This window comes from Coffea eugenioides, chromosome 11, assembly GCF_003713205.1.
Source record: "Coffea eugenioides isolate CCC68of chromosome 11, Ceug_1.0, whole genome shotgun sequence".
Lineage (NCBI taxonomy): Eukaryota > Viridiplantae > Streptophyta > Magnoliopsida > Gentianales > Rubiaceae > Coffea > Coffea eugenioides.
Genome location: NC_040045.1, coordinates 11,052,645 through 11,124,733, shown reverse-complemented (window position 1 = coordinate 11,124,733; position 72,089 = coordinate 11,052,645). Strand labels below are relative to the sequence as shown.

Sequence of the window (72,089 nt, the reverse complement as noted above, 5' to 3'; positions counted from 1 at the left end):
GAAGAGCTTGTTGTTCATTCTCAATATAAGAGACATTCGAATAATTATGAGCTTGTTTGCTGCTGCCAAATGTGAATTGGCTGGTTACAGGAATAGAACTGAATAAGAAGAGTAGTAGTGAAGATGAAGAAGTACAAAGAAGATGATGCTCCATTGGGTTTATTTGATATAGTTATCTCAGATGAGTGGCCTCATTTATACACTTACAAAAAGCATCACTTCACCATTTTGTGTTTGTGGGAAGTAGAATGGAACCATACAAAGATGATAAAGGACGACGACTTCAAGTCCTCATGGAAAAAAATTTGTTAATGTGGTGGAGGGGAAAGACAGCGTGGAAAATCCTTGCGTGCTTGTGGGGAAAATCTTTGGTGACCTACAAATGGAAATATTAATTCATTTTATTTTTGGATTTTAATTTAATTTGGATACCGACGTTACCATAAAAAATCAATCCTAATTATGTTTTGTTATTCTTATGAACTAGTGATCGGAGCACACTATATTTATGCGTAAATGATTCAAGTTATATTTAATTGTAAAAATTAGTTTTCTGGAAATTAGTTTTACATTTTGAGAATTCATGTTTTATGAAATTTTGTGTGAAAACAATATACATGAGCAGTTTTTTTGTTAGTTATCATTAACTGTAAGCATTAGCAATACAACTAAAATTTCCACATAAAATGAGAAAAAGTAATTTTTTGAGAATTTCAAACGCGCATTTAAAATTTTAAGAAGCACAGAAAACCTTAAAAAACAACGTTCAAGATCTTGACGGGCAACATATAACGTTCCAAGTTGGGTACAAAATTGGCGGATGTGTCTAAGTCCACTCGTCAATGGAAGTCGTGACCCACAGTGGAAAATTTTTATTTTCTTGTGGATAAAATCCTTAGAGAATATTTTGTACCAACTTAATGGAAATTTTGATTCTCTATCAGTTGTTTGCAATCTAAATTAATATTAAAATGTTTGACTTAAAATCTCCAAACCTATTGAAAATTTGTCACAAATCCTAAATTTAATAGTTCTATGTTAAAGAAGCACTAAGGACGGTAGTCTGCATTGCATGTTGGATAGTTACAAAAAAAAAAAAAAGGTGCACATTTATCAAAAAAGTTTTGTTTATTTTTATGTACTTGTTCATTATCAAAATTTGATCTTTCAAAAGTTTATGTACTTGAATAAGAGGTTTGAGCATTCAAAAAAGCATTTATATGTAAAGTGAATTATATATAGTGCGACAAACAGCAAGTATGGAACTCCTTTTTTAGTCTTTTTTTTGAGCTAATCTGTATTTCTTTCTCCAAGGAAGACATTCTTTGACATTAATGTGGCATCATAAAGTTTTTCATAAGTAAAACATTTTAGTGGCTTTTAAATTATAAAGAAGATGAAGCTCAAGAAAAAAAAAATGAATAGACCAACAACCTAGAATGCAAATATCAAACCAAGAAAAAGACAAACAAAAATTCCTAAATGCATAGCATCCAAGATCAAGACGTCCACAGATAGCGTTTCAAAGGGGTTAGAATAGTAGGTTTGCTGTTCATGTCTGCAATTATATGTCTGCAATACCAAATTATATGATCTGTTCATGTCTGCAATTATATGGGAAAAGTCTCCAATTGGGTGAAGGTTCTCTGCAATTCATCTAATTCATGGAAGCTAAATGGACACATGTTGTTTTGATGGATGCATAATTATAAATGAGTGAAGTCATCCTAATAATAAATGAGTGGCCAATATGATGCCACATATAGGTTTTACCCTGCTATCACACGTTTCAACGGGGACAACTGATAGGGAGTGAACATTTCCATTAATTGAATCTAGAATATGCCTCCAAGGATTTTTTTCCACAGCGTATGGGGACTTTCATTGACTACCTAACTTATTATTTAGGCGGCGTTTGGTAAAAGAGTTTCGGAATGAAAAATTTGAATAAACTCCATAATTCATGTTTGATTCTCTACTTCGATAATTTTGGAATGATGTCTAAAAATTTAGCATTTCACCATTCCTTAGTAAGTTGGTCGATTTTGTCCAAAACCCAAAGTGTGATTCCCAAATCTTATAATTACATAATATTTAGTATAATTAATATTTATATATATATATTTATATTTATATTTATATTATAAATATACATATATAAAATGTATTATAATTATAGTATATTATAATTATTTAGTTAAATATAATTATATTTATATAATATATATTATAAATTTATTAATATTATTAATATTAATATTTAACAAAAACCGTTCAAGATGGTTAATCTGACAACTGTCCCGATACCAAGTCATCGATGGACTAGTTCATAGTGATAATTCTGATGAAAAACAAAATTTATACATCGCTCCAAAGCAAGTGGTCAACTTTCCATGAAGACTTTTAGGTAGTCGTCTTTATCAGCAATTTCTACTAGCATTTAAATGAACCACCCATCCGAGCTAGCTTTATCAAATATCCGGTAACAAAAAACATCCAATGGTGCATCTTCTTGGTATTTATTCATCTTTACTACAGCTGTTTTTATTCAGTTCTATTCAAGTCTCTAGCCAATTCCCATTTGGCAGTAGTAATCAATCTTATCATTATTTAGATCTTTACTGGTATATTGTACATGAAAAAATGTTAAAATTTATTAGCAAAGTCATAAATTTTGTTTGAAAAAGTAGCAAGTTTTGTGAAAAAAAATGGGAAGTTTCGTTTGAAAAATAGAAAGGTTTTGTTAATGATATAGGAAATTTTACTAAAAAAGTGGTAAGATTTGTTAATGAAGTCATAAGTTTTTCTTGAGAAATCGTATGCTTTATATAAAAATAATAATAAGTTTTGGGAAAAAATGGTAATTTTTGCTAAAAAATCTAGTAAGATTTAATAGTTAAATAGCAAGTTACAATAACTAATAAAAGTTATTTGTTTTGTGCAAAAACTTACTATTAGTTATGCCAAATTTCTCTTTTTTGCAATTTAAAATAATACAAAATATTTGATAGAAAATCACCAAACCAATTGAAAATTTGTCAAATGGGAATAACAAATGTCATGGGGTTTGAACCATTTTCATCTTTAAAGTTTCCTTGAAGACATATTTAGACCTAACATTTTCAAATTTTTATCAATTCTGTATAATTGTTGACAAATCAAATAATTTGGATACCAAAAAAAAAAGAGCTTGGCAAATAATGAATTAAGTTTTTGTACACTGTTAGTGTAAATATTTTTTACACTAGCAGTTGTAGATGTATGCTACCTTTGAAAAAACTGAATTTCAAATTTAAAATTAAATTATGTAGCATATATCCAATATAACTTATATATACACTGGCAGTGCATAAAAAAATTTCACCTTATGTAAAGTATCTTTATTTGCCCATCTCATATTTTTTCTCATTTAGTCCTTTTCCTTTTCTCGAACACAAAGTAGTCTTTATTAATAATTTTAGTTTCTTCCACCATCAAATCCAGCAGTGCTAAAGGGTGTGAACAAAATTTCAACTGGTCTCTTGAAAAAAAAAAAGCGTGATCTTTACTTTCTTCCCATTTGTTTTCATTTTTAAATATGTCTCTCCTTCTTATTATTTTTTTTTTTTTTGTTTTCACGTTCTTCAACAATTCCTTACACTACGGTAGAGGTGGCAAAATGGGCGGGATGGGCGGGATTTGCTTGGGTTTGAGATGGAACCGAGTCATATGGGTTTGGGCCCAACCTTACCCATATGTGTTTTGGGACTAACTTGGGCGGGATCATTTTGGGATGGGTTTAGATTGATCCCGCCCAATACCCAAATCCATTTTCTACATATTTTTTTTCCTTTAATTCATTTTTTATTTTTATATAATTTTTATATTTTTGATTTATTAAATTTCTTTTAGTTTTATTAAATAAACATGCAAGTGCTTTATACTCAAGATTCCCACCAAAAATTGGATTAACAAATAAAGGAAAAGATAGATATACAGCCATATTCCAACATATATCAAGATGGCCAAGGTCCTTAGGATGTTGAATATTTATCCTTATCATTGTCCAAGGATGACAAGTCTAAACTAATTGAAATGCTGGAAATTCTTGTGGATAATGACTAGGAAGACTACTAGATTATATTAGCTAGTATGACTATAAAAATTGTTAAAGATAATTTTTGAATCTAAGATCCCGTTTGGATTGACTTTTTTTTTCAAAAAATAAGTTTTTCAAATACAATGTTACAGTAATATACAATAACTCAAGAAACATCCCATCCATATTAATATATCAAATATTTCAAAAAAATTTTATAGTAAAAATTTTTCATATACACTGCTACAATAAAATATTTCAAAAACACCTACCAAAAACAGTTAATCCAAACGGAGCCCTTGCCATTTGAGCCCAATGGGTACCCAAGTATTTCCCATCCTTTCCCATTCATTAATGGGTATAGTTGGGATGTGTCCCAACTTAAACCCAATACCAAATTATAATACCCATCCCGCCCAAAGTTCCTTTGGGCATGGGTAGCCCATTGGGACTTGGGACAAATTGCCAGCTCTACACTACGGATTGGGTTACCAAATTAAATATCATCCAAATGGTTTCGGTACCTCTGGCCTTATACCCTCCTTCTCCTTGTTCATATTAATTCTTGGGCTTGGATATTGAAGAATTACAGCGACTAATATGCATCAAGAAATTTATTTATTTATATAAATGCAAGATTTTTGTTTAGTGGATTATAATTTATAGCTTTCTTGTTTCCCCGGTCAGTCTTGCAAGCAAACTTTTTTTTTTTTGGTGCAAGTAAACGATCAAGTATATACCTAATGACAACATAGGAAAAGCAATGTACTTAAGATGCAAAAGAACAGGGGTAAATTATGATTAAATAACCTCAAGAGGCTAATTCCTAATTTAATATAATTGCCAATCGCTTGTGTTCTTGACGTGCTGGGAGGGTCTGGTCGTGAGTCGTGACTCAGCATCGGAAATTCTTACGCCAGAGGAATGTTTATTAGACAAATTTGGTTTTAAGAAAAAAGATTCCCACTTGGTGCTTTTCTGGATAATTTCTGTGATATCTCAAAACAATTGCTAAAATTGGAAAAAAAAAACAAATTTTAATAGTTGATTTGGTTATGATTTTATTGAAGGTAATTAATATAGAAGTGGATCAAATTGTTTTCTTAAACTTTAATATGGATAATAATTTGCGGGGAACAACAATTGTATGATCAAAACAGGGTGGTGATTCTTCAACCTCATCCCTCTGCCTCTCTTCTCAATGGTGTACCTAGCAAGGGCTTCTTGTCACATGCCATCAGTCTCTATCTTACTATAAGCTAATTTACTACATATATATATATATATATATATATATATATATATATGTCTCTTTTAAGTTAGTTTATTTTATTTCTAAAAAAATTTTTGAATCTATAATGTACAAATTTTGTGGCAATTTTAAGAAAATGGGGAATGAGTATTTAATGTGAGACAATAATTAAGTTCGCGTTGTGTTGCATTAAAATAGAAATGTCAGATTGTGTTCCAAATTAAAGAACTGCATAATGTCGACATACAACTTGAACAATAGAAACAAATTAATAGATAGTTCACCTTTTTTATTTTACAAACTCTCATATTTGTATCTATCACTTAAAAGCGTTGTGATTTAAAATTACCTTTTACCTCCCAATTGAACATGGACCAAAAAATACAAAAAAAAAAAAAAAATCCTCAATTGGGTGGAAGTCATTGCTCGTTAGGGAATGGCAGCAATTGACTTAACAGGATTTGCAGATAAACCACCAACAAATGATGCGGAAAATATTCTGGACTTCCAGGCCTATGAATTTTGGGCTCCATTTTACCGAAATCTGTCTCTTGGCCCAACCTGAACAAGGCTCTACATAATCCTGCTCTAGAACACTCAACATCACGGGCCCTAAGCTCTGTGTCAATACTACTCAGGTAATCATTTTGTCCTTCTTTTTTATTAATTTGTGTAGATAAAAAGATAAAATGGTAACCCATGTAAATGTTGGATAACAGGCCTCACAAGTAGAAATTTGTCTAGTTCATACTAGTTTGTGTAATTATTAAAATCACTGGGTGAGACACACACTCTGTGTGTGCGTATATTTTAGGAAAAAGTAAATAATGAAAAAGATATAAAATAACAAACTAGTTAGAGCAAAAGAATTAATTATAGAGCATTGGGATTTTTTTAATTGAAGTTAGCGGGAAGACTTGGATATATATAGTAGTAGTGGATAAGTACATAATTTAGAAGTAGCAGTTATGTCAACATGGATGGTATGGAGTATGAGATGGCAATATAATACTTCATCAAGGAGAAAATTGGAATAACAAACAATGATAGAATTTTTTTTAACACAAATTACAACTATTTGGCAAAAAACTCTTGAAAATACTTGCAAAACCTCTGATATTAAATTGTGCATAATTAGTAGCATAAGTTTAGAGTAATTACATTTATCAAACAGTGATACAATCTCTAGTTGCTAGACGGGGGGAGGGATGGTGATAGGTTGAAATTTGATATTAAATTTATGATTAATTTCTCTTTTATTTTTGCCAAATATTATTTTAATTATCGGATTCTACTTATATTTTTTGTTTTGTGTTAATTATAGGGCGTTGGAGCGAAAAGTGCTAAAAAGGGGCAATTTTCCTGAAATTGGTCATCAAGCGCAAGTTTGAAAAGTCAAGATGGAGTTTACGTAAGAAGTTAGGCAAAGACTAGGAAGTTGCCCATTTTTCTTAGATGTTTTTATTTAGGAACAATTAGGATTATTTTTGAAGTTTCCTTTTTCAATTAGAATTCTATTTTTCAGTTAGCCAAGTAGAAACCGAATTGGGGGTACTAAAAAAGGTCAAGAGGTCTTGTGACTGGCTCTCACGGAAAAAAGGCAGAAAGCTTTAGCCGCCTTCATCCTTTTTTCTTTTTCTTACGTTTTGGACATCATCAGATGGTTATGAAAAACACTTCAGTCAATTCGTATTGTTCAATCGCGATAATGTGCAACTAAATTCTCTTTTTCTAGTCGAGAAATAACAAAGGATTTGATTCATCAACATCTGTGAGATCTAATCATTTTTATCAATTTATTTTATTCATTAATATTTGTATGTTTTCTGATTTAATTTCTCATGGTTGTTAGTTGTTTGAATATTAAAGACACTTGATATTTAACTCAACCTAACGAACTATTGTCAATTAGGACAGCTAAATCTGTAATTGTTTAATTGTCTTAAATTAGTGGTAACTAATGTGATTGGGATCATGTTAGGGAGACATACGATATAAATTAAATAAACCTTGGTAGTGTGTTTGTTAATTAGAATAGGGTTTTTTTTTGTTTTTAATGCAATCAAGAAATTAAATTTTATGTGCGTACCTAGAGTTAATTTTTGGTTAGAGAAGTAGTTAACGAGCGTACCTTAACTATTGAGACTATTGAGACACTAAGGAAAAGTTGGTCGTTTATGTTTATTAGCGAATAATTGAAATAATTATTGCATCGATAATCAGTCATTTGAACCACTCCCGGAGTTATTTCCTTGGTTAGAGTTCGTTTATCCTTCAGTTAAGTTTAACTTGTTTTAGTTTAATTATTTTTAATTTGCATTGATTGTTTATTTTCATTTTCAATTGTCCAGACTCCCCCGATTAATTCTCATTTGGAAAGAAACAAATTTTCCTCCTAATCCCTATGAAGACGACGCTACTTGCCATTGTACTTGTTTACATCTTTGAGAGTATGATTTTATTATTGCACAGATCCAATATATAGACACCAAATTTTTGCCAAATTTTTGTCAAATTTTATGTTTTCTTGAATATTTTCTATTTGATAAGTCATTATTTTCCTGCATTTTTAAGTATATTTTGTCTCATTTGTGTAGATTTATCTTTAAAAAAAAAAGAAAAAGAAAAGTCAAAAAAATCAATCAAAAATCAAAAATCAAAAATCAAAAATCAAAAATCAAAAATCAAAAATCAAAAATCAAATCAAAATCAAATTATTACTAAACTTACACATTTTCATCATTTTCCCTACCAAATATACTTAACCCATTCCTACACTCAATTTTCTTGACCTTTCTTGTCATTTGGTAAAAATGGTCATTTGGACCAAACACACACACAAGCTCCTCTTTTTCTCTCCCAATATTGACTCTCTCGGCTCTCTCAGACAGAGAGAAGAAAAAAAAAACCAACTCTCCACTTTTTTTCTCCCAACACAATCTCTCAGCCTCTCCTAACAGAGAAACACAGAAGAAAAGAAAAAACCTCCCTCACCCTCTCGGCCATATCCTTCTCTTTGCTCACTCCACCCAACACACTCACACACAACTTCAAACATCAAAAGGGGGCAGCTACCGGTTGACAAAAAGCTTTGAACTTCCTCAAAATTTTAGTCAAAGGACTACAACCTTCATTGAGGTACATTTTTTTTCTTTTTTTTCCAGATTTTTTTTCCTTAATTAATTAGATTAAATGCATGTTTTGATGCTTATTTGTCCCTTGCTTTCGTTTGTTGTTGTTGCTACTGATGTTGTTGAAGTTTTGGTGATAAGTCACGAATGACATTAAGAGGAAAAGAGGATTTATGTGCATGCATGCCAAATGTTTGATAAAAATGCAAAAAATGGAAAAACGAATTACAAGCTGAATATTGTGCATGTTTGTTGTCAAAACAGATGACCGTTAGCTAGCACAAGGCCTGGAAATGTTTGGTTATCCAAAATTTTGGATTTTTGAGCTTTAAAAGCATTAGAATAATTTTCTTCATTTTTGGAGCTGTTTTGACTTAATGCATCATTTTGTTGTTGTTTACTTGTCAAACTAAGATTATAGTTGTAATGTAGAAGTTATAAGGAGGGTTTTGGCATAATTTTTATGATTTTTGGTGAAGGTTTAAGGGTTTTAAAAGAATAAAAACCGTGACTGTTTTTTGGCTATTTGACCACTTTTCTTTCTTTTTTTGTAAAAAATAACTCTGGAAATGGAATCTACGTGAAAAATCGAGTGAGAGGGTGTATTTTGGTGAAAGGGAAAAATGTACTTTTCATCCTCAAAGTTTGGGTTGTTGACCAATTTCACCTCAAAGTTTCACCCAAAACACATTTCATCCTCAAAGTTCCGTAATTTTGGCCAATTAAAGACAATTGACGGGAATTTGCAAATTTATCGTTAGAACCAACTTTAAACCCAACAAAAAATGGGTAAAACCGAATGGAGCCATTTTTTAACGGAACAATAATTTGCAACGGACAAAAACCAACATTCTTCTCCTTCTTCCCTCTACCTTCTCCCCTCTGCCTTTCTGCAACCCCAAAATTTTTTGTGCAGCTTCAGCCCAAAACTGCATCTCCTGATATGCATCACACAAATGCAGTAACCATATTATATAAAGATCTGGAACGCCTTCTGTAACCAAGTAGTGTTGTCAAAACAACTAGCGTATTATTACTTCCTTGGTGATCTTTATTGAAGTTAGGGGGCGTCATGTAGGAAGTTAAATCCTTTTCGTGTATATATGCTAGTATTATATTTATATCTGGTACTCTTCTTTTTGGAGTTACTATTGTACTAGTCCCTTTAGAACTGAATAGTTCATAAAATAGTTTAACCCTGTGGAAAGCTTGCCTGGCTTCTTTTACAGAGATCCCTTATGTGAAGTAGAATTTAGTTACGAAACAATATGCAACTTCAACTCGCCTCCATGATGCATGATGCATAGGTAACAGGGTAAGGATGTAAGGGGCCAGAAATTGGGGCCATTGGTTTGAATTCAACAGCTATCATATACAAGTTACTAGGTTTCGAATGCATTTGTTACTTAGCATTCCCTGAAGACGATAGCATACATTGTTGTTACAACAATTTTCTTCAATCTTCTGATTGGAGCAGTGTAGTATTATTCATGTTCATTGCTCTGTAGGTATCATCACAGCGAACTGCACATTTAGCTGACTTGGTAAGTTAAAATCCGAAGCAAAAGCTTCCATCTTGAATAGCAACGTACAACACAGCACTCAACCCAGCAATTTCCAACTCAAATATTACCGGTTCTTGGGGGAGGATGTCCACTTAGAAATGCTTTGAAAAGTTTGAGAGCTTGGGAGGGAGAAGTGAAAGGGACTTCATGGGCTGCTCCCTTAACGGTAGCATATGTCAAGTGTGTATTGTTTTTACTGTTCTCTAATCGACCAAATGATTGACTTCAGCCCCCAACCTGCAGGAGCAAAGGCCAATGCAGGTTTGTAAAAGCCCTTTGCTGCTGCATATCGATCCACAGTCATAATAGATGCCTAAAAGATTTTTTGATTAATACCATATATTAATAAAAATTCATCATGCATATTATATGTGGTAGGATTGATCATAACATCAAATATACCAGAAGCGCATGTTCCAAGCTAGCATCAAAAGCCAAAAGAAGGCTGTCAGCAAGATATTTGACCTCAGTCCAGGACCAATGGTTCTCTGATAAATTTTGAGGAACAGAGACAAGTGAATTATCTGGAAGACCACAATCATTTAACAAGTTAGGACTCTTAGATTCATCTGCCATTTCCCTCAACGATATTCTAAGAGCGCTTCACCACTTTCTTCAAGTGTTCCATCAGATTTCATCTGAGTCACTTGAACTTCAGATATCAATTCAGAAAGAGTAATAGTTACCATGACCCTTAGCCTAGCTGTTTGCGTGAAGTAGGAGAAAGAGCTCTACAACATGAAAAAGCTAAACTTTACTCAACATGTCAAGAAGCATATTTACTGCTGGAGCCATATAACTATCCTAAGTAAATCAGTAACTATACCCGGACAAGTATTTGTAGGCCAGTAACAGCGCTTTTCCTGATACTGTCATTCCGAAAAACTGCAAGACGAAGAAGATGAAAAGCAACTTGCTTCAAGAATCGATCATTTTCCCTTGCCATTAGTGTTGCTCCATGGAGTTCAAAGACACTGTTGAACACAGGGAACAGAGCTTTCCAGAATGCCAGGGGTTGATTACGAGAGAAGACATTCACAAATATAGAATTCAGGCAGTCAAGTTTCCCATAATCAGTTGCGATGCTGTGGGATGCAGCAGTTCTTGAAAATTTCTCAGCTATTTCCAGAACTTGAAGACTGACGGCCGCACTAAGGTTTTCTTCCCAAAGTTCCTAAAAGAATGGAGAAGAAAGAAGGAGAAGAATGGAGCTTTTCCCTTTTGCTATTTTCCAAATTTTTGTTCGTTACAAAAAGTGTCTTCATTCGGTTTGACCCGTTTTTTGTTGGGTATAAAGTTGGATCTGACGGAGCGTGCTTCTCACGTGCAAAGTTCCATCCAAATTAAATAATTATCCTTTATTTCCCGTCAATTGTCCTTAATTGGTCAAAATTACAGAACTTTGAGGATGAAATGTGTTTTGGATGAAACTTTGAGGTGAAATTGGTCAACAACCTAAACTTTGAGGATGAAAAGTGCATTTTTCCCTTTGGTGAAATTTGGTGACCGGAAAAATTGCCGGCGGCCGGCGGTGGTAGGTGCCATGGCTGCCAGCTAAAGCTTCTTCAGCTGGCCGAAGAAGAAGAAAAAGAAACGGATGGGAAGTGGAGGAAGAAGAAAAAAAGAAAAGAAGGAAAGAAAAGAAAGAGAAGAAAAAGAAATGGTTGGGCTAATGTGTTTTTTATTATTCTGTTGGGCTGGTGGTTGTTTTGGTTGGGTTTTGGGAATGGATCTTTGTTTATTTCTTTTGGGTTTTGGTTGGGCTAGGAGGTTGGAGCCCATGTATTCTTTGGTCGGGCTTAGTGATAACAAGACGGGCTGGCCTGGGTATTTTGGCTTGAATTTTCGTTTGGGCCGGATGACCTTTGGCCCGGAAAAAATAGAGAATGGCCCATTGGCCTGTTTTCTTAAGAAGGTCTGATTACGAAATTACACTTTAGCCCCTGATCTTTGGAGTAATTTTATTTCCGCCCAGAACATTTTAAATTTCTTCCACCTAGGTCCTTAATATAATTTCACTTTGGTCCTTGAATTTTATCTTTTATTTAATTTTGGCCCCTAAACTTTGGAAAAATTATATTTTTAACCCTAAAAGTTTTTTTTTCAATTTTTACACTTTAGTCCCTAGTGAATTCTGACTCTTTTCATTATAATTGTTTCTTTTCTTTAATAGCTAATTATGTTACTTTTGAATATATTTAACTTGTAATTTTCGATGTTCTTAAGTTTCTTTATATTTGATATACAAAGGTGAATTTAGTATTTTTATCATTATTTTCAATTAAATTGGTGCCATGATTCTTTTGTTCATTTTGAGTATAAATAGGGCAATTATATTTGACATGCAAAGGTGAATTTAGTACTTTTATCATTATTTTCAATTAAATTGGTGCCATGATTCTTTTGTTCATTTTGAGTATAAATAGGGCAATTTGACTCCATTTAGTCACCACTTCAAAAGGGAGGTACCCCTATTATTATTATTTCAATGTCAATTACGTACTCTTAGGTGCTCCTACGTGATCCTATGTGTTTATATATCTTTATATACTTTATTTATTTCATTTAAATATTCATTCAAATTTTCTTATATATGTTTAGTTAATTTTTATAATGATTCGAGAGGCATTTAAATACCTCAAAAATGTAATAGATAGGATAATTAGATGTGTTTTATTTTATTTCCCCATTTTAGATTGTAGTGAGGTTCCCCGTTGTAATAGGTAGGTTTCGTGTTGTTTATGTGGCTTATGTGTTATGTGTTTTATCCGCTTTTCTTAGGATTTTTGCATCTAGATATTATGTTTATGTGTTACGTGCTATGTGCTCTTATGTGTTTATTTGTTTAATTTATGCCTCCTTGGTTTTACTATGTATTAATGCATGCATGGCGTCACCACACTAGTCCAATGCTAGTTGTGGCCATAGTTATTAAACCCGGCCCGGAGGGGAACCCGGCGAAAGAGGTGGGTGAACGGGTTACTGGTTCAACCAGTGGGTGAGTGGTTCAACCGGTGGGTCACGAAATATATTTAAATATTATGTTTCATAATTTTTGATATGGTTAAAACTATAATAAATTATGTCATAGTAAATGCTCAATTAGTCTAATTTATTATAGAATCATTAATTCTTATAAGAATTAACAAAACCTAAATGCAATTAGTAATCCATCAAATTTCAAGAATAAAATTTTATCTAAGTATAATTATCTAGTTTATTTATGAATTTTAAATGCAAAGAATTATTAGGAACGATATTTGCCTTTAGAATGAATTATGTGATATGTTATTTTTTAAATTCATTTCATAATTTATAGAGTCTGGGGAGTAATAAAATTTATTAAAAGATTCCAAATAAATTATGTTTTGGAAAATTAAAATAAGAATAAGTCTAATATATAATATAAAAAAAGACTAAATGTTAAACAAGTGAGTTGTTGGTGCAGCGGTTGTTGCATTTCCTTCAATACAAGAGGTCGTTGGTTCGAAGCTTCACTTCAGCATCTTTCTTCCAAACATTTTTAACATGCAAACCCGGTTTCCTATAAAACCGGACGGTTCTCCGGGTTTGACCGGTTGAACCGCCGGTCCGTTGAAAAGTCAACGGTTTAATTGTCAAAACGATCCAATTAGCTAACCGGCCCGACTCAATGGCCGGTTCACCGGGTTGACCGGTCGAACCGCCGGGCCGGGCCGGGTTTAATAACTATGGTTGTGGCTTCTCCCTCCGTTTACTTGCTAGTCCAACGCTAGTAAGGATTTTTGGAAATGGGCTAGTCCAATGCTAGACGCTTAAATCATTCGTGCGTTAGATTCATCTTTGTGTGATATTCATTACATTTTCACGCATATTTTTTATTTTTAGGATCTTTTCTCATTTGCATGATATTGTCTATTATATTATCCTCTACCCCATATCCTCTATATGTGTTAATCATGTCATTTAGAATTGCATCTCATTTAAGTTAGTTCATTTGCTTGTCTATGTTAGGAGAATTATTTTTTGAACATGGGAAATGGGTGATTATAATTTTTTAGTTTAAATACCCCATTAATCCCTGTATAAGAAAATTATGTCACGAGTTTTCGCCTCCCGTACCCTTTATGTTGCATTCCTTTTTTTCTTTGATCACTTATATCTATGTATATAATTTAATTTATTTTCTTTTCTTTTAATTTCATAATTTGCATACTCGTGACACCTTCAAGGAATTATTTTTGCTTTCGCAATTAATGCGATTGGTTCAATTAAACCCTTGAATGAACATTTTGTCCCTTTCGATATTTTTATAAATTTAGATTTGCATCCATGTAGGAAACATCCAAATATGATAAGATTAAGGATTAGATTAGGAAAATTTTGATTAAGCCTCGCAACTAATTTAGACTAGATTGAAAGGGTGTCTTAGGTTTGAGTTAATCGAACATTTGCCTTCCCTTTCTTCAACCGTGACTCCCGAACCCATTTTCTCTTGTTTTTCCAAGACCTGAAGTTGTCAAAAAGCGTTTTATTTTATTTTATTTTTGTCAAATAATAGTTTTGGGGTAACTTGGTATACTCAAATTCAATACAAAGTGGTGACTCCTATTTTTTCTTAAAAACCCTTTTAGACTAAATTTTGGACCTAATTTGTCGCATTTTTTAAAGTCCTATTCTAGGTCCTTTTCACTTATTTTTAAATAACAATCACATCTTTTATAAACACCATTTTATTTTTCCATCGCGAAAAATGGGGCGCGACACAATACCTGTCAGATGGATTGGGTGATAAGGAGAAGGGAGTACAAGTAAGAGATTCTGGATTCAAGACCTTCTACTTACACTAAAATAAAAAAAAAATACTAAAAATAAAACAAAGTAAGAAAATCTCTAGTTACTATTTTTGATCAAACAATGTTACAATGGCACAACAGCGTAATTTGTTTACGGTGGGAAGTTATGAAGTAGTCAACAGTTGATTTTTTTTATCTCTGCATTTGTAGATAGAAAAGCATATTTTGGGAAAATCAAAGCAACATTTTGCTAATCTTATTTGGGTTTGTTTATGTAAGCATTAAAATATGAGAGCTAAGTGTGATTCTCGATGCCTATTGCTAGCTTTTGCAATTATGTTATACGTCAAAGGGGTTACGTGAAATTAATTTCACAGAACATTACTTTTGTATAAAATTCTATGGATCTTTGCACCTATTCAGTACAATTGATTTGCAGAAAAATGTGAGAAAGTCACTTCAAAAAGTAGTTCTTGAGCATTTTTTTTTTTTTTGTTGAAACGAAGTATTGATAATTCATAACTTTACACTTGTAGAGCAACGGCTCCAAGAGACTATTCAAAAGTGTTAGACACCTTGAGGATTGTTCCATTCCTCATCACCACAAATGCCAACTGCATAAGTACTAACAAATTTACTTATATTGTCATTTGCTATATCTAAACAAAATAAGCATTTTTGAAATAAAGAGTTTAAATTGTTGATGTCATCTATCAGAGTTGCTAGTCTAATATCTTTGGTTTTCCTGGACATCAACGATGATAGAAGCTGCTTCTGGGGGGATACGGACCTTAAGTTCTGTCTACTTCTTTCCTCTAACCTTGATCAAACCTACTTTACTCAAGGTCACAAACAACCGCGCTGTTTGTGAGGTTTCAAAAATTTTCCCCTTTTTTTTTTTCACTTTATCCTTTTGAGGTAGAAAACTAATCTAGGAAAGGAAAAATATATATCAGCATTATATGAATTTAAAAATCTATTCATCTAGAATAATCAATGGTTCAAAAGTACCTGAAAAACATTAATTAGTAGTTTGTAAGAGTTTTTGAGAGAAAAGCTAGATTGAAAACCAATTAGAAATTAAATAACTACATCAACTATTAGCATAAACAACTATAGAATTCTTCTAAAGCATAAAACGTTGACAGAAAATTAGATCAGTGAACAAGAAAAACAAACTAAATTGTTCGACATAGAATATTTATTCCATTCAAATGCTAACAGTAAAATAATTATTTTTATAATCGGTTGTAAATAAACAAAAATCAATGAGATTGTCGTAATATGGACTTTAATGAAACATAATAGACTGCAATGTAAATATGGATAATATAAGAGAATTATTTGAATTCAAACTTTTTTAAGAGTTGAAACAATTGCTAGTAGAACGAGAGAAAGGTTTTGTTATCTAGTTTTTGGGATCAAAATTATCAAAAGGCAAGGAAAGGAAATATTTGGCTTCCAACCAAATAATAGTTTATTGGGGAAAAATTCCTTCGAAACCTATTGATTTGGTGTTAGAATCATCTTGGTTAGTTAATTGGTAACCGGCATCTGCTACTTTACGTTTCAATTTCTACGTTATTGTTTGCTTGAAAATAAAAAACTTATTAAGCTCTATCATTTTCTTATTGGATAGAATTGGGCAAGTTGGGATGCATACCACAAATATTTAGAAATATTTGGAAAAAACAAATTACAAATGACAATAAATTTTCAAATTATCTATGTTAAGTTCTATTTAGTTCTCTACAATCAACATACAAAGGCAAAAAGAATTAGTTAGATGAAGGAATGTCTACAAAAATGTGAAATTTTCAAAGAGCAAATTATCAAGGATAGTATGCTTCGCAAATTGTGGTGCCTTTTATATGTACTTACTCAACAGAAATTCCTCCTCAAGTGAGTAGTCTTCAATGCACTTTCTATAAACTTGGAAGTATGCATAGCGCCATGACTTCTTGAAGAGAAGGATTCCCAAAACTCCCAAAGCCCGACAGCAAAAGCCGGCCCTATACTAGCATAAAACCAAGACCAATCAGATTCGCTGTGGCCTTCATCCTCATCAATAGGCCCATTTTTGGCAGGCAATTTGTGTTCCGAGCAGTTCTTATTTTCTTAATCAACCACCACGGTCCCTCTGGAACCCCAAAAAAAAAAAAAGAGTTATTGGTCTTGAGAAATAAATTGATCTCTCGAATAACGTTTGACATGGAGCCCCATCTATCTGGAACAACTGTATTTGGTGGGCTCAAATTTGAGAATGGTTGACGGTGCATTTTTTTTTTTTAAAAAGAATACATATCAAACAATTTGTGCAAAATTAATGATTATGATTCTAAGAACCCATGCTTGTTTGCCATTAGGTTGGTAATCCTAAATGAAGCTTTTGATTATACAAATCATGATATATTTGAATTTTGGGACAAATAAATGCATTGGAGCATTTGATTGATCCTTTATAGGGATGGCAATGGGGCGGGGTTGGGGCGGGGGACCCCTCCCCACCCCCCGCCCCGTTGCCTATTAATTCCCCCCGATCCCCGCCCCGTCCCCCGTCTCCCACTCTCCCCGCCCCGCCCCGCTTCCCCAGCGGGGGCACCCGCGGGGTTAATAAAATTGTCGTCGCGGGGTTAATAAAATTTTATTATAGTTAAATTTTAATAAATAATCAAATACTAAAATATTAACACATCATCAAGTTATTATTCATTGTAATTTTACAATTGAAACTCATAAAAACAATCAAACAAAAGTTATTTGAATACAATCCAACATGATTAAATAAATACAACTAAAATAGTCAAGTTTTCACTTTTGGTACAAATACAATCACTAATTCATTATTGTGTTTGTGCTTTTTTTTGAGAAAAAAGTGTTATTCTATTAAGTGTAATTAGAAATTTAGTATAAATGTATTAGTAAATTTAGTATAACTAATTAATAAATTTTATTAGTAGACATGTCTAATTATTCATATAATTGATAATATCAATTATATTACCTACACTAATATACATTATATAATACATCTAACTAATAATATCATTATCATAAGTTTATAACTAATTAAATTACATATTATATATATTTATTTATATATATACTTTTTTTTTGCGGGTGCCCCGTTTCTAAACGGGGGGAAAAAATTCCCCCCCGCCCCCGCCCCAAGAGACCCCCGCGGGCACCCTTTCCCATTGCCATCCCTAATCCTTTAGCGTTCCTGTCACAAATTGATCTCTTCTTTCAGCAAAACCCGGTCCTATACCAGCATAGATGGATGGATCGGTCAAGGTCTGAAGTTGATTTTCTGAAAGTTTATTGTGTGACAAATTCAGAAAGTTCTCACTTTACGATGTTTTAACTTATATTTTGAATAAAATTACACCATAAATTTATCAATCAGTATCACTTCACACCTTACACTACTAATTTGGATGATGCATACCCTAAAGGAAGCACTAATTTATTCCAAATTATCATAATTTTGCAAAGTATTAGTGATAAAGGTATATAAACAGTACACGCTTACATCATTTTCCTTCTCATTACCTGCGTTTCTGCGACTTTTATAACACACCGATTTGAACAAATACGTTAGATTATCATACTCTATATATGCAAGTCTAGCTCTGAGTGCATCAACTTTTGAGCAAATTGATCTTCATGTTGCATATAGGCAGAGGATTACGTCAACAAGCTGTTGTTTCGCCTCTACAATCTCGACAGTTACAGTCGCCACAAATCCATAGACAAATCCTTGCATGTATTAGATATTTGTCACAGGGTTTTGCTCTTGCCTTCCGATGCCAGTCATCGACGTAGAAAAATATGGCCAAGTCGGGTTCTTGAGAAGACAATTCCATCTACAACAGAGCTTCACGAAGCAGGAATCCAAATTCAAAGGAGTAGAAGTACAAGTCTCCAGGACATAAGATTTTACAAAGGTGTTTTCTGCGTCACCCTCAAGGTTCCTGTAATTGTTGTGGATAATATTACTGAAACATTCTTTCTCAACCTATTAGCTTTCGAGCGTTTACACGTCGGCGCAGGCAGAGAAGTGACTAACTATCTTGCTTTCATGAACAATATTATCCGAGATTCCAAGGACATTAGTCTCCTTCGCTCTTGTGGGATCATCCAAAATTCTCTTGCGTTTAGTCTAACCAGAGATCACAATTGATCCTGATAGCTCAGTTTACATGGTCGAAAAGAAGGTTATCAAATACTGCAGTAGACCTCGGGTTCGTTGGAGAGCCAATCTTGTTAGGGCTTACTTTAAGAATCCATGGGCAAGTATATCTGTAATAGGTTCAATGTTTCTTTTTGCCTTCACCTTTGCCCAGACTGGATATACCATAATTGCTTACTACCGGAGGCCTTAGTTGATGTTTAGGCATTTCTTGTTACCAATTGCATGGATATTGATCATCAATTGTTGGTAAAAACGGTGAAGAGGCTTAAGTGTCTTTGGAATCAATAAGATGGAACTCAAATGTTATAAAGTACTGCAATAAAAACATATTTGTTGGTTTCATTGTAGACAAATTTATATCCTTGAACTTAACAAGAAGCATACGAATGGGATGAACTTTGCTGAAAATCTTTGCATATATTCTCAAAAAAAAAAAAATGGATGGAATGTATGTCCATTCTCTAATTCATGGTCCCGGTATAGTTTTCCAGTTGGAAGTTGGAACTAAATCATGAATGTAGACATTCATGTCGTAGTGTTTTCTACATGATTATTATGTGAACAATTTACCGGCCTTATTCAAATCAATCCCTCCATATGTTGATCGAGCTAATTGAAAAAGAAAAAAAAAAATCTTGCTTTCAATTATTGTTTTAAAAATTTGCCCCAGAACTTCTCAAGAGGAAACTATCAAAGTAAAATTAAAAAATTAAAAAAAAAAACTATGACGAACAACATCCTAACACTTTAACAAACCAGGACTTGTCACTACAAGAATTTTGGTCATCAGTAATAACTACCTTTCGTCACAAAAAATCAAAAAGTCGTCACTGATAACCATTATTGACAACATTTCAGTTGTCGCAGGGTCGTCATTGAATCTCCGTCGGTAAAAGTATACAGTGACGACTTTAAAGTCGTCAGTAAATAGAAGCTTTTTTATGACAATCTATGTCGTCAGTAAAAAATGAAAGTATACAGTGACGACCTTAGAGTCGTCAGTGAAGGAAATTTTTTATGACAACATATGTCATCAGTAAAAACTATAAATCTAGTGACGACACCTTCTCTTGTCAGTGATGCATGGAGGGACGGTAGTGAGGGCATAGGGGAATTAGTGACAACTTTGTTGTCAATAAACCCCTGATCAACTGTGGCAACAATCCCTTATCAATAGACAGTTTTGATTGAGTGACAATAACAATTGTCAATAAAGACATCTTGCCTAGAAAAATACTACTCATTTACAACACCTTACACATGACTTTCCTACTACAATAATATCTAAAAAATGAAAACATCAGCAATGTTTAATAAATAACAAACGTCGGCACCCGTTACAATAGAATATGCCAGAATAACATATTAAATATTCAAATGTCATAAATAAGTGCAACATCATAGTACAAATAGTTTCATAAGTTTGAGTAGAACAAATACTACTCATATAAGTCAAGACTGCACTAAAAAACATATTCCAAGTCCCAAAACATTTCCTGCGCTTCCGAAACATTTTCTAAACTTAAGACAGCACTATAACCACAGTTTTTGAGCCGACATGTAAGCCGTACTGCTAATCTTCTTCGAAACCTCCAAAATGAGCAATATATCTGCAATAAAGTAGTAAAGTTATTAGTAAAGTTATCAGGTGACAAAAGCAAAATAGTCTCTAATTGCTAAATAAACAACAAAAGTAACAAGCATTCACTAATCTGATACCACCGTAATGAATGCAGCAATTGCAGCAGAAATAGAGTGATAAGGGGGAGAGAAACTAGACTTGAGGAAGAAGAAAGAGAGATATTATTCAAAATGATTTTTCCATGTTGCCCAATCCGGATTTCTGCATTCTTATACAGCTCAAGAATAACAAAATAACTACTTGATTGTTGACTCAGCACAACAGTCTAACTAACAAGGAAGATTCCCTTTAACTACTTGAAGGAAATACATTTCGCATGTACTATATTGGTATTCTTCAAGTGAAATACTATACTGGAAATACATTAATTCTTCAAGTTGAAACTGACAATCCACTGCAAAGAGACCAAACAGTACTATATTGGTATTAAAGGCTAGACGGACACAAATTAATGGAAGGGGAGAAGATGGAGAAGGGGAGAGTATGTGTAACAGGTGGAACTGGACTTTTGGCATCATGGTTGATCAAAAGGCTTCTTGAAGATGGTTATTCTGTCAATGCTACAATTAGGTCCTCTTCAGGTTCATGTTTGCTAATTTACTAGTAATTAGTTCTTTACTTGAATTACTTTACCATTTCCGTCTGCAACTTTACATATCATCGAACAACAGTTTTTGGCAACTAAGTAGGAGCTAATTTCAGAAACGAAGGGTCTGAGACAGAACAACAAATTGTCTGCACCATATTTCTAACAAGAAATCAGAAGCTTTGGTTAGCAGAGACAAAGGGAATGAAGAAGACAGTGCCATGATAAAATTCAACAAGGAAAGAAAGGATTTTCCAAAGTAAAGGCGGTAATTAGGAGCCATCAAAGTTTCCGTTTGAGCTTTAAAGCCTAAATGTCATTGCAAACAGAAAAACTAGAATCAGGACACCACATAGCAAATCATTAGGTTTAACTGGAAATTGCATGACATTAATGTTTAGCAAGTATTCAAAAAGCTAAATCAGTACTTTGTTTTTGCTGTTCATTTCTAACCTAAATTAGTAAGCAGATATCAAATCTTCCTACTCTGTCCACAACGACCAGTAGTGATAGCAAAGTTATGCATGAACTTACTTTATAAACTCAAGGTGATTTACTCACAGCAAGAGTAAAATGAGAAAAAGAAACATCATGGAGCATAAAAAACGGCAAGTGAGCAAAAAGGGAAAACAACAACAAATTTTCTTCATACATTTGGAGACCTGGAAACTAATCATGATGAAACGATCATAACCCAAAGGATAAACCTCAATGCTAACAAATGCAAATGAACATAGAGCTTGTGAATTGCTGTGCAACAAATTTATAAGCCGCGGACTTTACGAATTGCGAAATGTGAAGCATAAAAGAAAAAGGGTTCCAGCTAAACGGAACTTGCTGCTTCATGTAACAAGAGCGAAGTTAAACATGACTCACGCTCAGTAAAAAAGATTCTCAACATCTGACTAATTTATCAAAGAGAGACATGAAACAGAGGGAACCTATGAAATGGAAGAGATAAACAAGAGAAAACAGCCCATAAGTACTAACGAATAGATTGCTGTCTATTTACATTCAAATTCTCAAACCAATCTGGCAACTTGGAGAAATCATATCATTCTAGTTCCAAACGCTACTCGGTGAACCAGCAAACAGGGCAAACATTTTTCAATCAGAACCTAGTTAGGCATTTCGTCGAACAGGTTGGGGCATTAGAAATTTCATCAGACTTTTGCTCCAATTGAAGTTAATCGGCCCCAAAATTGTTCAATAAGCAAGAGCTTTCAGTTCAATTTAACACATAAGGCACATATGATCTAAAATCCTGAACAATCAACATGACAATTGTACTTAGCAAACGCACGGCAAAAATGCTCTGAACATCGCGGAATGCAACAACGAAAAAGTGGAAAAAATCAACTTCAAGAATCATGGCTTTTCTTTTTCTTCCCGACTAGCAAACGCACGGATTCTGCCTAACTTTGGACTGGCCAGAGTCCATATTGAATAAAAAAGCACAAAATCCCCTCTTTTGGTTCAAAACTTTCGTTTGGGCTTTTTATCAAACAGGTCATGGGCATTAAAAATTTCAGTGATTCTTTGTTCAAGTGATATTATATCTAGCCCCAAAATTCATCAGAACAAAATGGATTTCAATCCCAGCATCATATAAAACACATATATTCACGGGCTATGTAAAACACAGAAGGAAGACTGAACTGTAAACGAAGAAATTACCTCTCATGGTCTAGCCAAAGCAAAATTCTCCAAGGCAAGCATCCAATGAGGACCTCTGGTGTAGACATCAATCAAGCCGTTGAACTGCCTCTCTCCTCTTCTACGTGCTTATCATCAGCCTTCAACTTCTTGACATCTTCGTTGTTCTCTCCCTCCTCGTCAGCTTCATCTCTGACGCGCTTTAAACTGCCGGCACCGCCAACCGCCGCGTCATCAGCTTGGGCTTCGACTATTTTTATGTCTTGAGTGGACGATTCCTTCACCTCACCGTCAACTAGGGTTTCTGGGGTTTACTTTTGCTCTATTTCTGCCATAGTTTCCTCTCTGTTTTTCTTTCTTCTCTTAGTCTACCTCTCTCTGACTTCAACTCTCTCCTTTTGCTTTTTTTTTTCGCCGCTCTCCTTTTCCTTCCCTCTGTTTTTCCTCTTTTCGTAGCTATTCTTTCCTCAGCCGAAGCTCCCTCTCTTTTCCGTTGGCTTGCCCGATAGTTTTTCTCTTTGCTAATCCTTGTCCGCCGCCCTCCTTCATTTTCTGATTTCTTCCGCCGAGAATCGGCATACCTTTTTGGTAGAGAGTTGCTGCTAAATGTGGTCTTCTATTTGATCATTTCCGAGCCAAGATCAATTAGGAGATGGCGAGGAGATGTTTCGGCAGAGATAATGAGCAGTGTGCTACGGTTGGTTCTAAGTGTTGGCTGTTGGCATTAGGATACTGCTGGTGTTTTGTTCGGTGATACTGGTAGTGTTGGCTTTAGGATACTGGTAGTGTTGGCTATTTGGTTCTAAGTGTTTCCGCGCCTCTCCTCAAAATATTGACTTTGAATGAAATTTCAATTCCTTATATTTCCCCCTTACTTGTTCAGTACCAAAATTTCAATCAACGTTTTTTAGTTTCCAACATTTTAGTTGAATTAATATTTTACTAATATAATAGTATTTGCTACTTTTAAATATTTTTGTGAAAATATTCATAATGGATGAGAAAATTATGTTGAAATATTACAAGTGGTAAATGCACCTTGGTTCTGCTTCAAATAGTTAATTTTTTTATGACATCAAACAGTTGATCCGATATTAATATTACAAGTGAATTTTTAGCTTCAAATTTTATTTAAATTTACTAATGTATTTGTAATCACTACTTCTTAACATATTTATCAAAAAATTATAATGGATGAAAATTTTTTGCTAAATTCAAAGAACTGGTAAATATACTCTTTCTCAAGTTGTAATAGTTTATATAGTTGTTCTAACTAGAAACTTTCATTAATTTTTTTCAGTTAAAAACCTATTGAGTAACTATGGCTAGTTTAATAAATCATCAAATTTTTAAAAAATTAAATTAATATTTAAGTAACTATGACTAGTTTAATAAATCATCAAATTTTAAAAAAATTAAATTAATATTGAGGCTCACAATTAAATAAATGCATTAGAGATGTTCAAGTTAGTGATGATACTTATGTTGTCACTAACTACGCTATAATTTTACTGATGAAAATTGGTCGTCAGTAAACATAAACAGTGACAACAATGAAATGTTGTCAAAGAAAGCGGTATAATTACTGACAACATTTATCAAGTCGTCACTATCGCAAATCTCGCGTCTTCCAAGTCCCCTGGCACGAAGTAGTTTTGTGACGACAATTAAAGGTTGTCACTGAAAACTCAGTTGCTTTGAGTCAATTGTGACAACCTTCAAAGTCGTGACTAAACAACCTCATTTTGTGACGACTTTTTGTCGTCACAAAGAAATGTTATCACTAATAATCTTTTTTCTTGTAGCCGTTCTTTCGGAATCCAATGCAGATAAATTTAGATGTGCCGAAAAAATGGGCCTTTGGAGAAGTTTTGAACCATTGAGTTTTGATCGAATTAATTGATACAAATAATTTTGCAAATGCATGTTTAACTAAACTAATTAACACATACCTTCAATAACATCATTTTGAGTTTGGTAAAATTAATTAAGTGCTACTAATGAAATCCTCAGCTGCCCTTGATGAATCCCTCTAGTTTACCCAATAGAAGCAAGGGGAACTGTCAAATTGTCATCAAGTTTTGTGCTGATACCACTAATCCACAAAGAATTTGTGTACCATTTTCCAGCTTTCTTGAAGGTACCCAAATATCGAGAAATAGTGCATCTACCTGTTGCGCAACCTTTTTTGTCAGGGAACTGTACATCAAGTTTTGATAATGTGAAAATGGGGGTAAGAAACTAGCTGCCACCATTGCAATAATTCCAGCAACGGATTTGTTTTTATTGTATGGTAATTTCAGGCTCCCGAAACGCCTCCCCACAATAGGAGCTATACCTGGAGCAGGATAAGAATACAAAATCCAAATACTCCTGAGTCCTGATTGCTGTATGGAAAGTTTGAAACATAACAAGCTAGACACTGGCTCTTGTTTTTATTTTATGGGAAAAAAAACAAGAAATAAGGAAAAAGCATACAAGCGAGAAACAATTGATTTGACTTGATAATGTAGTTAAAGAAAATGAGAATGGACCAAAGACTAGTACGATCTCCAGCACAAAGTTTGCATACTGCTGCAACAGCCACCGGAGAAGTTCTCCAATAAACAACACTGGCTAAGGAGATTGCGGTAAGGTAATAAAATGATGCCTTGAGAATTTGCCTGAATGAAACAATTAGCCAAGCTTAGTTTATGAAGCCATTGAAAGATGTAGAGGCTTTCAATCATTAAGCAATTGGTGATGAAGACAATATGGAAATTTTTGTGCTGCTACCATTTATTTTTTATTGCCGTTTAACAATTGATAAATTTTACTTGAAATAAATATATCAAAGTTAAAAATATGTCAATACACTTTAATCAAAGTTTACAATAACTATCTTTTGTACTTTTTCAAAGTTAAAAAGTAAAAATGATATTTTAATCTTCTCAAAGCAAATAATTATTTGACTTGGTTGATCAAACCTGTAAACCTAGGAACCAGCTAGCCAACGGGCAAGTTGGATAAGTTGGTTTACAAATATTGAAGAAAAGTTCAACTACACTTTTTGCACTGGAAGTTGACAAGAATCATGTTTATATGTAGAAGCATTTTGTAAATCCTAATGGTTAGAGTTGCATAATTTTCAAGCCTTGGAACCTCCACACACAACATTCAAAGCCTGTTAAATTAGGAAAATGGGAAAAATGCACTTTTCATCCTCAAAATTTGGCCTGTTGATCAATTTCATCCTCAAAGTTTCACTCAAAACACATTTCATCCTCAAAGTTACGTAATTTTGGCCAATTAAGGACAATTGACGGGAAATGAAGAAATTGGCGTTAGACCCAACTGTAAACCCAACAAAAAATGAGTTAAACCGAATGGAGCTATTTTTTAAAGGAACAAAAATTGTTCCAACGGACGAAAAAACATTCTTCTCCTTCTTCCCTCTGCGCCTTTCTGCAACCCCAAAATTTTTTTCCCAAAAGCCAAACCTTACACCACCTTGAAGCAATCAAATACTACATTTCTATATTTTCATTTTCACATAAAGAGAGTTGAGAAGTGACTGAGGGGTTAGAGGGCTTCCAACCATGGAAGACGTGATAATGGAAGCCCTTCTATCTAATGAACGGGAAGCTCAGATTTTAGCTGCCAGAGAACTTGGTAAACTCGCAACCAAACTAAGACAGAAGTTACCAGAAAAAGGGATCATTTCTCGGCTCGTTATGATGCTTCGTACGCAAGATTATGAAGCCACTGAAGCGGCACTCTGCTCTACTTTGTCTAGCTTTTCACAGTGAAAGGTATTGTTTGCATCAGTTAAAATTTGCAGCTTTTGAAGTTGCATCCGAAGGCATTGGCTGTAGAATTGTTCCCCATCTAATTTTACTGTGATTTTGCAGAAACAAGATCCGAATTGCAAATTCTGGTGCCATACCAGTATTGCTGGAGATCATTCAATGCCAAAAAGAGTCATTGATTGACCTTGCAGCAGCAGCCCTCTTGGTTCTTCCTTCTTGCTCCGCTAACAAGCTAGCAATCGCAGCATCTGGGGCTATCCCGATCCTGGTTGGATCCCTAAATTCCCAATTGGCAGAAGAACGCGGTTTCCAAAATCTAAGCGTGCAGGCTAAGCTCGATATCATATTAACATTTCACAATCTCTCCACCTATCCTCAAATAATGCCATCTATTGTTTCTTCTAGTATGGTAAAAGTCATGCTTCAACTAATGTATTAGTTCGGAAAACAATCAGAGATGATTGAGAAGGCGAGGGCATTATTGGAGAAGATGGTTTCCTTGTCAGAGATTGCACTGAAGGAGGTTGCTGAGACTGCATCTCTTGTAATCCACTTTCTAGTGGAGGCCATCGAAGAAGGTACACCACTATGCAAAGAGCACGCTGCAGCTATGTTACTGGTCATGTGCCAAAGCTGTAGGGATAGATGCAAATCCAGAGATTGGCAAAAAATTTTGGGGTTGCAGAAAGACAGAGGGAAGAAGAAGAAGAATGTTGGTTTTCATCCGTTGCAACAATTTTTGTTCCGTTAAAAAATAGCTCCATTCGGTTTAATCTATTTTTTGTTGGGTTTACAATTGGGTCTAACGCCAATTTCTTCATTTCCCGTCAATTGTCTTTAATTGGCCAAAATTACGTAACTTTGAGGATGAAATGTGTTTTGGGTGAAACTTTGAGGATGAAATTGATCAACAGGCCAAACTTTGAGGATGAAAAGTGCATTTTTCCCTTAGGAAAATATATACTGATTGAACACATTATTGTGTTTATCGTTATGATAGAGTTGATTAAGCCAACATTGATATGTGTTTGGGTCAAATTCAGTTTTGTCTTAATTTGCTACTATAGAATTATATCGCACAATTTATATGACTCTCCTGATGTTGATTATATTATCAATGTTTAATTGTTATGTGTACCCACAAACTATCACTAGTGCTTTTTATTTTTAGCTTTCGATTGTAGCATTAAAGTATCTTACACCATCAGTTTGTAGCATATTGGTTATTTCAAATCTAACAAATTAGATAGATATTTTTTGCTTAAACAGACATAGTACCCATAAATGGATAAAAGTACTTCGATAAACAAAAGCAAATAAGGTGTGTTATAAAGGAAAAGCGATGGGTTGAATGGTTCAGAAGGAGGAAGTGTAAGTGAAAGGTCACAAATTCGAGACTTCCCACAGATTTTATAAAAAAAAAGAAAAATAATTAGGTTTGTTACAGTCGTTGCATTAAAAAACACTTAGAAAATTTAAATTGGCTTCAACTTATCGATGTGGACAATCATGTGTCACGAATTGATAATTTAGAGAGAAAAATGCATGGTTTAAAGGTGCATATTGCAATTAGCCCTAATATTCAACCTGTCATTTATATGGCTGTTATAAAATGCTGCACAAAACTGCACTAAAGGCTGTTAATCACGATGTATAGTCTTCATGGGAAATATATTAAATCAACTTGTCAAAAATAAATCGGCAACCAGGAGGGATATAAGATCCTTCTTCGGCCCGTGGGTTGGAGTCAAATCCCAACTCCTACTGTAAAAATAATCTACTGGTGTGCTAATGTACCCGTTTGGTATAGATGGGCCTTCTCTGTAGTCCGTTATACAATTTAATTGGATTCCCCATCTCCCTAGAGTAGGATGGAATAGATGTTGAGTGTGGGATTAGAAAATTAATGTCCTTTACGTAATCTGGTTTAGTGTTCTAGTACATTTTGTTAAGGTGCCAGAACCTATAGTGATCTCCCAATCCGCTCATCAACTTAACAGCCTTCTCATCTTTCCGCATTTCGAGTCCCAAAAGAAGCAATTTGAAAGCATTGAAACCAGGAACCATAGCTGCTAAAAACCCTCCTTGATTACCAGAACTGTCAAAAATCATAATAAATTAAATTAAACGCCATTTCTATTCTCAAGCAAATAAGAATGGCCTCTTTTTTTTTTTCCCTCTACTTTGTTAGTACGTAAATTTAAATTACCTGAACCTTGGCCAGCAAAGCGTGAAAACTAGCCCCATGCTAATATGCAAAAGCTTCCTGTAAGTATTCTAGAAAGGAAAATTCCAAAGAATAATAAGAAAACCGGTGGCTGTCAAACTACCAAAAATAAAATTTATAATGAAACCTACTCCCAAAATTGAATGAGTATAGTAGTGAGTAGGGTCGTCTCCTCAGGGAACTGGTAGATTTATTGTACAAAGATAATTTTTTTGATTTTAGGAAGGAAAAAGAAATAAATTAAGGATGTAGGGGTACTGAATTGCTAATTAGCAGAAATGTAGTAGCTAATGAATGTAATAAACAATTAATCAACACAACCTAGTCAAGGAATTAATTTCGGTACCGGTTCATGCAATTGATCATAGATACCACGAATAATTCACACGCTCGCAAATAAATTGGTTCTAGCAATTTAGCAACCGCCAAACTACCAATCTCTCCTTAATTTTACGGTAGTCCAGAGACTCTCTTAAACTACTCCCTTGTAAAATAGATAACCCCAGAGACGCTCGAAAGATTTAATCTATTCACAGCCTTAGGAATTAGAGAGACCTAATTCTAGTTAACAAACACACATGCGGGTTCATTTAAATTAGATTAACTCTTCCTACGACCCAGATTAGACTGCTTGTGAGGCAATGAAATTGTGCCGTTTACCACTAATTTAAGACAATCAAGTGATACGCACCCTTGTTCTAATTGGCAGTATACTATTCAGACAATTGAACAACTGGCCACATTGATCCAATAAATTCAAACAATAATAGGCTATTAAAATAAGGAGTAATTAAATACTCACGAATGCAGAATTTAAAACAATTAAAAGATCTCACAATTGTCCGTGCATCGGGTCTTGATTATTCCTCAACTAGATAAAGGAACCTAACCTTGCTTCAGAACGATGATGCAATTGAAAGATTTAATGTAATTTAGTTGATTGAAAAGAAGTAAAAAGCGGTACAGCTGCTGGTTTCTGATTCACGTTAAGAAGGGAAGAAAAAGATCCAATGACCAAAGATGCCAGACCCTAGTTTATTGTTGTTCTATTTAAAGTGTTTGTGCCGCCATCGAATTTTGCCAATCGAGAGTTTGTTTCCCTAAAGGATAGTTTCCTTATTTTCCTCCTTGAATTGTTGCCAAAGGTATTCTCTGAACACGCAGCTTCAAAACACGTCTCCCAAGAATAGCGGCTGCTTGCAGGGATAAGTCTCGCGGTACGTCTTTTGGACGTAACTCTGCGGTCTCTGATGTGGGCACGCTCTGGAATGAATAGTCTTTTGGAATTTGGCCTCTTTTTATCACTTTTAACACCAATCGCCTGCAACTAACACAAATATCAATTATGAGTAGAAACCCATCACTTTGCATAATAAGTGGTCAAAATTGAGACCAAATACCATCAAATAAAATGCACAATTATCTCATTATCAAATCCCCCAACACCAAGACAATGCTTGTCCTCAAGCATTTCAAAGTTCAGAGATACAAGTACAGCTACACACACGTAGCAATCCAACATGCGAGCACAAGTGTCCTATCCTCCTAACAATGTCATCAAATTCAGAAATTGCAAGACTTAACCCTCTCTTATAGAATGGTATATGACTACTTATCACACCGATATGAAACACAAAGGGTCACTCTCACCACACAATAAAATGATGTTACCATATGTTTGCTAATATATCACATCGCCACCACCAAAATCAAATTTAATGTAAAAATCAAAGGGTTTTGATGCGGGTTGTAATGGGGCTCAAGCATGGGTTGGATCAAATAGGTAATTTAAGCTTGTTATGTCAAAGGAATACCACTGACCCGCTGCATGAATCCCAGTTTCCTTCTTCAATTCGATGATCTTTTCAAAGCATACCCATAAGTTTCCCAAGAAATTAGCAAGTGCAAACACAACCAAGGGGTTCACCCCACTATCTCAACATCACACATATTGATAATAGCACGTCGTAACTCTTTTTTTCCTTTTTTCTTTGTTTTCTTTTTTATTTTTTTATTTTTTTTCTTTTCTCCTCTTTTTTGTCTTTCTTGGTGTGCTCCTCTTCTTCTCTTTCTCCCCCTTCTTTCCTTTGTTTTCTTTTTGGTTTTTTCAAATACGCACAACTACATGGGAATATAGACACACTCGCTAACTTCAATCATCCTTTTTCATCACAATTTGAAATCGTCATGCACTGAAATCAAGGCATTCCTTTGACACGGGGTAAAAATGAAAAGGGTTCAAATACAATGGGTTTAAGGGTGACCAAATGAGCTATTAAATAAAGAAAAGATCTAGATCCAACCATGGTCAACTAGAGGAGATATAATTAGGGTCGGTCTTTAGAAAGTCCAAAATGGTTAACCTAAGTGCCCTTATCATTTTAATGCATCAAATTCAAGAATGTGGTCTTGATATGCATAACAAAGGAAGTTCTAGAACAATTAAATTATGTGTGGTATCACTCAATGAAAGAAAATAGAGTAGTTATCAATTCAATGCTCATTGGCTCAACAGCTCACAAAATGGTTACTAATCGCCAAGTCTTGCAAAATTCATCATTCAATTCCGTTATCAAGAAGACAAGACATTTAACCTACATAATGTCACTACTCATGCTTGTAGAGTAATTACAATCATCATCATAGCATCAAATTCTAGCAATTTTCAACTACTCCCCCTACACCTGAGGCCTACTTTGTCCTCAATGTAGCAAAAAAAAAAAAACAGAAACCAAGTAGAAAGGAGCTAGAATTGCCCTGAATGCTAAAAGGACGCCACGAAAGCACTATATGGGAAGAGGATGAGGCGGCTGAAATCCAACATGGGCAAAGAAGGCTGCTAGATTTTGTGTTGAATAGAAGAATGGAGTTGCAAGGCTGTGAGACGGTCATCCAGATGATCAACTTGTTCACCCAACCCGTGAAGGGCATCCGCTAAGGCGCGGAACTAAAAATTTCCAAGTACACCGGATGCAGAGGGGATGGACGTTGAGGGAGTGTGGGCAGCAATGGCGAGCAGCGGCGGCCTGGGCGGCGGTGCTTGGTGGCAGCGGATGGCCGTGGGTTGTGTTGCATCGCGTGGTAGCGACGGCGGTCCGTGGTTGAGAAGCGTTACCACACTTAAGAAGCGTAAGTCGGCTGCCCATTCTTTGTAACAGCACCCATTAAATTTTTCGTGAAACGTGGGCACGCCTTGGAAGTCACAATCTTCTGCATAACACCAATAAAGCACTGGGAATGAGACATAATAAAAATAATAATAATAGTAAATAAAAAAATATATAAAAATGAAAGATAGTAATAACGAAGAGTTTAGTCCTTAGGTTGCCTCCCAAGCAGCGCCTCTCTTTAATGTTTTTGGCTAGACATTGCCCTGTTTATTTACAGAGGATAAAATCTTGTGGCTTGTTTCAATACTTCATTCTCTGTATAGTCCTGATAACCCTCGTAAATAGAGTAATTATTGAGCACATGAGGTACGATTTTTCATGGATTTGTAGATGGCACCAAACAAGCAAGTAATGACCTTAATTCTTCACTCACTCCTCCATCACGAGCACGTATTGGTTCGAGATATTTTGCCATCATGACTCTTAACTTATTCCTGTCATAAAATTCAAAATCTTCTGGTATAATAAAGTCAATCTCACTATCAGGAATTAAAGAATAAGAGTCAGGAGAATATTGATTAATGAATGGAGGAGATGTCACCGCATTTGAAGATTGTTCACTGGATTCATTCATTTGAACAATTTGATATTGGGGTTCCATTTCTTGTACTTCAATTCTCTTTTCAACTGCATCTTTAGATTCTTCTTCTTGAGACTCTTGCAGTTCCATGTCATTTGTCAGGATAATTGTATTCTCATCTTCTTTAAGATCGATGTTGATCTATGAGGGAAATTCTTCATAAATTGGAGAAATCAATTTGGTCATTGTAGATGCCAATTCACGCCTTCCATCTTCCATCCTTTTAATCATCCTTTGTGTCTTCTGTTGAAATTGATATGTGTTAGTAGCTATTAATTCAACCATTTCTTCAAAAGACATACCTGACATGGATGATGGCTGTTGCTGTTGATATTGATGTTGAAAATCGATTGGCTCTGGCGTATAATTAAAGTTGGAGTTGTCCCACCATCCTTGATCATATCCGTTTGAATAAGGGACATACCACATTTGATATTGAGGTGAAAAATCTCCAAAAGTGTCGATTGGAGCACTCAGGCCATTTTGAAATGTGCGGTATATGTCGGTTGAATGATCTGAGGCAAAATAACTTTCACAATTTGCAACAACCAATTGATCATTAGAAAGAGCATAAGTCTCATAACCCATTTTAGAAATAAAATCCAGTTCATCACCAAAATAAAGAAGATTAGCAGCCATAAACTAGTTAAAAAAATAAGAGGAAAAATAGACATGAAAATAAGATGAAATAAAAAAGAAACAAATTAATCAGGCACCAGGTCCCCGGCAACGGTGCCAAAATTTGGTGGCTGTCAAACTATCAAAATAAAATTTATAATGAGACCTACTCCCAAAACTGAATGAGTATAGTAGTGAGTAGGGTCGTCTCTTCAGAGAACTGGTAGATTTATTGTACACAGATAATTTGGGGGAGGAAGGAAAAAGAAATAAATTAAAGATGTAGGGGTACTGAATTGCTAATTAGCAGAAATGTAGTACCTAACGAATGTAATAAACAATTAATCAACACAACCTAGTCAAGGAATTAATTTCAGCACTGGTTCATGCAATTGATCATAGATACCACGAATAATTCACACGCTCGCAAAAAAATTGGTTCTAACAATTTAGCAACTGCCAAACTACCAATCTCTCCTTAATTTTACGGTAGTCCAGAGACGCTTTTAAACTACTCCCTTGTAAAATAGATAACCCCAGAGACGCTCGAAGGATTTAATCTATTCACAACCTTAGGAATTAGAGAGATCCAATTCTAGTTAACAAACATACATACGGGTTCATTTAAACTAGATTAACTATTTCTACGACCCAGATTAGACTGCTTGCGAGGCAATGAAATTGTGCCATTTACCACTAATTTAAGACAATCAAGTGATACGCACCCTTGTCCTAATTGGCAGTATACTATTCAGACAATTGAATAACTAACCACATTAATCCAATAAATCCAAACAATAATAAGCTATTAAAACAAGGAATAATTAAATACTCACGAATGCGGAATTTAAAACAATTAAAAGATCTCACAATTGTCCGTGCACCGGGCCTTGATTATTCCTCAATTAGATAAAGGAACCTAGCCTTGCCTCAGAACGATGATGCAATTGAAAGATTTAATGGAATTTAGTTGATTGAAAAGAAGTAAAAAGCAGTACAGCCACTGGTCTCTGATTCATGTTAAGAAGGGAAGAAAAAGATCCAACGACCAAAGATGCCAGACCCTTGTCTATTGCTGTCCTATTTAAAGTGTTTGCGCCGCCACCGAATTTTGCCAATTGAGAGTTTGTTTCCCTGAAGGATAGCTTCCTTATTTTCCTCCTTGAGTTGTTGCCAATGGTATTCTCTGAAGATGTTTCCTAATCCCACGCAGCTTCAAAACACGTCTCCTAAGAATAGCAGCAGCTTCCAGGGATAAGTCCCGCGGTCCGTCTTTTGGACGTAACTCTGCGGTCTCTGACATAGGCACGCTCTGGAACGAATAATCTTCTGAAATTTGACCTTTTTTCACCAGTTTTGACACCAATCGCCTGTAACTGACACAAATATCAATTATGAGCAGAAGCCCATTACTTTGCATAATAAGTGACCAAAATTGAGACCAAATACCATCAAATAAAATGCACAATTATTTCACTACCAAAACACAAAAGAAATTTCCTTTGCTCTTTTCTCTTTTTCTCAATACAAAAGTAGTGCTTTAAAATGGCCCTTTCTTTATAAACTTTTGATACATTATAACCTTTTAATCAGTTTAAAAATCTTTAATGTTCAATGATTGAAAGTATGGCATGGATTTTCGTTTGTGAACTTAAGGCTTAGATTCTTGCCATTTCAATTCCTCCTCCTTCGCAACTCTTTTCAAAAATTAAAAATAAAAGGATTGCAATGCCTTGCGTACCTGATCAAGAAGCCCCCTACTGTAAATCATTGTCCAGAATGGAGTGGTATAGAGGAGAATACAACGGGTCAATGCAGTTGCAACAGCATCTCCAACAATTGGGTGCTCTCTAAACATCTTGAAAGCCACCATGGCTGTGCTCATATTCATGGAAATTCTTGGACGTCTTTGATATATTCATGAAAGTATAGCTGAATTTATAACAGACACCTACCGGGCGAAGTAAAGAGTTGGCCATATGAACAGGGAAGTTGAGGTTGAGTGGCTTGGTGGCCGCCCCATATGAGTGAAGAATTGACCGTACGCTTATCCTTTTTTATTTTTTTAATGAAAAACCCTACAAATTAAAAGGCAATGGCTGCCTAAAAATTGTTGAGTTTCTCTCCTTTTTTTCTCCCGAAATCATGAAAATTAGAAGAATGATTGAGTCAATGATTCAAAGAAAATATACTAGGGAGGACAGTTCAGTTGGGTGGTAAGATGAAAGGGCTTGTAAATAGGAGTCAAACTAAGACCTCCACTTACCAAAAAATAGATTCAAAAAAAAGAAAAGAAAATATACTATTAGCTTTTAGGGATAATTTGGAAACCTTTCCTTAGAATTCTCATAATACACCTAGACCCCTGAGATTTCCAAAATCTTACCTATTTCCCTGGTTAGTTTGATAAGAGAACATGGCCCAATTAAAGGTTACAAATTGACAATAGTGTACTTGCAATCTTAATTAGCTAATTAACCATAAAGCCCAAATATTTTCAACCAAAATATCTAATATTATGAAAGTCAAATTGAACACTCTTATCATATTATAAAAATTAGAGATTTATCATACTTTAGAAGATGTAGATCCATATATTTTAACACTAAACCGACCAATTCCAAAAATATTTTTTTAGCAAATATACTTTAAATTGTATTCAAAACAAAATAATCTTTTGATACATGTAGTTTCCATATAGCCTACACTTATGAAAAAAAAGAAAGTTATAACTCACTCAATAGTAAAAAGATTAATCTACAAATAATCTCTCAGAAAAACAATTAGAAACTACCTATACTATCGATTGGCTTATGTATCCTAGTGCCCCCGGAGCTCAACCCATCCCTCTGTTTTTCTTTTTATTTTTTTAAAAACCATGCAGGTTTTGTGTGATAGTTGAACTTTGAAGTATTATGACCCTCATCAATGGTGTGTACAATTGTGAATTTTAATGACGAAATTTGTGGTAATTGAGCAAATTACTTTAGTTTATAAAGTTGGAGGAAAATCATTTTTAGGGTTATTATCACTTTACCTCCTTAAACTATATCACTACTATCAGTTTACCCCCTAACGTTATCTTTTAGTCACTTTACCTCTATAAGTAATTCAACTCAATATGTTAAGAAATTTTGGACAAAAATACCCTTTTATTTTATAGCATTACTACATTGTTATTATCACTTTATTTATTTAGATTATAGTGATACAATCACTTTAGTTCCTAACATTATTTGCTAGGCATTTTACCTCATCGTTAATCTAACTAGTATGGTCAAAAAATTTTAAATATATTTACCCTTTTTTATATATAATTAAAAATAAAAAATTTAGAATGGTTATTCTTCTTTTTTTTTTTTTACTTTAAGAGATCGAAAAACATAAAATAAATGATTTTCTCAAATTTCTTTTTTTCACATTTATTAATACTAGGAAAAGAAAAAGAGATAAGGAAAGAAGAGACGAAAAGTTAGATTTTGCAAAAAAAAAAAAAATTTAAAAAAGTCTAACATTATCGTATTACTTTAAGGTTGTCGAGATTAGAATTGGAATTTGGTGGTAAACAAAAAAGTGAAATAATTTTAAAATAATAAAAGTATTTAATTCTTTTTTATTTGTAATTTTTAAAAAAAGAATTGAGCTCCCTCTCCCCCTCCCCCTCTCCATTTTTCTATTTTTTTCAATATTAATAAAATTGCCAAGAGGAAAGAAATTAATATTTTGACTTTTTTCTTGATACTAAAAAGGAGAAGAGTCACTATAAATTTTTTATTATGCAAAGAGGAGGGTATTTTCTTCTAAAGTTTTTTAAGTTGTTAAGTTGGTTTAATGGTAGGATAAATTGTTTAAAAAATAACTCTATAGGGCAAATTGATAATGAAACTATATTTTATGGAAGTAAAGTGATAATAATTTTAAGGGTTAAAAATGTCTTTTCACTTTAATTAACAAACTCCGTTAAGTTTGACCGTTAGTCTTGGGGGTAAAGTGACTAAAAGATAACATTAAAGGGAAAATTGATAGTAACACCAAACGTTAAGGGGTTCAAGTGATAATAACCCATCATTTTTATCGTCAAACATAATTTTATGGGTTAATCACATTTTTCCCCTTAAAGAATAGCCCATTTCTCAGTTTACCCCATAACCTTTAATTTTGCGCACTTAACCCCCTTTAGGACAAAATTGCCCTTGCATTATTTTGACTTTTCATTTACTTTGTTTTCCTTTCTTTTATTTCTTTTTCTCTTTCTTCTTTATTTAATTCTTCCTCTTTCCCACAAAAATCTTCACCTTAATGATTGAAATTAAAAAAGATGAATTGCAGAGATCTATCTTCTCCTTAAATGATTAAAAAAAAATATTCAAATCACTTTCCTAAAATACAATTTTTTTAGCCTTTCAATTCTTTCAATTTTAGATTTTCCTCTTTCCTTTCTAGTTTCTCATTTTATTCTCAAGAAAATATTATAAGATGAAATTGTAGCATTCTTAGAGTTCATGCTTTGCAACAATTTAGGAATTAGAGCAGTAGATCTTCTACACATTTTCGGATCATGCCATTCAAAATAATTGCAACCTTTTCCTCCATCACCCTTCACAACCAACATCATAAAGCTTTAGCACAAAGGTCAAATTCATCAACCAAAATAAAAAAACAGAGACAACCATTCCTTCTTGATGGCACAAGTGAAATTTCTTCTCCCAGAATTGTTGTCTATCCAAGATGCAACCATTATTGCTCGCTGCTTGCAGTCACAATTTTTCATTAGTTCCATGAGGACCTAAATTGAGAATAGAAGAAGCTCGAAGCAAAGTTCTGTCCAACTCTTACAACTTTCTGTCAAAATCAGCAATTTTTGTTCTCTGATTAGAAAGTGATTGAGGCTCCTAGGGTATGTTCTTGAGTTGGAAGAGGGAACATGAGGAAAGAAAGAAATAGAGGACATCGAAACCCTTATTTATTTTGTGATTTTTTCCACTAATCATTACTAACTGCTTGATTAGTGAATTTTAGCCTTTTATGTCTTTGTTTAATAAAAAAAAAACAAGAAAAAGCTGAAAATATTAAAAAATGGGTTTCAAAAATTAAAAAGTTGAAAAAATTTTGAGTATTGACTCATGGTCTCACGTGACTTGGTTCTAACTAAAATTGAAGAAATTTCATCAATTGTCCACTTTCGCGCAAAATTGAATAGATTGGGGACCAAAATTGATTTGCGCAATTGATCGGGGACTAGTTCTGCACATGGTCTATAGATTAGGGACCAAAATTACAATTCTCCCTTTCTTATTTGGTATATCCCTACATTACTTTTTCCAATTGGTATATTATCGTGATCATTGTTAGAATTGGGATCATGTTAATATGTATGAATATTACTTCTCAACACCAACTCCAGTATCCTTCATTCGGGGTTCCTTGACTTTGATTTAGTGACAGAATTTATGTGAGCCAAATAAGCCTCCAAAAATCATGGATGAAGATTCTGAGCACATGAAAGAAAATGCCCGTTCAATTATTTATGAATCATTGATGAAGAATTTTGCTTCACTTTCCAATTTAGTATTTAAGCTGTAAGCACATGGTCATTAATAAATTGGCTTATGATCGCCAGTAGAAATAACTAAATCTTACTATTTTATTTGAGTGGAAACTCATAAAGAATTGTTGGAGAGTCTCTACTTTATTTTTTTACATAAGTTTGGGTTTGTCTATTAAGTATCCATTGTTAAAATTTACTATTTTAAAATAAATGCCACTTAGTGGTATCCACAAACTTCCAACATGATAACTGCTAGTATTAAATTTTGGATCGTATCTTTAACAAGATATTTATGCATTGTTATTCCCATCATCCAAGAAAAATAAAAAAGCTTTAATTAAATTAGAGGTGGCAATTTGTCCCAAGTTCCAATAAAGGGACTTTGGGCGGAATGGGTATTGTAATTTGATATTGGGTTTAAAATGGAATATATCCCAATTGTACCCATTAATTGATGGGAAATGTTGGGAAATACTTGGGCACCCATTGAACCCAAATATCTTCCCAAAAAATTTTAAGGGAAAATCGTTCAAAACGTCCCTCACATTTTGTAAAATGACTTTTTTCATTCCTCACTTTTAAAAATGTACTTTTACGTCCCTTACAAATTCACATTAATCAAATTTGGTCCTTATTTAGGTTTCTGACTAATTTTTTGTTGGAATCCACCACGTGCCTTGCACGTGACCATTTTTGAAGGGCAAAATTGTCACATCAAAATTTACATCATCCAATCCATAGTCCTCACATTTCACAAAATGAATGTTTTTGTCCCTCATATTTCACAAAATGAATTTTTTCATCCCTCATATTTTACAAAATAAATCTTTTCATCCCTCATTATTCATGTGTACGAATAACTTTTTTTTAAACTAATGTATATATCCATTTGATCTCACATAAATAATACGAATAGCATGTAATATATTTCTATTTGATTTCTCTTGAACTCATGTGAAATTAAAATAGATATATACAGGGGTTTAAAAAAAATTATTAGTTTTTCACTCATTTTCATTTCTTTTACTTGAAAATTGAAAAAAAAGAAGACATTTAATTCTAAACATTATCAAGTGTTTATATCGAATTAAATTTAGACAGAAAAAATAAATAAAGGAAAAGTATGACAAAAAGAAGTAAGTAATTGACACTTTCAAATTTTAAAATAATCATAAGGCAAGAAATTCAATTGTTGGTTTTAAAAGTAGCGAATAAAAATTTCAAATTTAAACTGCAATTTGTAGCATGACTATAGAATTCAAATTAACACCTATTAATTAGATACTCTTATTAAACAACTCAATAAATGAATTATTACTAAAATAGAAAAGACTACAGATATTGAATAGATTCACATGGTGAAATCACATATATATATATAGGTTTAAAACAAAATTATTAGATTTAAACCCATGTATATATTGATCTGTTTAGGTGAAATCAAATAGAGATATATTACATATTATTTGTACTGTTTAGGTGAAATCAAATAGATATATATATGAATTAAAAAAAATATTCGTACACGTGGTCAATGAGAGATAAAAAAATTTATTTTGTGAAATGTGAGGGATGACAAAATTTATTTTGTGAAATGTAAGGGATGAAACAATTCATTTTGTGAAATGTAAGGGACTATAGATGGATTATGTAAATTTTGATTTGACAATTTTGCCCCTAATAAATAATCACATGCAAGACATGCGATGAATTCCGGTCAAAAACTAGTCGAAAACCTAGATAGGGATAAAATTTGATTAATGTAAATTTGTAAGGGACGTAAGAGTACACTTTTAAAAGTAAGGGACGAAAAAAGTTATTTTACAAAATGTGAGGAATATTTTGAATGATTTTCCCAAATTTTAAAATCCAAAAATTTTAAGCAAACTTGAATAGTCAGCACCCAATGAGCTCTGCCCAATCATTTGAAGATCAATCTATCCCCGCTATCATCCAATTATTATACTTGTTTGTGCTATTCTTTTCTTATCATATATCCCATCGTCAAACCATCTATATTTTCTTTTCCAATTGAAATGATCATTACACTCTGGCGGCTTTGCAGTTGACCAAAGTCTCTAAATTCTCCAAAGCAACTGCGACCGGAGACTACATATTCTGGATGGCTGGTTAAATCAAAGCCTCTCCTATCAATGAGCCTAAGCAGAGAAAAGCAATCGGCTCTTGCACATGGTCAAAAATTAGCACACGGCTTAGCATCAATTTAGTAATAATCAATAAGGAGACATATGCAACAATAATGCTGTCTTCCAATCTTTCAATACCATTGTCTAGAGCACTTGATCACTAATTGCAAGTAAATGCTCAAAGCACCGAAAGTGAAGAATGCCGCTAACCTATTAGACCTCTTAGATACAAAATTCATGACCTTTATGTACTAGAATTCAGATAAAACCTGCTGAGTTCAAAACAATAAATTAAAAAATGAACTTACAAAATCTTGACAAATTTTGCCAATGCAACTAGTTGACATGATTAGAAATGTCTATAATTCTGCTATTGTTTATCTGGGATGTAACTCAGTGATTGAAACATCATTGATAGACGGGTTTGGTGGTGACTTGGTGCTTGTAGATGTATCAGATACTGGTAAATCGTTAGGTGAGCTTTGTGTTCTACTACTACCAAAATATGCAGGCGGATTAGGTGCAGGCAACGTTATAGAGATACTGTTGAGCATGAGAACTACTGAAGCCATGGTTGGCCTTTGTTCAATTTCGTCTTGAATGCATAGCAAGCCAACATGGATGCTTTGAATAACTTCATTTCTTGAATATGCATCTCCGATTGTTGGATCTACCAATGCTAATGGTGTTCCATCCCTCCATTGTCTCCAAGCCTGCAACATATATTCCAAGTGATGATAGTGGAATAAATTGTCTCATTCAAATGTAGACAAGAGCTCTCCAATGAGAATTCCAAGAAAATGAGTTGTTTATTTTGCACTTACATAGCTTAGAAGGTCATCTCCTCCATGAGCTTGGTTGAACTGACTGTTTTTCTTGCCACTTAGAATTTCTAATATTAGAACACCAAAACTGAACACGTCTGATTTTACAGAGAACAAACCGTGCAATGCGTATTCAGGATCCATGTAACCACTACAAATTAGAGCCATTTGTAATACACTTCAGGATTCAGCAATTTGAAAATTTAAAACTGATGATGACAAAATGTAGAGAACGTAATTAAATATTAAAGTTTTAAAGATAGTGGGATGATTGTATTATTACAATCATATAACCATGTAGATAACAGGATGAGGGTGCAGAACTTACTATGTCCCTGCGATTTTACTTGTATTTCCTTCAGATTGATCAACTCCAAAGAGCCTTGCCATGCCAAAATCAGGGATCTTTGGATTCATATTTCTGTCTAGTAATACGTTACTGGCTTTAAGATCACGATGTATAATCCTAAGTCGAGAATCTTCATGAAGATAAAGAACTCCTCTTGCTATTCCTCCTATGATCTTGTATCGTCTTGACCAGTCCAACAATGGTTGCTTTTCTGGGTCTATACAATCATCAAAGATGGCAAGTCTTGTTAGTTTCTTTAACTACAAAAGTTAATTTCCAAAAAGACTCGACAATCAATTCCAAAATAAATCAAGGGTATTTGACTGGAACCTAACCAAAGAGAAAGTAGTCAAGACTTTTGTTGGTCACAAATTCATAGATGAGTATTCTTTCTTCTCCTTCCAAGCAGAAACCAAGTAGTCGGACGAGGTTTGTGTGTTGAAACCTAGCAACCAGGGCAATTTCGTTTTTAAATTCTTCTGTACCTTGAGCTGAGCTTCTTGATAGCCTTTTCACAGCTATTTCTTGTCCATTATGAAGTGTACCCTGATTGCAAATTAACAAAGTATAAGCAAAATTTTGATTTAGAATGATCAATATTCATAAATTTTCAGCATACTTGAAAATGGCTTAAATCTGATGTACCTTGTATACAGGACCAAATCCACCTCCACCAATTCTGTTTCCAATGGCAAAGTTGTTTGTGGCGGCTTGAATATCACAGAGGTTATACTGTAACGATTCTGCGGTTGAGATTGCACTTGCACCTGCAGCGAAAAATGGTACAAGCTTAGCGAAAATTAAATGAGTCGACCCTTTAAGATTAAGAATGATAAATGTGTTTACTGCAACTGTACTTCTTAGTCCTTATAATTTACCGGTTGTTTCGATAATGGCACCATGTGCCTTCTTGGATCTCCTTGCTATGCAGAAGCCCACGACCAATAGCACAATGGCAACGGAGATTGGGACAACAATTGCAACAATTGTATGTGTTGAGATTCTGCCCCCCTCTGGATAAATTGATAAAAAGTTCTTTAGCTTAAAAATCTGCTTTTAAAGTAAAGTAGGCAAGGATTTGACAAGTGAAATGTTCAGATCCATTTATTCTTTTAAAATCTTTAACAAATAAGACAGTTTAAATTCCCATACTGAATTCTGTCAAAATAACTGACCAATGGAGATTTTTGTGGTTTTCATAGTTATATCTAGAGAAAAAGATTCAGGATTTCTACTTCCACTGCCTCATTAAACGAGCAATTGGCTGCAAAAAAGTAATGAAATCTATACAATCCACATGAGAACTTGATGAGTGTAGTTGTTGACTACCAGGTGTGGCTCAATAGCTACAAGTGTGAAAGACTTGAATTACTAACTAATCCCCAATTAAGAGTTCAGATAAATTCATATCATTTTAGTAAGAAGTGGAACTTACCGTCACTACTAGTAGAATTGGAAGGAGGAGGTGGAAAAGGAGGAGGAGAAGGAGGACTCCATGCAGGCTCGGGTGCTCGGATTACAGAATTGTAAAACTTGTAGAGTTCATACCTAATATTGCAGCTTAAAGACGTAATTCTACAGCCCAGACTATTATTACAGTATGTGGGTATTTGAGTAATGGCGTTTCCAAGGCAATTCTCGCAGTCAAGACTGGAAAGATCTGGAGTACACTGTCCAAGGCCGTATAATCTCTGAAATGCGGCATAATCAGCTTCTTTCACAGCAAATTTCTTCCCTGACCGATCATTTGCAGCCTGACCTGCTATCTCTTTCAGCATATCACTTAAGACCTGGTTGAACTTGTCTGGATCAGTGGCATTCTGTGTATTCCACGCAGTGAGCATGATCCCCCAATCGGCCCTGGAGAACATGGACTCATTTGAATAACGCAACAAGCACTCGTCGTACCACACAAAAGCTGTCGTTTGATTCCAGCATGTCTTTAGAATATCCCCACGGGCGTTTGCTACACATCGTCCACAAGCATCGGATTCACATCACCTCGACAATCAAATAAGCCATAGACCATGTCCGAGGGGTCATGGCCAGCAGTAAAATTGTAGAAGCCATTCCTGCTTGCCAAAGAAGCATTTGAGGATAGAATGGAAAGGAGGAAATTCAAGTTGTCTGTATACATTCTGCCAACAGTGCTGTTAGGATTATATGCAGAATTTGCGCACCAAGGATCGGCATAAATCAGTCTCGTGTTGAAGCTAATCAAACAAATTAGCGGGAAACACGAAAATAATACACTTCTGTAGATCATTGTGATCAGAATCAAGCAGATGACCAAAAATAAACAGTTGAAAATTTTTGTATTCAGGCCTGCTTGATCATTGAGACAGAAATGTGAAATGCACTATATATGCAGAAGGTTATACACTTTCATATGCGAAAACAGGAATCAGGAAAATAACAAGAGTCTTTGTCGTTGGTATTGACGCGAGTGAAAAAGTGAGGACGACGCCACAATTCCATGCTTTATCTTTTATTGCACGATATTCTGCAGATTAAAACGGGACACTGGGATCCAGGTCAAGTCAACTGCCGTGTCCCTTCAAGCAAGCCAGTACAAGTATTCCTTAATGGATTTTCCAAAATTACCTGCTTGCCAGTACAAGTATTCCTTAGTGGATTTTCCAAAATTACCTAACTCCAAAGAAAATTCTACCTCCAGCATTGAAGTGGATAATAATGAATGGTAAAGACGAGTTATAATATTCCAATCATCAAAATGATTTGCAATGATATTAATTTTTTTTAAAAAAAAGACTTATTTCTCACAATTATTTGAAAATTAAAAAAGGACTCGACGTAGCATATTCACTAAGCGTTCTTAGCGTTTCTATTCTATAATTAAAAATACGGTGAACCTAAAATATAGGGAGTAATATAATCAACAAACTTGCCTACAACAGTGGGTATTATAACTCAATAATACTACAAATAAATCCACTGTACAAGTTGCAGCTACAAGTGTATAAATTTCCGGATTCAAGTTTAGTTATTTCATTCTTCAACAAGACTCGCATGCAGCACAACTCTAGCACATCGAGCATAAACGAAAGAGTTAAATGCACTCAACCTCCTAAATTTTACTTTTAGTTGTGCTTTGTCCCTTTAAATTCATCACATAAGAACTTTGCCCCCCTATTTGATAGTTTAAGAGAAAAATACCCTTATTATTTTATTTTATTTCTTTTGTATTTATTCATTCTGTTGTTTTTTTCTTTTCCACTACTTCTTTTTTTTTTTTTTACTATTTTCTTCTATTTTTCACTTATCTCATGTCCTATATTGTTTCACTTTCATATTAGCATACTATTTTGCATGCTTATTATAATATTGTAATTATCTTTTACTTATAATTTCATTCTTGTTTTTATTTATTTACACTATTATAGAATTCAAAACAAACAGTATAGCATAAAATATTGATATATGCATGTCATAAAAAGTGTATATTGCTAGTAATTTCATGTCATAATAAAAAAGTGTATATTACTAGCAATTTGACTATGTAAAAAGATATTATCAAACTAAAACTTTAAATTACTTAATATTTTAAAGTATATCCTGAGTAACTAATATTTTTATTTACTTTTTTTGTATTGTTGATTAACAACCATATTATTATGATCTAAGTTTTTTATTATTTTTATTAAAAATTAATTTATTTTAAACTCTAGACGCATTGATTTAAGTAATATATGAAATAATTTATGCACATAAGTAATACATATGTTGTTATATATAGACATTATGATTATTATTACTTCTAACAACAAAAAGTTATAAATATAGAAATAAATTAAGAATGAGTTTAAAAAGATTAAAATTAAACTATTAGAGTCTTCCCTGTTGTCAAGTTTAGGATTCAAATCTTACACCTAATAGTGGGGGTAGGAAGGGTATGGAGAGGGGAAGGATGGTCAAAAAATAAAAAATAAAAAATATAAATAATAATAGTAAAGAGAAAAAAGTAGCCAGCCACATAAGAGAAGGAATAAAATCCAAAAAAAATGAAAATGGACAAGTAGAAAAAGGACAAAAAAAGAGAAAAAAATAATTAATATAGAAAGAGTACTTTTGTCCTAAAATATAAAGCAGTAGGGCAATATGCCCATTTGTTGAGTTGAAGGGGCAAGGAGAAGGGGTAAAGTGTAACTAAAGGTAAAATTCAAGGAGGGTTTATTGCTTTCGACCCTAAACAAAATTTTTTTTTTTCATTAACCTAATTTACCATAATTCATGGGTGTGACTGGAACTAGGCCTATCCAAAATTTTTATTATCCAAAAAAAAGAATATATCTTTCACCCTTATTCTTCAACAAGGAATTGAAAAAACTCTAGCAAACTTATGCATCTGGAAAAGAGAAAACTGGGCTGTAGGCTCAAATTTCAGTCTAAAGAAGTCTAGGTTCTATATCCAAGGTTCAGGAAAATTCAAATCTTCAATAAGTTCTAGGGTGAATTACACTAACTTCTCCTTTAGTTTTTGTCAAAGTTAGAGACCCCTCTCTTGATTTTAAAATAACAAGACCTCCGTTACCAATAAGTTTCATCCAACCACAATTTACAATTTTTTGAAATTACAACTTTACCCTTTACTTTTCTTGTTCATATTCTTCATATTAAACAAAAGAAAGTTGTTAAAACAAGGACTTTTAATTTTCTCCCACAAGGAAGAAAAAGAAAAAACTAAAGTTTCATTCATGAAATTGGAAGACATTCTCTATTTGTGGTTTTATTGTAGATTTTTTATTCTTACTTATCAAAATAAATAGGTACGCATGTGTATCTGTTCATATAATAAAACGGGTAAAAACAAAATGAACCATGCTTAACAATACATTCAAATCCTTTAATCCTATGAAATCCAACTGATATATATGTGAAAACATCAAATAACAAAATTAAGACTGAAAGTTAATACAAAAAAAAGTATTGTGAATTTACTTTTGGAAACACAAGCACTTAATTTTAAAAAATAAAATAAAGATGACAAATGGCCAACTTTTATGGTTATACATACAATTAATTAGATTGGTGATATTTTCGTTGGGCTCACAAATCTGTTGATATTATGGTTTTAGCCCTTTGGTCTCTCCCTATTTACATCTAGACCTTTTATTGTATTTTGGAGTTCCTGTGTCTTTTCAGGGGTGTTGATATGATTCTCGATACACTAAGACGAATCGAGGTCGCAAACCATAAGCCTGGATCTAGATTAAGGATCAATGTTTGGGGGGAAGGATGTTATAATCGTTCTTGGACCGAACACAAATGATTAGAACAGGTAGACAACGCCACAATCAAGGTGGATACTTGATTGATAAGTAGATAATCACTTAGAGTCAACTCTATGATGTTCAATGATGGCTTTCACAAGCCCTAGAGAATGTTTCACACAAGAAACGAAATTTGGAAATTTTCTCAAATATCACCGTATGTAAAACGTAAAACTAAGGCTTTATATAGCCTTTACATGACTCACTACTCCTAACCATACTATAAGTCACTTAACTAGATAGAATTGACTCTTAACTCAGCCAATATGGCTTACAAACTCTAACCATGGTTTACTACGGTCAACATGACCTTTTAACCATTTATTCCATTAGCTAATGACTTAAATTAATAAATTAAAGCTGCTAGAATTAAGTTAATAATGACACTAACAAATTATAACTCATTACGAACTATAACTTAAAGAGAAATGACTAAGTGACATCAAAATTCCTCCAAATGACTTGAATGGCTCGAACCTTCACCAAATTCCATGTCATTCCCCTCTTGAAAGCGATTTCTCCACAAATCGAAGCACGAATGGTTACATTGAAAGTTACATGATGTCGAACTTCGGCCAACACAAAGAGAACCATGTGCAATGCTTGAAGAGACCTTGTTTAGCTCCTTGAATTGCATGAACCAGCCACAAATCATGACCCACTAGATCTGATTCTTCACATGAAAATAAGCAATCAGTGATGGCTGGTGTAAGAGTTCCTGAAGTTGCACCACTAGTTTCCATAAGATAAGGGTCTTCAAAATGGTGCGATGTATCCCATGAAACCGAACTTCTCAAACTTGAATAATGTTGCAAAGTAGCAAGCTGATTTGGCACATGATCAACTCCATAGTCTCCATCTTCACAAAAAGACAAAGCAACAAAAGAGAGTGAAATCGGATAGTAAACAAGCATTTCCATGGCCTCTTGCTTAACCTGTGAAAAAGGGAGTAAATGAGGAGCAAATAAGTTAGTAAACAAGCTATGTTTCCTAGCTTCGCTCATTCCCTTGGCCGAACACATAAGAGCTGTTTTCATCGTCTCATCAGATTTTTCCATCTCATTTTCTAACTCAATGCCCTCGGTTGTTACCTCATGTTCAAGCTCTACAACAGCGCTCACACTTTCATGGTTACAATAATTTTCTCACTAACTTTCCTAACTAGTTCATGACTGGAATCTAATGTCGATGTAACCCCAAGATTGTCTAAAACATGTTCATTGCTCGGCTTCAACTCTTTGTCAACCTCCTCAACAAATGGTTCAATGGAATGAAATACTCCTTCGTTAGGAATAGACTCGGCTACCTCCTCCTTAGGAGACTCACTTTGATGGCATCTATTTGACTATATTTGTTTCTGGTGTAGAAGACGTTGATATGTCTCCCAAAATGACTCCTCATGAGATGGTTCAACTCAAGGTGTAGGCCAAGAAGATGTTGAATAAATGTGACAGCCCTACCTTCTATTAGGGTGTACCCCAAAGGTTAGCAGATTGCTTGCCCAGTTTTCGCCAGGACTACTAAGCTAAAATTCACATTTTCCATACTAAAACGCGTTATTTAACTTCGATTAATCAATTTCTACTATATACAATGAAGTCTCTAACGATTCAACTTAAAGTACAAGCCAGAGTATCCAAACTTATACAAATACATGTGAAGTTTACTAATACGGAGGAGCTTAAACAAAAATAAACTATAACTAACTCAACTCTTTCCCAAAATTCACGATCCCAAATTTTCACCCCCTATAAGAAAAACAAAGGTAACAGGGTGAGCTTTCGCCCAATGAGGTACCCAAAAGGGTTACGTAGTCAAGAATCACACAATTACAATTTTAATCGATCAAATATAAGCATCAAATGAAGATATAAGTAAACACCACAACTTAAAAAAAAAGTTCAAGTAAAAGGATACAGATGGCTCTCAAGAGCCAAGTTCCCCGTTGCATGAACTTGATCCAAACCCGTTGATACTCCATCAACGTTTAAAGAAACAAAACCATGACTGCAGATCTCCACTTACACTAGTTTCAGTCCACCAAACATACTCCTTACCGGACACCCGAACACCAAACAGAAACAGTGGTGGTAATACTCGAATATACCAAATATCAGAATATTCAGTGAATCAGTAACAGTTTCCTCATGGTTCGTCATTCTACCTCGACCAAGCCCTTGCTGGCTCGATTCGATTGACTACCAATAAGGTTTGAACTCAAATTTCACAGTAAGGTCGTTGGATATTAGCCTCCATATGACATCAACTCATGCACAAGTAACATATCCAAATTGCACAGTTAACCAGTCAAATAGTCAAAGGAAACGAGTGTGATAAAATACACCTTCGTCCCGTCAAGGATAAACTAAAGTCACAGTCATTCAAGTTATAAATTTCAAGCACAAGTAAATTATTTAAGCAACAAGTCATGCGAGTGGTACACTCACCAGTTCAAGCAAAAATAAAGTCAAAAGTTTCCTCTCGGATTAAGCCCTTGATCACCGACAAGCCCTAAGAACAACCAAAGTAAAATAATTATGGTCCCCATATCCAAAGCCAAGTGAACGGAATTCACAATTTAGGCTCGACTATGAGTCGCATGCCTATCTAAGTTAACTACTAGTGCCAAGGTGCAAATGTGATTTTGGAGTGAAAGAAAACATTAGGACCTAAGAACATGAATAAACAAAGAGTCCTTCATTTCAATTCATGGCTGGAATTTCCGGCAACAAAATAACTAAGAAGACAACCAACCTCAAACTTAAAGTGAAACAATTGCAACTAGAAAGCATATTAGAAGGAACCATCACTTTTCCTCTTACTTTTCACATGATTTTATCAAAATTTCAGCTTATACGCTACCATCAAAGTGCACGCAAGAAATCACATGTAACCTAAGTCCAAACCCACTCAAAATCATCCCTCTTATATCACTTATTTCACAAGAAAGGAAGTAGTAAAAATTTCAGTAGCACTTCACCTTGTTTTCTTTACTTTGCCATCCAAACTCAACACCAAATTTCATCTCCATTCACCCTCAATCAACAACCACAAGTCATAAGCTATAAATACACTTGTTTAAGACCACAAAACCATCCAAATATAGCAGATTTATAGCTCAAATATCAACCACAATAAAGCTGAATTTTGAAACCCTAAGCTGAAAATTTTTAAGCAAGCCAAACTAACATATAAAAGCTAGATAATTCACATGACAAAGCTATCAAACCATGGCCAAGCTCAAGCATCATATAAGGGCTGAAATTTAACCATCAAAGCTGTAATTTTCAAATCATCACTTCAAACCATGAATTTTCTCTTGAAAACTACCAAAATCAATCTCTAAAACCACTAGTATGCAAGTATTAGAAGTAAAAAGGGTTTCTTGCCATAGTTACCTTGAAACCTCATAAAAAATGGAAACTAAGTGCTTCTCTCCCAAAACTCTCTCCACTAAAGCCTTTGGTCTTCCTTGGATATCACATTTTATGGTGTAGTTTGCAAGATTAATGGTTAAACTCAAGATTCAAGCAAGAAATTTGAGGTTGAAGATGGAGTTTTCTTTCCCTTTTTTTCTCTCAATGGTTCAGCCAAAGCTAGGAGAAAATGGAAGGAATTTTGGTCAAACTTGGTTTTAGTAAAGGTTAAGAAAGGTTGTGGTCAAAGTTAAGACTCCAAAGATCTCGCGACACTTGGCTCACTAAGGTGCATCCTCATCTTTTTGTCTTTCAAAGGTTAAACTATCTAGCTAACCTCTAATTATCCCTTAGCACCTTATAAAATAATATCCCTTTATACAAAACTCCTACTTATCTTCAAAAATTTATTGCACTTACCGCATTAGCGGGTCCCACTTCCATAATGCATTTCGAACTTAACATGAACTAACTTATATAAGAAAAATAATTTAAAACCTGTATCACTTATAAAAATATCTAGGAAATTAAGGTAATAAAGTAAGGTAAAGAAAATGTATTCAAAGAAATAAAATAAAAAAAAATTTTTGGGTCCTCACAATGAACCTTCTTATCACTCCTTGAATAAGTCGACTTTGAAGAGGTAGATTGCATGAAACCCCTTCTCTTGACAACCTTGTTCTCCATTCGATCAAGGAGTTGATGAAGAGGCTCGAAAGCTTCATGCACAATTTGTTGCATTCTACTCATCATGAATTCCATATTAAGTTTGGAATCAAAGTGTGATGATCCTACTCCATTAGACATGATTATGTACCTGCAAAAAGGTTAGTAAAAAACAAAAATAGATACTCAAAACACTCCCTCACATGTTTCACTCATCCTCGTGTATCACTCAAGTGTTTAATCCCTCTACTAAGCTCACAAAAATAAGTTCTCAAGGCTGCTAATTGCCCGTATTGAATAACTTAGAGCTTTCCTCAAGATGAAACTCCACTTATCAAGTAGTAATCACAAGAGTGTGTCACGGTCAGAATTTGACAAGTAAACAACAAGGATTAAATACGGACAAAGGTGCTGGAAATTTTCAGATTTGCTTGGTAAAGATGCACTGTAGTTGAACTCGACAAAACCCTATGCACTGAGTTCAAGATCTGGACAGATTTTTGATGACAATGATGCAGATTTGTACCATAATTTTGGATGCACTAGACATTTAAAATATTGCTGGGAAACTACTCTTCAAAACCTGCTTGGACTTGGACAAAATTGACGGAACAATCTGGGAACTATTGGACTTGAACAAGGAAACTAGAATTAGGAAACTATGACTCATTATAGTCCAAAACTGACTTGGACTATATGGGCTATAACTAGACTAGATTAACACTGGAAATAAAGACTAAAAAATGGACACAATGTGGCTGAACAAATTAAGAATCAAATCTGGAACAACAATGAAATCGGCAAAATTTTTTTTTCTGGAACCTAAAAAAGACTACCCGATCGTATGCTTGACTGGAAATTTGGAAATCTAATCCAAATGTCCTTTGGTTTCACTTAGGAAACAAGCTGCTGTTTTTAGGACACTTTCCTAAGTGTGTTTCGGATTTTTTTGCAGCAGGAACAAGTAAACTAAACTCAACAAGGCTTTGACGTCTAGAATTTGGAAGCAAAATTCTAAGTTTATTTCAGTTTTCCCAACTCAATCTGTCTTCTTATTTCTACATTCTAGGCTGTGATCTGATGGTATTTCCTTCTCTCTTTTTTTTCTTTTTTTATTAGATTATTTTTTCTTTCTTTTCTTTTCAATTCGGATCACCTAACCAAGAAACAAGGCAGCTGCTATTCTCAAACTCAAGAATATGAACTAGGGTTTCCAAGAACTTCAAGATTTGGAAACTTTGGTTTAAGATTTGCAAGAAACCATATTATGCTACCCAAGAACTTCAAGATTTTCAAGAATTCGTTCAAGAAACTTCAAGATATTCAAGATTTTTGTCCAGAAATTTCAAGAACTTAGAACACTTCCAAGCAACAAGAACAACCAGTCACGAACTACAACCAAAACAAGAAAAACAGCCACGGATTCTATAAGAACGAGGTTCAACCAGAATTTTTTTTTGTTTTCTGGACTCTAGTCAGCACAAGACTTGCAAAACAGGACAACAAAACACAAAATCAAGACTCAAACATGATTTGGACAAAGGAACAACAACGGACAGCAAAGAACAAATGCGAATAGCCAAGAAAGATTCAAAAACCCTAACAACTCAACAAGGTAACTTCAGACATATTTGGACAAATAAACAAGACAAGATAAACGAAGGAGAAACACAAACAAGTTATGAATTGGACTGCACAAATTCGAACAGCAAAGATTAAACAAACAAAACCCTAGACTAAACAAAACAAAAAGGGATATAATGATGATACCTTCACCCTAGCTCTTGATACCAACTGATACGATTCTCGATACACCAAGACAAATCAAGATCGCAAACCACAAGCTTAGACCTAGATTAAGGATCAATGTTTGGGGGGATGGATGTTGTAATCGTTCTTGGACCGAACACAAATGATTAGAACGGGTAGACGACACCACAATCAAGGTGAATACTTGATTGATAAGTCGATGATCACCTAGAGTCAACTCTATGATGTTCAATAATGGCTTTGACAAGCCCTAGAGAATATTTCACAGGAGAAATGAAATCCGAAAATTTTCTCAAATATCATTCACCATATGTAAAACGTAAAACTAAGGCTTTTTATAGCCTTGACATGACTCACTACTTATAACCATACTAAAACTCACTTAACTAAACATTAACAACAAAGAATTGACTCTTAACTCAACCAACATGGCTTACGAACTCTAACCATGGTTTACTACGGTCAGCATGACCTTTTAACCATTTATTCCATTAGCTAATGACTCAACTTAATAAATTAAAGCTACTGGAATTAAGTTAATAATGACACTAACAAACTATAACTTATTTCGCACTATAACTTAAAGAGAAATGACTAAGTGACATCAAAATTCCTCCAAGCGACTTGAATGGTTCGAACCTTCGCCAAATTCCGTATCAGGTGTATTGGTAATGTGGCCTTTAACAGATCTGGTCTGCTTAACTAGAAATTCAGCTTCTTCTTCAAGAAGGTCAGCAGCACAACTCTGTGATAAGGTGCTGTACATTTTCTTGATGATTTTTTTCATTCTTTCCCGAGGTTTAGGTGATTGTAATGATGAGAGTAGTTGCTTTTCTGAGTTCCTTTGTCACTAATTCGTATGCTAGTGGCTGTTTTGTTGTTGCTCCTTCTCCTTCTTGTTTGCCATTTGACTTTTGTGTGCTGGCCCGGTTGTTGTTAAATTTTTTGTAGATTGTTTTGGCCTTGTAGTTCCTGCTCAAATAGTGAAGAAGTTGTTTGGTAATGTGGTCATTGGGCTCACAAATCCGTTGATATTACAATTTTAGCGCTTTGGTCTGTTCTTATTTCAATTTGGACCTTTTATTGAATTTTGGAGTTGCTGTGTTTTTTCAAGGGTGTATTAGTAATGTGGCCTTTGTCACATTTGGTTTGGTTAGCCAAAAATTCAGCTCCTTGTGACGACTGGAAAATTCGCTCATATTTTCTTAAAATTTTCTCTTATTTTGATTAAATTACTTTATAATATCTTCACTACTCAATTATTCCCTCAATAGTTGCAATAAATCATAGAATTAAGAGTTTTACCCTTAGTTTTATAGTTCGCATAAGTTAGGGTTTTCGCGTATTTTGGCCGTGTGATTAATTGGTGAGGTGTGTGTACTAAATTTGGTGGTTAAGAGTGAGTTTTAGATAAGAGAAAGTGTGTGATTAGAAGTGCTAATAATAAGTTAGTGAATCATAAGTGAAAACACTAGTAAGCGCGAGTTAAGAAAAATCGACTTGAACCGACGTGCACCGTTTGCTATCGATTGAATACATCACTTGAACACTACTTTATTACCTTAATCTCCTTATTTTTAATTGAGCTAATTAGTCCTTAATTAACCCTTAAGTTAGCCACCGTTATTGACTAAGGAAAAGGAAGAAAACAAAACAAAACAAAGAAAAGATCTTAAAGTGACAAGTGTTGGAAATCCATGGAAGGTTGACCAAGACATTTTCCTTTCTTCTTATCTTTCCTTTTGGCTAAAATCCTCTTCATTTTGCTTCCTTCTTGGCCGAACTACAGAGAGAGAAAAGAGAGGAGAAACTTCAAATTCCATCTTGGGTTTTGCTTGATTTGGAGAGAAATCAACAAGAACCACAAATCTAATCCGAACAAAGGTGCAACAAGGTGACAAGGAAGCTTGAGGTGGAGTGATTTTGCATAGACAGCTCTTGTTTTTGTATTTTCCTTGGAGGTTTGAAAGTATGAAGTTGAGGAACTTCCTTCTCTTTCTATTCTTGCAATTTATTAGGAAGATGACTTGAAATTGGAAGTTTTATGGAAGATAACCTAGATTTGTGAAGATTGGTGAAATTTCCAGCTTAGGGTTTCATTTTCCAGCCATGAGATGATAAATTTCAGTTTGATTGATATTTTCCAGATTTGATATAAGTTATTTCATCTTTGATTTGGCATGTATATGATTAGTAGAAGCTAGTGTAGTGTGAAGGTGGAATTTCTAGCTTTTAATTGCAATTAGTGATTGTTTAACTCAATGCCCTCGGTTGTTACCTCATGTTCAAGCTCTACAACAGCGCTCACACTTTCATGGTTACAATAATTTTCTCACTAACTTTCCTAACTAGTTCATGACTGGAATCTAATGTCGATGTAACCCCAAGATTGTCTAAAACATGTTCATTGCTCGGCTTCAACTCTTTGTCAACCTCCTCAACAAATGGTTCAATGGAATGAAATACTCCTTCGTTAGGAATAGACTCGGCTACCTCCTCCTTAGGAGACTCACTTTGATGGCATCTATTTGACTATATTTGTTTCTGGTGTAGAAGACGTTGATATGTCTCCCAAAATGACTCCTCATGAGATGGTTCAACTCAAGGTGTAGGCCAAGAAGATGTTGAATAAATGTGACAGCCCTACCTTCTATTAGGGTGTACCCCAAAGGTTAGCAGATTGCTTGCCCAGTTTTCGCCAGGACTACTAAGCTAAAATTCACATTTTCCATACTAAAACGCGTTATTTAACTTCGATTAATCAATTTCTACTATATACAATGAAGTCTCTAACGATTCAACTTAAAGTACAAGCCAGAGTATCCAAACTTATACAAATACATGTGAAGTTTACTAATACGGAGGAGCTTAAACAAAAATAAACTATAACTAACTCAACTCTTTCCCAAAATTCACGATCCCAAATTTTCACCCCCTATAAGAAAAACAAAGGTAACAGGGTGAGCTTTCGCCCAATGAGGTACCCAAAAGGGTTACGTAGTCAAGAATCACACAATTACAATTTTAATCGATCAAATATAAGCATCAAATGAAGATATAAGTAAACACCACAACTTAAAAAAAAAGTTCAAGTAAAAGGATACAGATGGCTCTCAAGAGCCAAGTTCCCCGTTGCATGAACTTGATCCAAACCCGTTGATACTCCATCAACGTTTAAAGAAACAAAACCATGACTGCAGATCTCCACTTACACTAGTTTCAGTCCACCAAACATACTCCTTACCGGACACCCGAACACCAAACAGAAACAGTGGTGGTAATACTCGAATATACCAAATATCAGAATATTCAGTGAATCAGTAACAGTTTCCTCATGGTTCGTCATTCTACCTCGACCAAGCCCTTGCTGGCTCGATTCGATTGACTACCAATAAGGTTTGAACTCAAATTTCACAGTAAGGTCGTTGGATATTAGCCTCCATATGACATCAACTCATGCACAAGTAACATATCCAAATTGCACAGTTAACCAGTCAAATAGTCAAAGGAAACGAGTGTGATAAAATACACCTTCGTCCCGTCAAGGATAAACTAAAGTCACAGTCATTCAAGTTATAAATTTCAAGCACAAGTAAATTATTTAAGCAACAAGTCATGCGAGTGGTACACTCACCAGTTCAAGCAAAAATAAAGTCAAAAGTTTCCTCTCGGATTAAGCCCTTGATCACCGACAAGCCCTAAGAACAACCAAAGTAAAATAATTATGGTCCCCATATCCAAAGCCAAGTGAACGGAATTCACAATTTAGGCTCGACTATGAGTCGCATGCCTATCTAAGTTAACTACTAGTGCCAAGGTGCAAATGTGATTTTGGAGTGAAAGAAAACATTAGGACCTAAGAACATGAATAAACAAAGAGTCCTTCATTTCAATTCATGGCTGGAATTTCCGGCAACAAAATAACTAAGAAGACAACCAACCTCAAACTTAAAGTGAAACAATTGCAACTAGAAAGCATATTAGAAGGAACCATCACTTTTCCTCTTACTTTTCACATGATTTTATCAAAATTTCAGCTTATACGCTACCATCAAAGTGCACGCAAGAAATCACATGTAACCTAAGTCCAAACCCACTCAAAATCATCCCTCTTATATCACTTATTTCACAAGAAAGGAAGTAGTAAAAATTTCAGTAGCACTTCACCTTGTTTTCTTTACTTTGCCATCCAAACTCAACACCAAATTTCATCTCCATTCACCCTCAATCAACAACCACAAGTCATAAGCTATAAATACACTTGTTTAAGACCACAAAACCATCCAAATATAGCAGATTTATAGCTCAAATATCAACCACAATAAAGCTGAATTTTGGAAACCCTAAGCTGGAAATTTCCTTAAGCAAAGCCAAACTAACATATAAAATGCTAGATAATTCCATGGAGCAAAGCTATCAAAACCGATGGCCAAGCTCATAGCATCACTATAAGTGTGCGTGAAATTAACCTCAAAGCTGTAGATTTTTTCAAATCATCACTTCAAAGCCATTGAATTTTCTCTTGAAAACTACCAAAATCATCTCACTTCAAACCATGAATTTTCTCATGAAAACTACCAAAATCAATCTCTAAAACCACTAGTATGCAAGTATTAGAAGTAAAAAGGGTTTCTTGCCATAGTTACCTTGAAACCCCATGAAAAATGGAAACCAAGTGCTTTTCTCCCAAAATCTCTCCACTAAAGCCTTTGGTCTTCCTTGGATACCACTTTTTATGGTGTAGTTTGCAAGATTAATGGTTAAACTCAAGATTCAAGCAAGAAATTTGAGGTTGAAGATGGAGTTTTCTTTCCCTTTTTTACTCTCAATGGTTCAGCCAAAGCTAGGAGAAAATGGAAGGAATTTTGGTCAAACTTGGTTTTAGTAAAGGTTAAGAAAGGTTGTGGTCAAAGTTAAGACTCCAAAGATCTCGCGACACTTGGCTCACTAAGGTGCATCCTCATCTTTTTGTCTTTCAAAGGTTAAACTATCTAGCTAACCTCTAATTATCCCTTAGCACCTTATAAAATAATATCCCTTTATACAAAACTCCTACTTATCTTCAAAAATTTATTGCACTTACCGCATTAGCGGGTCCCACTTCCATAATGCATTTCGAACTTAACATGAACTAACTTATATAAGAAAAATAATTTAAAACCTGTATCACTTATAAAAATATCTAGGAAATTAAGGTAATAAAGTAAGGTAAAGAAAATGTATTCAAAGAAATAAAATAAAAAAAAATTCGGGTCCTCACAATGAACCTTCTTATCACTCCTTGAATAAGTCGACTTTGAAGAGGTAGATTGCATGAAACCCCTTCTCTTGACAACCTTGTTCTCCATTCGATCAAGGAGTTGATGAAGAGGCTCGAAAGCTTCATGCACAATTTGTTGCATTCTACTCATCATGAATTCCATATTAAGTTTGGAATCAAAGTGTGATGATCCTACTCCATTAGACATGATTATGTACCTGCAAAAAGGTTAGTAAAAAACAAAAATAGATACTCAAAACACTCCCTCACATGTTTCACTCATCCTCGTGTATCACTCAAGTGTTTAATCCCTCTACTAAGCTCACAAAAATAAGTTCTCAAGGCTGCTAATTGCCCGTATTGAATAACTTAGAGCTTTCCTCAAGATGAAACTCCACTTATCAAGTAGTAATCACAAGAGTGTGTCACGGTCAGAATTTGACAAGTAAACAACAAGGATTAAATACGGACAAAGGTGCTGGAAATTTTCAGATTTGCTTGGTAAAGATGCACTGTAGTTGAACTCGACAAAACCCTATGCACTGAGTTCAAGATCTGGACAGATTTTTGATGACAATGATGCAGATTTGTACCATAATTTTGGATGCACTAGACATTTAAAATATTGCTGGGAAACTACTCTTCAAAACCTGCTTGGACTTGGACAAAATTGACGGAACAATCTGGGAACTATTGGACTTGAACAAGGAAACTAGAATTAGGAAACTATGACTCATTATAGTCCAAAACTGACTTGGACTATATGGGCTATAACTAGACTAGATTAACACTGGAAATAAAGACTAAAAAATGGACACAATGTGGCTGAACAAATTAAGAATCAAATCTGGAACAACAATGAAATCGGCAAAATTTTTTTTTCTGGAACCTAAAAAAGACTACCCGATCGTATGCTTGACTGGAAATTTGGAAATCTAATCCAAATGTCCTTTGGTTTCACTTAGGAAACAAGCTGCTGTTTTTAGGACACTTTCCTAAGTGTGTTTCGGATTTTTTTGCAGCAGGAACAAGTAAACTAAACTCAACAAGGCTTTGACGTCTAGAATTTGGAAGCAAAATTCTAAGTTTATTTCAGTTTTCCCAACTCAATCTGTCTTCTTATTTCTACATTCTAGGCTGTGATCTGATGGTATTTCCTTCTCTCTTTTTTTTCTTTTTTTATTAGATTATTTTTTCTTTCTTTTCTTTTCAATTCGGATCACCTAACCAAGAAACAAGGCAGCTGCTATTCTCAAACTCAAGAATATGAACTAGGGTTTCCAAGAACTTCAAGATTTGGAAACTTTGGTTTAAGATTTGCAAGAAACCATATTATGCTACCCAAGAACTTCAAGATTTTCAAGAATTCGTTCAAGAAACTTCAAGATATTCAAGATTTTTGTCCAGAAATTTCAAGAACTTAGAACACTTCCAAGCAACAAGAACAACCAGTCACGAACTACAACCAAAACAAGAAAAACAGCCACGGATTCTATAAGAACGAGGTTCAACCAGAATTTTTTTTTGTTTTCTGGACTCTAGTCAGCACAAGACTTGCAAAACAGGACAACAAAACACAAAATCAAGACTCAAACATGATTTGGACAAAGGAACAACAACGGACAGCAAAGAACAAATGCGAATAGCCAAGAAAGATTCAAAAACCCTAACAACTCAACAAGGTAACTTCAGACATATTTGGACAAATAAACAAGACAAGATAAACGAAGGAGAAACACAAACAAGTTATGAATTGGACTGCACAAATTCGAACAGCAAAGATTAAACAAACAAAACCCTAGACTAAACAAAACAAAAAGGGATATAATGATGATACCTTCACCCTAGCTCTTGATACCAACTGATACGATTCTCGATACACCAAGACAAATCAAGATCGCAAACCACAAGCTTAGACCTAGATTAAGGATCAATGTTTGGGGGGATGGATGTTGTAATCGTTCTTGGACCGAACACAAATGATTAGAACGGGTAGACGACACCACAATCAAGGTGAATACTTGATTGATAAGTCGATGATCACCTAGAGTCAACTCTATGATGTTCAATAATGGCTTTGACAAGCCCTAGAGAATATTTCACAGGAGAAATGAAATCCGAAAATTTTCTCAAATATCATTCACCATATGTAAAACGTAAAACTAAGGCTTTTTATAGCCTTGACATGACTCACTACTTATAACCATACTAAAACTCACTTAACTAAACATTAACAACAAAGAATTGACTCTTAACTCAACCAACATGGCTTACGAACTCTAACCATGGTTTACTACGGTCAGCATGACCTTTTAACCATTTATTCCATTAGCTAATGACTCAACTTAATAAATTAAAGCTACTGGAATTAAGTTAATAATGACACTAACAAACTATAACTTATTTCGCACTATAACTTAAAGAGAAATGACTAAGTGACATCAAAATTCCTCCAAGCGACTTGAATGGTTCGAACCTTCGCCAAATTCCGTATCAGGTGTATTGGTAATGTGGCCTTTAACAGATCTGGTCTGCTTAACTAGAAATTCAGCTTCTTCTTCAAGAAGGTCAGCAGCACAACTCTGTGATAAGGTGCTGTACATTTTCTTGATGATTTTTTTCATTCTTTCCCGAGGTTTAGGTGATTGTAATGATGAGAGTAGTTGCTTTTCTGAGTTCCTTTGTCACTAATTCGTATGCTAGTGGCTGTTTTGTTGTTGCTCCTTCTCCTTCTTGTTTGCCATTTGACTTTTGTGTGCTGGCCCGGTTGTTGTTAAATTTTTTGTAGATTGTTTTGGCCTTGTAGTTCCTGCTCAAATAGTGAAGAAGTTGTTTGGTAATGTGGTCATTGGGCTCACAAATCCGTTGATATTACAATTTTAGCGCTTTGGTCTGTTCTTATTTCAATTTGGACCTTTTATTGAATTTTGGAGTTGCTGTGTTTTTTCAAGGGTGTATTAGTAATGTGGCCTTTGTCACATTTGGTTTGGTTAGCCAAAAATTCAGCTCCTTGTGACGACTGGAAAATTCGCTCATATTTTCTTAAAATTTTCTCTTATTTTGATTAAATTACTTTATAATATCTTCACTACTCAATTATTCCCTCAATAGTTGCAATAAATCATAGAATTAAGAGTTTTACCCTTAGTTTTATAGTTCGCATAAGTTAGGGTTTTCGCGTATTTTGGCCGTGTGATTAATTGGTGAGGTGTGTGTACTAAATTTGGTGGTTAAGAGTGAGTTTTAGATAAGAGAAAGTGTGTGATTAGAAGTGCTAATAATAAGTTAGTGAATCATAAGTGAAAACACTAGTAAGCGCGAGTTAAGAAAAATCGACTTGAACCGACGTGCACCGTTTGCTATCGATTGAATACATCACTTGAACACTACTTTATTACCTTAATCTCCTTATTTTTAATTGAGCTAATTAGTCCTTAATTAACCCTTAAGTTAGCCACCGTTATTGACTAAGGAAAAGGAAGAAAACAAAACAAAACAAAGAAAAGATCTTAAAGTGACAAGTGTTGGAAATCCATGGAAGGTTGACCAAGACATTTTCCTTTCTTCTTATCTTTCCTTTTGGCTAAAATCCTCTTCATTTTGCTTCCTTCTTGGCCGAACTACAGAGAGAGAAAAGAGAGGAGAAACTTCAAATTCCATCTTGGGTTTTGCTTGATTTGGAGAGAAATCAACAAGAACCACAAATCTAATCCGAACAAAGGTGCAACAAGGTGACAAGGAAGCTTGAGGTGGAGTGATTTTGCATAGACAGCTCTTGTTTTTGTATTTTCCTTGGAGGTTTGAAAGTATGAAGTTGAGGAACTTCCTTCTCTTTCTATTCTTGCAATTTATTAGGAAGATGACTTGAAATTGGAAGTTTTATGGAAGATAACCTAGATTTGTGAAGATTGGTGAAATTTCCAGCTTAGGGTTTCATTTTCCAGCCATGAGATGATAAATTTCAGTTTGATTGATATTTTCCAGATTTGATATAAGTTATTTCATCTTTGATTTGGCATGTATATGATTAGTAGAAGCTAGTGTAGTGTGAAGGTGGAATTTCTAGCTTTTAATTGCAATTAGTGATTGGTTTTATATGCCCTGTTTTTTGGAACCGATCTGACCTGCATATTAGTCCATGATAAAGGCCGAATCAGTTCTTTCTCAAAACATGAAAGTTGTAGGGAATGGAGTTAAATATCTACCTACAAAATTTCAACTCAATCGGAGTACTGTATCTTATGAAATGATTAAAATACCCCTGACTGCCAAATGCCCTATTTCACGGGCAGCTTTCTATTTTCTCTGAAATTTCACATTTTGACCTTGAGAATCCACAAACTGGATGTCGATGTCTCTATAGGAAATGTAGGTCTTTGTCTTAGCTTCGAAACGCCATAAATTGTACCCCAATCTGATAAGCGTAGCTTCAGTTGTGACAAAAACGTCAAAAGATGTCAAACCTGCTATTTAGCTATTCGTCTTTAAAACTAGTTTCCGGTTGCATTGCTAGACTTGCCTTGTATTTGGATGACATTAAGCCTAGTTGAAGGGCTATTGTGTTAATATTGCTTATGTGTGACTTTGGGCTGAGTTGAGGAAAATAATGAAGCCATAAATGGCTGGAAAATAGCGAAATACAAAGGGCATGCTGCCCAAATTTCTATTACTTGCTCTTATGAATATTAGTAAGATGTAAGGTTTGATTTTAGGGTTAGTTGGATCTCAAGTTACATATGTATCCTTGAATGCACTTCAATAGTAGTATATGAGTTGTTTTTAACCAAGATTTGGTATCAACTAAGATGAAAAGTGTTTGTTTTATCTCGAAAATTTTGAATTACATTTGCTCACTTCAATTTGGGATTGGTTGTTCTTTCAACTACTGATTCCTGAAATTTTCTTTCGTTATGTTTGAATTTGAGAAATAACTCAAGATTTTTCGTGATTTGGAAGTTCAAATGTTATTATTCACTCTAAAACTGTATTTTCATATTTGCACTAGTAATTTCTGGATTTTTGAAGGTTCATCGAGATTTTGATTAGTTGAACCATAATACCTTATTTTGACTAATCTAGGTTTCTTTGGTGATCCGGAGTATAACCTGGAAGGAAACTTTTGACATATCTCTTACTCATATTGGTGAGTGTTCCTTGTGTGTTTGTACAACAAGTGACTATGTGACTGTTTGTGAATGTTTGCTTGAATGTTAAATGCTTTCTAAGGATTGTTAAATGGATTTTTGATGGGCGAGTGTGTACTTTATCGCACTCGATCCAAGCCAAAGTGAATTTTCAATGATTGAATGCTATTTGTGCATGAATATAAGCCTTTTGGCTGAACTGGGCCTTTGCCCTTCGTTGCAAGTCGACTCAAGCCAGAAGCGGACTCGGTCAGGCGGCTGGTGACCCTGGAACAGTGTTTTGGTATACTCGAGTATGACCACGAAAGTTGGTGGAGAACTGGACAGTGAATTGGCTAGTGGCGGGAAATGAAATCAATAAATGAATGTCAAGAACACTGGAGGAGTTTTCACTTGCAAATGTTTTTTTAATAATTGGAGGAATAAAGAAAATGGTTGGCGAGTGAATGAATGAATGGCTCCACATGAGCATGTATCTTTTTAATGAGTGTGTTCTCATTGCTTTTATATTATAAATGTTTTCCTGATTGGTTGTTCTTAAATGACTAATGTTCTTGTTTTAATTACTTGATTATGTGTATGGGAACCTCACTGGACTTTTAGCTCATTCCTTTAGTTTTTGTTTTCCTTAAAGGGGGTACAAGCGAGGCGTGGACTGGTACAGGCTAGCGTAGTCTAGTTTTTGAAAATTTTGTAATTGTACTCGCGCTAGTGCTCAACTAGGGTTGAATGTATCTGGAATTCAACACTTCTGTCATATCTGGGATTGTATGAATGTTTGAGATAGAAATAAATGTAAGTATACGTCCCAAGTTTGGGAACTGTTATTTCATTTATTCTCGAGGTTATACCTTATTTTTTTTTTAAGAGAATGAATGAATCCTGGCGAGAGTTGGGCAGACGGTCTGCCAAACTCTGGGGTATGCCCTAGGGAGAGGTGGGTTCGTTACACTCTTTCTTCGAGAAGGTCAGCAACGTGACTCTGTGGTGAGCTGCCGTACATTTTCTCCATGATTTTGTCATTCTTTCCCGTGGTTTAGGTGATTGTGATGATGAAAGCAGTTACTTTTCCGAGTTTCTTTGTTACTAATTGGTATGGTAGTGGCTATTTTGTTGTTGCTTCTTTTCCTTCTTGTTCACCATTTGACAATATCGGGTGAGCTCTTCTGCAATTTTATGAAGCTATTTTACTGTGCCCTGTATATTTTTCCTTTTTCAACCTTTATCTTTGTTTCGATTGCATTTTTATCTCTTAAATGAACTTCTGCATGTTGCCCTGCATCATTTATTTTGTGCATTAGTTTTCTTCTGTTTATCTTAGTGGCTCCCCTCTCAAATCTCTTCATGGGAGGATTGAAAAATGTGCATTAGTGTAGTTGAATTGTTGTTTTTGTCAAGCTTTTTTTTGTGTATTTACTATGCTTTTGTTATCTTCTTTGGTTTTGTTCTTTGATATCGTGGCTTCAACTTTATTATTTGTACCGTAACAGTAGACGGTCTACTGACCAAATTGCCATGTTAGGTTCTTTTGTTAGCTTTATGTTTATTTAGCTTTTGGTTCTGTTTTACACTTTAGAATTACCTGATCCACTGCCTGCTAAATGGCTGTAGTTGTTGCTGAATTAGTTAGTATTTCAGCTCTGTTTGTGTGTTTTTAGCCCACTTTCTGTGTTACTGTTAGGTTGTCGTCTCTGTTGTATTATAATTTTTTTGCTTTAGTCTTCCTTACTCTTTATTGTTGTCTGCAACTTTTTTTTTACTCTTTATTATTGTATTATAATTTTTCCTTTGATAAAATTTTACGCTTAATCATTTGTGACTTTAGGTTCATAGTTTTGTTTTAGCTGCTTCATCTCGTTTGTGATTTTCCTTTGTTCCAGTTATTGCTTCAGGTATTTACTTTGGTGCATTCCTTTAAAAGAAATGCTATTTATTTTCCTATTCTGCTTGTTACGATGAGCTTATGTGCCTTATCCTTCTTGATCATTTTATGCTATCATTAAATTATTTGTTCTGTCTTTCTCCCCTTTTATAGAATTTTTAAAAATCATCCTTTGTTTTGTGTCTACTGTACAACTTGCTATTGTCTTTTAAATCTATTTTTAAAGGCTCTTATGTTCCTGCCTCTTGTTTGTTATCTTTTTTATCTATATCATCCAAAGATGAACAAGAATGCTAGAATGTTGATCTCCTTTTCTGCGTAAAAGGTATGTAGAAAGGTATGTAGAAATGCCAAATAATGAGAAGGCTGATCTCCTTCGTCGTCGCCAAGAGCGTGACATTACAAAGAGGAGAAACGCTACTGTGTCTTCTTGTACTGAGACAATTCAATTTTAGAGGCCTAGAGAAAATAGTAGAGGTTACTTTTCTAGAACTCCGCTTGGTTATGTTCAAACTAGTGTTTGTTTAGGTGATGATACAAATCATTATGTTCCGACTTCTGCTTGTTTAGGTGATGATAGAAATCATTCACTTAATAGTGAATCTAAGCTTGTTACCTCAAATCGTGTTAATTTGTGTGACTCATCTTTCACTTCTAGAGAAGGCTCAAATACGGATCCAATCATGCAGATATTAGATAGTGTTAGTAGTAATTTACAATTAAAAAATTGCTCGCGTTCTTCTGTTACACTGACCTGCACTTAGTCACTTCATTCTGGAGATATAGTGCTAATTTATTGTCCTTCAAATGCCTATATCTGATTTTCTTATTGCACGATGTATCTTTGTTAACTTCTTCCATGTCATCTATTAATATTTATCTTCTGTTAATAGCCTGATGAGAACATGAAGATTCAAATCCAAATCCCCATTCAAACACATGAAGAGTTAGAAGCAAACTAGCTTAGTTAAGTTATTCCCTTAGTAGTTGTGTCGTTTGATTAAATAGTGATAGCAAGGGTTTAAGTGCTGATTTATTTCCTGTTTTAATTAGTTTATTTATATAACTAAATTCAGCCAACTTAGGTTCCGTTTGATAAAACTGAATCTGAATTCCGAAGTCTGAATTCTGAAATCCGAATACTGAAACAATTAATTTGCTGAATTTTAAGCACTAAAAAGAAATATATGAATGTCCGAATTTTAATGCTAAACCTATTTATACTGTTTGATAAACATTTATAACTGAATGCTTAATAAGTTAACTTTGACAATTTTGCCGTTATATCTTTTCATCCAAAAAAGAAATGGAACCTATGATTTAATTAGATAAAAATGTTAGGTATGAAAATGACAATATTTATTTTTAAATCAAATTAATAAAAAAATATGAATTATATTATATGAGGAGTATGGAGAAGAAGTGAAAGTCATTTAAAAGGAGAAAAGAGAAATAGAAAATCATTATATAGAGAATATTAGATTGTTTAATTATACAAGAATTTTGAACATAATTAATAAACAAGGGTAGATTTGGTAGATAAGATAAGATAGTTGAAGTAATTCTATTGATTCTTACCAGAATTAAGCATTCAGTTAGAATTCTTGTGTTGAAAAAAATACACACAAGTTCAGCAAATAAATTTTCATTTATCAAACATTCAAAACATCTGAATGTCTGAAAAAGTTTAGATTCAGCACTTTTTTATGTTATCAAACAAATCCTTAGTCTCTCAAGTGAGCCGAATTGCTAGTTTTAGGAAAAAAAATGATTCCAAATCACATTAGGGTTTCTAGACAATTCCAAAGCACTTTAGGGTTTTGAGTTCATGTAAGGCTATAAATAGTCTAGTTCTTCCAAATGTTTTGGCTAATCAGATTTTACATCAAAATTGTGAGTTTTATTCACTTCTCTTGTCCAAGAGAGCTTTTCTTGAATACTTGAGAGTTTTCTTAAATTATTCAATTTGAACTTATCAATCAAGTACACACCTTGGTTGTGACCTTCTACCAATAACATTGGTTCACGAAATCATTTGATTGTGGGTTGAGATTCAATTGAAGGTTCATAATCTTAAAGTTTAGACGAGTCAAGTGTTATTCCGCACTCCAACTTGATTTCTTCGTTTAGGTCCAGGGCTACGTAGGATACGAGTTCACACCTTTGGACGGGTTCGTATCAGCTTGGGTATTAGAGCTAAATTGACGATATCAAGTGTATCTTGTTCATGTCTTCGTAAGTTTTCATTGTTTCAATTCTGTCCATGTTTAATCCTTATAGAATTCTAGGGTTTCTTGTTCTTCATTGATGTTTGCGTGATTTATTGGCTGTTCAAACTTTCATTCTTATTTGCATCATGTTTCTTGTCTTGTTGGAGTCTTGTTATCTTGTTTCTTGAGTCTTGAAGCCGTTTAGAGTCAGAAAAAAATCGGTACTATTTACGCTACTGTTCACGACAATGTTCACCGTTACTGTTCATCCCAAAAAAAATTCTGGTCATTATTGTTCTTGAAAATCCGAAGCTCAATCTAGGGTTTTCTTGACAAAGTGTGTTAGGGTTTTGTGTTTCTTGCACTTGCTGTGGCTATTTACATTTGTTTCTTGTAAATATATTGGATTCATGAAGTATCTTGATAAGAATCTTGAATTTTTGGAATTATCTTGGATACTTTCTTGACAAATCTTGAAGTTCTTGGGGAAAATGTTAGGTTTCTTGAATTCTTGAACAAAAGTTTCCAAATCTTGAAATTCTTGCAAAACCCTAGTTCCTATTTCCTGAACAAAGTAGCGGCTGATTCTTGTTTCTTGTTGCAGCTTAAATTATTGTCCTCGAGTGTTTGATCTGAAATTGAAAAGAAAAGAAAAAAAGAGTCATTGTGAAAAAAAAAAAAGAAACAAGAAGTCAGATCACTCTTGGATTGAAACAAGAAGGCAAAACTGATTTGGAAACCAAGTTGACTTGGGATTGCTAACAAACCCTAGTCATCACATAACTAATCCAATTCAGATTTTGCTAGCTACTTATACGCAAAAATTACTCCAAAAATCAACAGTTTTTATACTCCAAAATAAAATCCAAGAACCATTTGGATTCAACTTCCAAAATTCTGGCCAAGGGTGCAATCGAGTAAAGAGTTTCTAGGTTTCAAAAATTTTAGCCATTGTTTCTTGTTTTAGCCAAGTTTTGCAATCTTACCAGCAATATAAGTCATGTTTTTTGGTGTCTATCCAGCTTGTAAAATCGTGTCTAAGGGTCCAAAAACAAATCCAAGTCAGTCTAGGTTTTAGTTAGTTATTAGTTTCCTAATTTGAGACACTAGTCAAAGTCCAAAGTTTCCAAATTCTTGAGTCATTCTTGTGCAGACAGATCTGGTGATTTCTAGCTTGTTTTAATACATTTTTGAGGCATTAAATCAATCCATTTCACTCTAAAAAATTCCAGCCTTAAACCGCCACCATCTAGTGTAAAGCTTGGTGAAAGTTTGGTTGATGCTCATTGGGAAATTCTGATTTCTTCAAGAGAGGCAATCAAGTGACTTGAGAAGTGATTGGTGAGATTATTAGAGTGTTTAAAAACACTTGAGTGATACACGAGAGTGAGTGAAACACATAAGGGAGCGGTGAGGTAAAATTTTTTGTTTTATACTAACCCTTTCTTGCAAGTTTAAACATGGCCAATGAAAACGATCTTACTATCGCCCAACTTGCACTAAAAATGGATGTTATGTAGGCAGACTTTTACTTACACATGCTCGAGGGCCAATGTCATTTGATGACTTGCTCATGGTTAGAGATCACAAAATGAACTCTTTTAGAGAGGCTTGTTTACGGTTAGGATTGGAATCTGATTCCTATATAGAAGAAACTTCACAGGAAACTGCTCATTTTCAAATGGCCTGTTCATTAAGATCTTTATTTGCCATGCTTCTGTTCTATTGTTCTCTAAGAAATCCTAAATATCTTTGGGAAACGTTCAAAGTGGAACTATCTTTTGATTATGGATGAAGCTGAGCACACACTAATTGTACATTAGCAGACATTAAAAAGAAGGTTTTTCAAGACATTGGAACACATGGGAAAAAAACTTGATGACTATCATTTTCTTGAAGGCTACTGCTTTATATGCTCTTACAGTGAGTGGCTGACTAAAGAAATTCAAAGCGAAACAAACATACAGGTTGATCCAGAAAATATGCATCTTCCTTTAAAATTGAATGTTGAACAAAAATATGCATTCGATTTGATTATAAATTCAATCTTTAGCTCAAAAAGTCAGGATTTTTTTAATGATGGCCCAGTTGGTGTGACGACCCCACCTCCCCCTAAGGCGTACCCTAGGGTTTAGCGAGTCGCTTGCCCAACTCTCGCCAGGACTCACTCACTCGTACCTCGAGAAATTAACTTACATCCATAGAACAATAAATAATAGCACAATTCAAACTTATAATATACATTGATGCTCAACTCAAAATACAAAGCTCCTTCACACTAACATAACAATTCAAGTACAAATCACCCTAGTCGAGTGATAGCGTGAGTACAATTCAAAATTCAAAACATCTAGACTACGCTAGTCTATAGACGTCTCACGCCTCGCTCGTACTCCCTGTAAGAAAAACAAAACTAATGGAGTGAGCTAAATCTCAGTGATATTCCAAATATCAAATTGACCAACAAATAACGTAGAAGTAGCACAATAGTGAAATAGCGAGCAAAACAAGTCAAGAAATGAGTAATATCACTTCATATAGCCAAACAATAAATTTTTCGCATTTCACATATAAGGATACAGTTGCTCATATATCGGCTCCGTCATAACTGGATCGATTGGTAGTTGACACTCCGTCAACTTTCAAGTAAGGTAACTAGTCTAGTAGAACACCACTTAACTCCAATCTCCGTCCACCGACCAAACCCCTTACCGGGCCCGAACTCCAAGATAAACACTGGTGGTAATACTCGAATATACCGATTAATCAAGAAGATAACACTCCACTCGACATCACTAACTACCCAGGGTTCGTTATCTAATCGACCAGACCCTTGCCGGCTCGACTTGACTAACTAGCCACAGGGTTTTTGGAATTCCAAACAAGATATAATTCATGTGCATTTATAGCAATTCAACTGAAATCAATGACCAAGAACGAATCACGTTAGGGCAAATGCGATAAAGTACACGCTTGCCCTAGCAATCTATTCATATATCAGGTAATCACATTGCTCAAGAATTAAACACAAGTATCAAGTGCAATCAGGTATTTAGAAGCACTCACCAAAAATGTAGTGCCTCTACGGGTCACGTTTGGGTATTACTCTGGGTTTGGAGTCCAAATCTGCGAGAAAATATCGTTTAAGAGCTTTGAAAATCGACTAAGGTTCGAAACTTAGACGTTTCGTTTAACAAGAATCAAGTAATTGAAATTCATTTGGAGAATATTCGTAAAACTCTTGCTCGCTATTCAAACTATGAAACTTGGTAGCGATTATACGGTGAAATATCATTTGAGTCGAAGAAACGAAGAAAACGTATTTTGACAGGTGTCGAGCCTGTGCAATAATAATTACCTTCTCAAGAAAAATACAAATTTTGTATATAGCGGTGAGTAGGGTCGAATCCACAGGGACTGGGGATAACTTATTTCTTTTAGAGTCCAAAGATGGGGGATTTTTGGAATACATAAACTAATTAACCAACTAATAAAACAACAAAATAGAAATAAATAGGGATTAATCAAGAACCAATACGACTCTAGCCAAAGGTGCAACTTTTCAGACACGGTCCATTCAACTGATCATCGATGCAAAGATAATTCAATTACTCATTACTAGATTGGTTATAGCCATCAACAAGCTCTGATAACCAACTTTTCCTTACTTTATCGATAGCCAAGGTACGACCGTTGACTATTTCTCTAACCAAGAAACAACCCTAGGTACGACCGTAGGATTTAATTTCTCAATTGCATTAATAATTAGAAAAGCCCAACCCTAACCAACAAACACGTTACGAGGATTTGTTTAAATTAGATCATACGTTTCCCTAACATGAAACCAATCACGCTAGTCGCCACTGGTATTAATCAATTGAACAATTACGGATTCAATCAATTAATTTGGCATTGGATCATTAGGTTAATTTGAATATCGGACCCTTGACATTCGAATAACATAACAAGCTTCAGCAATTAAATCAAGAAACGTACAAATACCAATGAATAAAAGAAATAAGTAAAATTAATTCGATCTCACAGATGTTTGAAACTGAGTCCTCAAATTGACCTTCGACTAGGAAAGCTTAGTTCATCCCCATGGAAAAATTCATGCGCGAAGTATTGGAGTTTATTGCCGCAGCCATTCTCCCCGTTGGGGTTCGTACCGAAGCAAAAAGTAAAAGAAAAGCACTCGCCAAATCGTACAGAATCTAAAAAGCAAGAGAAAAGTCTTCAATCTCTGACAGAGAGGAAAAAGAAAAAAGAAAAGCTAATCTAATTCTTCATACGTGAATCTGGCTTTCTTTTGCCTTTTA

General features: G+C 34.4%; 1 protein-coding gene and 1 pseudogene across 1 annotated transcript; one reads left to right on the top strand and one right to left on the bottom strand.

Moving 5' to 3' along the window:
* Nucleotides 1-26,473: 26,473 nt before the first annotated feature.
* Nucleotides 26,474-27,419, top strand: LOC113751944 (U-box domain-containing protein 12-like). The gene is made up of 3 exons (XM_027296089.1): nucleotides 26,474-26,664; nucleotides 26,771-26,936; nucleotides 27,108-27,419. The coding sequence occupies exons 1-3, from the start codon at nucleotides 26,474-26,476 to the stop codon at nucleotides 27,417-27,419; spliced, it is 669 nt and encodes a 222-aa protein (XP_027151890.1).
* Nucleotides 27,420-41,335: 13,916 nt separating this feature from the next.
* LOC113753845 lies at nucleotides 41,336-44,345 on the bottom strand (annotated as a pseudogene).
* Nucleotides 44,346-72,089: the final 27,744 nt, after the last annotated feature.

Bases quoted from the DNA above. Each gene is read 5' to 3' on its own strand.
- LOC113751944 (XM_027296089.1), top strand. From the start codon at position 26,474: ATGGAAGCCCTTCTATCTAATGAACGGGAAGCTCAGATTTTAGCTGCC. The intron at 26,665-26,770 runs GTGAAAGGTATT...GTGATTTTGCAG, and splicing joins ACTTTGTCTAGCTTTTCACA to AAACAAGATCCGAATTGCAA. The intron at 26,937-27,107 runs GTTGGATCCCTA...CTAATGTATTAG, and splicing joins CTGGGGCTATCCCGATCCTG to TTCGGAAAACAATCAGAGAT.